The 72,089-nt window shown below is 37.1% G+C and overlaps 2 protein-coding genes across 4 annotated transcripts in view; one reads left to right on the top strand and one right to left on the bottom strand.

The window, feature by feature from the left end:
* The window catches only part of LOC139711583 (uncharacterized), a 13,467-nt gene extending 284 nt beyond the window's left edge, over window positions 1-13,183 (top strand). For 2 of the 3 annotated variants that reach the window (XM_071623464.1, XM_071623463.1), the window contains exons 2-11: window positions 1,050-1,602; window positions 2,395-2,553; window positions 4,189-4,338; window positions 5,213-5,383; window positions 5,750-5,887; window positions 6,586-6,726; window positions 7,942-8,058; window positions 9,325-9,431; window positions 11,835-11,988; window positions 12,932-13,183. In XM_071623464.1, the coding sequence (XP_071479565.1) occupies window positions 1,090-1,602; window positions 2,395-2,553; window positions 4,189-4,338; window positions 5,213-5,383; window positions 5,750-5,887; window positions 6,586-6,726; window positions 7,942-8,058; window positions 9,325-9,431; window positions 11,835-11,988; window positions 12,932-13,096 (1,815 nt within the window). In that variant the 5' untranslated portion in view covers window positions 1,050-1,089 and the 3' untranslated portion in view covers window positions 13,097-13,183. Of the gene's footprint in view, window positions 1-984; window positions 1,603-2,394; window positions 2,554-4,188; window positions 4,339-5,212; window positions 5,384-5,749; window positions 5,888-6,585; window positions 6,727-7,941; window positions 8,059-9,324; window positions 9,432-11,834; window positions 11,989-12,931 lie in introns of those variants that run through there. The other variant, XM_071623461.1, reaches the window with a different exon arrangement.
* Window positions 13,184-26,490: 13,307 nt separating this feature from the next.
* LOC139711582 (sphingosine-1-phosphate lyase 1-like) lies at window positions 26,491-67,126 on the bottom strand. Its single transcript, XM_071623460.1, has 15 exons — window positions 66,839-67,126; window positions 59,551-59,698; window positions 58,733-58,800; window positions 56,797-56,947; window positions 43,024-43,100; window positions 41,495-41,623; window positions 40,616-40,704; window positions 39,827-39,935; window positions 39,109-39,207; window positions 35,934-36,080; window positions 32,712-32,832; window positions 30,755-30,872; window positions 29,866-30,012; window positions 27,416-27,533; window positions 26,491-26,598 (listed from the first exon to the last, which is right to left on the bottom strand). The coding sequence occupies exons 1-15, from the start codon at window positions 66,872-66,874 to the stop codon at window positions 26,491-26,493; spliced, it is 1,665 nt and encodes a 554-aa protein (XP_071479561.1). The 5' UTR covers window positions 66,875-67,126.
* Window positions 67,127-72,089: the final 4,963 nt, after the last annotated feature.

Genomic DNA, 72,089 nt, shown 5'->3' with positions numbered 1-72,089 from the left:
CTGCCGAACATATTATTTTTAAGGAATCTACTCACTGAGTATGAGTGGCCAGTATTTTAACAGCTTTTTAACCTTTAACATTGGGGGAATCACAAATGATGATCTGCTGTATTTAGCACACTTTTCTACAACCCAACTATTTTGCAATGATTTGTGGATATCATACCCACCTGGACCACAGCTTTTGTTTTTTTAATAATCTAAATTAGAACAGTAGATATAAACCTGTAAATCTATTTCAAAGAAGAATAGAGTCTAGAGACAGAGTTCTATTGTTAATATTATCATTAAATTATGACAAGTATTTTTTTTTTAGGAGTGTTCTATAATTCAAAGGGTCTGCCATTGCCACCATGTTACTGCTCAGTTGCTGCCTATGTGTACAGTTTAGCAAGTACAAGATTAAGTGCATGCAGTACCTACGTAACCTGCATTGTATGTAGTGTTATCTTTTTTCTTTTGGTCGTAGTGCAGTCGGATTGTACACTGTGATGCAGGCTTTAATTGCTTGATATGGTGTGCATGTGCTGTGTAGAGGTCGACCCCTTCTGCTGACTATTAATGCTCCAAAATTAACCCATTGAGGATGAGTCCCAAGTATACTCGGGCAAGCATCTATGGAAAATGCGTGTTGTAGCAAAATCAAATCATCCCCAATGGGGTAAGAAGCTCTTTGTATGAAAGTATTGCAACCCAGCAAACAGTGATATGTTCTCCCTTGTATGCATATGTTATGCAGGGCTCGACACTAACGGTGGCCCGGTGGCCCGGGACCACCAAAACACCCGTCGGGCCACCAAAGTTTCAGAAATGAAGCATTTGGTGGCCTGATTGGGCCACCAAAAAAGGTCGGATGTTTGCCTTTGGGCCACCAAAAATAAACGTTAGTGTGGAGCCCTGTGTTATGTACCACGTAATCAAAACATACAATTTCAGGCATACCAGTAATATCAAGATTGATTTACTGATCTTCTGACTTTGAACATCAAAAAATCATATATCTTGTAAAATCTGATAGTGCAGCGTATTCATTCACTTTCTGTTAACAGATTTGTGGAGAGAAGGATAAGGGTACAGACTGGAACCAGAATGGCAGCAGAGCCAGAAACGTGGCAGTTGGATTCTGTCGGCAAAGTTGAAGATGGAGAGAAAAGAGCACTGACAGAAATCAGTGAACTGAGGAAGAATATCAATGCCTATGCTGTAATGGCCTATGTGGCTGTGTCAGATCGCAATGCCATGCTGGAACGATTGAAAGGACTTGACCACCTGAACAATGCTCTGGCCGAGGCACGAGATAATCTAGAAAGAGAAAAGGATCGGTCAGAGAGCTTGCAGCTTGAGGTGTGGAGGAATGAAGCGTTTGTAACAAGAAGTAGACTACAGATGAAAACAAAAGAAATGGAGATACAGATGCTGAGTGAAAAGCTGGAACAAAACCAGAAAAACTTGGAGACCTATGAAGGAAGAAGACATGCCGAGAAGGTTGAGAGTGACAGCAGTAATGATAGTTTGGCACAGTCTAAATGCAAAGCCGAGGGATCCAACTCAGAAGGATCAATGTCTACAACACACAAAGAGGAGCAAGTTAAAAATGAAGGAGTATGTAGCATGTTTATGTGAGGAATTGTTGTAGGCCAGTAGATAAGACCAAGGGCTCTCAATCATGAGGTCCTTGGTCTGGGTCCCTCCTCCTTCTTCTTCTTTTTTTTTTTTTTTCTTCTTCTTCTTCTTCTTCTTCTTCTTCTTCTTCTTCTTCTTCTTCTTCTTCTTCTTCTTCAGTACAGTCCACCTTTGGTGTATTGTCGTACTGTGGGTCCCTGGTATGGGTCCTTGGTGTGGGTCCCTTGTCTGAGTCCCATGGCAGCAGCATTTGTGCTCTTGGGCAAGGCATGTTATCCTCTTTGCCTATGCCTTCAGAGTGTCCTAAATTTGTTCAATCTATGGTTGCATTCTTGCATACACGCACTTGATTACTTCTGTAGCAGCTTATTAAACATTATCATACAAATTCAGAAATTCAAAAATTCTGAAACTCAGATTCACATACCAAGTGACTATCAATAACAATGTCCTTAATTTCAATTTCCTTAAGCATGACTTTGCTTTCTTTCATCTAAGTTCACTTCTAATACTATTCTAATTTTGGTGTAACTTTTTAGTCCAGCAAAATTCAAGTGATCAAATTGATGTCACAGTATGTGCATTTGAATACTAAACATGTGAGGAAATGTGATGCTTTATATTTCAACCTATTATTGTGTCATCACACAGAATTTCAACTCCCTCCAGAGTGCCAAACTTTATGATTTATCTTTAAGGCTCTTATCATTGTTGATGATGTTTTCAAGTTCATGATTCATTGGTGATGATATTCATTGTTTTGTTTTCCAGACTTCAAGGGAAGATAGAGCAAGCTATGTCATGGGAGCAGGAAGTGTGATTGGAGTGTCGAGAGAAATGCATGAAATCATTGTCCAGGAAAATCTACACCTCAAAAAGACAGTCCAACAACTAATAGAGAAGCAAGGTGGAAATATCAAAGACATTACGGTCAGTGTTTGTCTAGATTACCCTTTTCTGCTTTTTTATGCTTACAAAAAATTACTGAAATGATATTGCTTTGTGCACCAGAAGCATACACTGTACTGCAATGTATTATGCATTCATATGTTACCCGCTACAACAAAATGATCCTAAAGTTGCTGATGGCTGAGCCGAGAAAATCAAGTTTGAAGTCACATCATCAAAATCTGTCAAAACAATCGGATTTCTGTTTTTGGCATAATTCTGTACTCTAATGTTTTGTCAATCGTCTGCCAAAATTTCGAAGCTAGGTGATAAAAGGAAAGGCAAGAAATCAGCGTTTTTCTAGGCCATGATTTTCCGACTTTCAACGTACAACCTGTAACAGAAACGTACTGTAAGAAGATTTGGATTTAGCACTGCAGCTAGACTCCGCCCATAGCAACGAGGGAGTGATCTTATTGGTCAGTATGTGGCATCCTGATTACTGATTGGTCGTGCGTAGACAGCTGGCGCTAAGCTTGAATGAACATCGCGGAGGTCGCTAGGAGCATACCTTCTATTGTCAAGCGGTGAAAACTGTCTCGCCTCCTGTTGACCATGATAGCGTCGGGAGGAAAACTTTGATGCCGTTTTTCTCGAAATTCTGATTTCCTCAACCACCTTTACGCTATAAAATCATCGATATCTCCGCAACCGAGCACTTTTATGAATTATGCTATATGAAATTAAAGTAGAAGAGTAAGGAAATAATGTCATGCTATTTTCAGAAAATTGTCCTCCCCCGACTTTAGTTGAAGCGGGTCACATATTATGTACACACATACACATGCTCACAAAGACATTATATACAAGGTAACTGTGTCAAATCATTCAGTCACTTCACTGTCTCCCTGTATCATCTACATGATGTAGTATATCATTACATTCAAAGATTTAAATTCCTGTCACTTTGTACAAAAGGTGACGTGGCAATCCACTGTGCTGTAAAATATTTGAGATGATGTACCAAAGTACTGTACATGTGTTTGTGCAGATTCTCTTACATAAAAATTTAGACATTGAATAAGATAAGAGATATCCTAGGCATATATATGCAATTCTCAAACTCTCCTACATTCATGATACAAGAATTTTTAAAAAGTAAGAGGGTACATGTATTCTCTACTGACTTGTTAAAAATTCTTGTATCATGATACATTATTGGTGTGAACTACCAATATCAGAGGAACAGTAGGAAAAGATGAGGTTATCATTATCATTACATGACAGTTTTTTTTCATTGTAGTTGTTTTGTTTTTGTTTTGTCTTGTTTTTTTTAGTATTCATGACCAAGCTTTAGAGCATTGACTGATAAAGTCTTTGGGAAGTACAAAGCTTGGCAAATCATAGCTGGGAACATGGATGATATTTTCTCCATGTATTGTATTGTATTTACAAATTGTAGAATGAAATGAAATGTCTACATGAAGATTCCATATTTAAGTTGCCCAAAGGTACAAAGGATTGCATATAGTGAATCCATCTGCAGAGTGTTTGATAAAGTGATCATCATGTATTTTCTTTGAAATCCACAATCTACAATAGATTTGTAAGATTCTGGAAGGATTGGAAGTGACAGGAAACTTATCAATATCAGATTTTTTTAATGATAAATTGCAGGACACTTTACATCTCAAGGAAGTCATCAGGCAACTGAAGAGAAAGATTGGAGAGAAGGAAAAGGAGCTTGAGAAGGTGCTCAAAATAATAGAAGAAGCAGAAGGACCAAAAGAGCAGACTGCTCGAAGAATCTTGCGTATGGAACGCAAGGTAATCTAATGGTGCACAGAGATGAACTTCGGTATTAAAATAGGATATAAGCACATAGTGAATACTGAAATTAATTGTTTTTTGGAGTATAGACAAAAGACATACATGTAGCAGCTTGTTAGGTAGGTTTTTTTTTCTCTTTCATAAAAGAAAATAAAAGTAATGTGTCATTTGATATTATTTGGTATGTAATCTTTTGATGTTTTGAGGTTTGAATGTAAATTTTTTATTTTTGATTGTCACACTTTGGTAAGCTATGGAGCCACAAATAGTGCTAAAACCTGAGGACAAGTTGAATTACAGATGTCTTCATTTTTAGACGTGGCCTTTTTAGTTGCTGTCTAGGTTTTATGTAATCTGTGAATGATTGCTTTTGAAATTTTTAATTGTTTTACTTCAGCAACTTTGTGATTTCACATTTTGCTTTTTTTTTCTATTTTGCTTTTGAAATGAGAATGTAATGAGCACATTTTATAATTGTGTGTGTGTGTGTGTGTGTGTGTGTGTGTGTGTGTGTGTATATGTGCATGTTTTGTTTTATTATTATTCTTGCTGTCATCTTAACATAAACTAAAAATGTCAGGAGAAAAACAGACAGGGTAATACAATGATATTGCTCCAACTTGCCCAAAGGTTTGTCAATTTGTCAGTTTGCTTGTTTCTTGTAATCTTTTATGGATATTACCTTTCTGGGGCATCTAGGCAAGAGCCCCATACTTTAGAGAGGTATAAAGTGTCCATTAATTTAAGCATTCTCCAAACTGTAAGTTTTAGTAGCCATTGGCAAGTGGGTTTAATGCATTTTTCAGATGTTTCTGAGAAGATAGGGGAAATGATAATAATTGTTGATGAAGTCTTTATGATGGCTGTGTAGGTGAAGGATGCAGAACGGACCACCAACATGAAGCATGTGATGATTGAGGCTCTGTCTAGCCGGTGTGAGGAGCTGGCTAGGGCTTTGGAACGGTCACAACAGGAGGAACACCAGCGGCAGCTCAGTGTGAGATCTACCTTCAAGTCTGCTGACAGCTTCAAGAAATCCCCTGTAAGTTCAGGAGCTCAAGATGCTTTTTGGTGTGTGTTTTTGTTCCAAACTCAACCTTAGCAATCAACCAACTGTTAATCCAGTCAAGATTATTAAAGTGTTTGACTGTATATCCTTTTTTTTATTTGTATCCAATCATTCATCTTGAGGAAAATTAGTTAAAATGTGTGATTTGACATTCCCACATCAAGTGTTGTCTTAACAGCAAATCATCAACTGTTTGATGTTATCTTCTCTCATATTCTCTAGGGCAAGTAGGATTGGCCTGTGGAATTTATTTCCTACAAGCAGTTGGTGTTTTTTTTACACCAGTGTAAATTACGCACACAGTTATCAAAAATAGCACTTTTGTGTTTCCATGACCAGGTTGAGTCAGTGTTACCTTCTGTGGAGATTGTGAAGCTGACAAAGGAGAACAGCAAGTTGAAGCGACTTCTGGAGGTTCAGTCTAAAGACAATGAGACATTGACAAAAGACCGAAATGCAGCTTTGCTAGAGAAATCGGTGAGTGTGACCCCACACTTTGGTTGTACTTCACATTTATGACTTCGATGTCTATTCTTTGTTGGTCTGTGAATAAAATTTGGTGTGTATGTCAGCTTTATTTTGTTTGGGGTTTTGTTGGCATTTGTATTGATGATATCAGTCAGTGTTAGATTTTATCAAGAAATCTCTTCATGTTTTTCAGAAGTATTAGCATCTTTGAGCAGCTTCATTGGAAGCCATCCCCATAAGAACATTTGAAAGAGTTCAGTGATAAGTTAGACTTCGTAGATAGTCTATTTATGATCTAAATTTATTTCTAAATTGTTCCTATTGGTTTTAGTATTTACACTGATGGCAGTTTACATATCATTTCTTTTTGGCAAATTAGGCAACCTTTCGCCCTTTCGAAAGAGATAGTGATTGATTTCAAAGTAATTTTAAGTCAAATGTACAAAATTGAGGGTGGGTCCTTTGCTGCCAGTAATGCCTCAGTGCTTCAGTGTTGACTGGATGGAAGAAGAGGAAATTGTTAAGTTAGATGTTGATATTCAGTCATTAAGAACATATTTCAAATGTTGTTTACTAATGGTTTATGCTTTCCCAAATTAAGCAAGACTATGGTGTACAAAATATGTCACACTCTGCTGATTTGTGATCACACCCAGTGTAGGAGTGTTTGGTAACAAGCATTCAATTTTCCTTCTCTCGTACAATAGGAGCTACAGCAGCGATTGAACAATCTCATGAAACTGAAACTACAGCCTTGTTCAACCTGTGCAGCTACGGAGGCCAAACTGAAGATAATGACTGAGAAACAGTTGCAGAATAGTGCAGAACTTGAAGCAGCTCTCCTTCAGGTAGAAAATAACCTTTTCAGCATTGACTGTACCAGTTGGTGCTTGAGTACTACATCTTTTATGACTTATCATTTCTATATATTTAAAATTTGTTTGAAGGGAGGATGTTTATGCACCACTGTAGTTCTACACATTAAATTGATTTCCCCTGTTTTCCAGGCAAAGAATTAAAGAAGTAATAGTCAGTAATGCTGTAACAGTTGATATGAAGTGTGATTAAAGACATGATTTACCATTTGCAGATGAAGCAAAAATCCGGCATTAGTGCTTCAAAATAGTTCTAAAATGTGAGTTAGGGATGGAAACAACCAATGTAAAAATTTGAACCAATGTAATCGATGTTAAGTATTATGAATATACAAATTGTGAACAATAGTTTCGATAAAAATGTTTCCAGACTAAACTGTCTACAGTTATGGTTTATTGAGAAAAATAGTGATATCTCTGTATATTTTAGGCTTTATTGTGAAAATGTTATATGGTAGGATGTTTTGTGATACAACTGACCTACACATATGCATCAAATGTGAAATCTTTAACACTTTTAAAATCAGTGCTCCCAAAGGTAAACAGGACCTTAAAGTACTCTCCCAGTCATATCTCTATCATATACAAAGACAACTTTTTATGTCGTTAGAAAGTTTTTATGGTATGTAAATATCAATGAGGGAGAGAGGTTTATTGTAACACCATGTGAATGTAGTCCTTGAAAAGAATTGTGTGGAGAAAGAAAACCCAACAAAGAGGAGAGCGGAGAAGGGAAGTGACACAGGAAGAGCATAAAGAAGGCAGTAGTGACTGTCCAAGGTTGGGGGTTTGCTGGAAGTTGAGGTTACTCTAGTGGAGACAGAATTCATGAAATGCCTACCATGAGTCCATTTTATAACTGTCCCTGTTTCCTATTTTCCTATCTCTACCGGTGCAACCTCAACTTCCAGCTCACTGCTGCCCTCCCACTGTTACTATTTGCCTTCCATATGCTCTACCATGTCACTTCCCTCCTCCACTCTCCTCATTCTAAATCCTTCTCAAGTACTAAACAACAGTCCTTGCAAGGACTACATACACATGGTGATATAGCAAACCTGTCTTCCTCAAAAAAGAAAAGAAAAAAAGATGATGATAACTCCTGTAAGTTGCAATCTATTTGTACAGACTAATAGAGATATTTATCTATTCAGATAATATATCTACAAATATCTCTGCTTCCTGCAGGCTGATATACACAAGGCAGATTTCCAAGAGCAATGTGCCGAGATGAAGAAACAACGTGAAGTATTGAACAGGGAAGCTGACATGTGGAAAAAGAATTTTCAGTCTCTCAGCTTACAGGTATGGCATTAACTTGTTTAGCAACAGATGTTTCAGTTAGAATGTACTGTTCAAAACAAATGAAATGTCTAAAAGTAAGTGTTCCATTTTCCCAACTCACGAGAAGCATGTACCTCTTATTTGCTTTTTTTTTAAAGGGGTGATTTACTACCATATGTCAAAATCATATCCCTGATATTTCTTGACCTTATCTTATTGAATAGAAAATTATACAAGCTGTACATACAAATACTGGCATACAAAAAATGTTTATGCATACTGTATATTCAGTCAAACATCATAGCCTTATGTGCATAATAATGGAAGTCTGTCGGGTTCAACAATGATGGCAGTGACGCTGAAGGTGGGAGCGGAGCCCAAAGGCGGACACGCAGATACGGACGGCCACATGTTGGGCACGCAACAGCAAAAGTAGGGTCAGGGAGCCACTCTTTGTGGGCTTTTCACTTCCGGTCCAGGCTCTTGAGGCGCTTTTCCTCAAACAGTCTAACACCCTATTGGACAGCTGGATGCCAGGCGGTGGAGTCAGACACAAGCGATTGCCACCCATGGGCTGAAATGCCACAGGCATCAAGGGAAGTTTTCTGGCTGTCCTTTGTATCGATTCAGTGGCCTTCTAAGGTGTCTTACTCCAGAAGCCAGCTCGGAGAAGAAGATCGTCTTTGGTAGGCGAGTGTCATCCATTCGGACTACATGTCCTACCCACCGGAGCTGGACCTGAATAATGAAGGCTTCGATCCCAGGCATTTTGGCTCTGCGAGACACCTCGGTGTTGGAGACTCTGTCCTGCCAGGAAATTCCCATGATTCGTTTCAGGCAGCGGAGGTGGAACTTGTCAAGTACACAGATTTGCCTCCTATACAGCATATATATGCACATAAACATCATAGCCTTATGTGCATTATACATGCATGAATACATACACACATACATAATATGTATTGCATGCATACAAGTTACATACATTCATATGCACATGCATACAGACATACATAATTCATTAAGTAATTTTTCAACTGATCCCTATCCCAAACCAGAAATATTTGATGTAGAATACCCTGTGGGCAAGAAATCAACATCGACCAGTGTAATGTGTACCAGATACATGTTTCAGTATTGGACTGAAGACTATAACACTTGTGTCAACTGTGATTTTGGGGTGCATGCAGTGCAAGAGATCAAATAGACCCTTACAAGTCCTCCTGATTGAGAATAAGGGTAAAGAGTAATTCGAACATTTTGATGTGATGATTATTTTGAGTTTAGACAGACAAACTGAAGAAGGAGTTAGAGAAGCAGACCAGGCTAACTGTAGAACTCCAGGCACAGAGCAATTTTCTCAGCCAGCATCAGCAGCAGAAAGCTGTGGCCAGGTAGGACAAGTTTAAAAGCATTGTGTCTTAACCCGTTGAGGACGAGTTCAAGTATACTCGGGCAGCTGTTTATGGAAAATGCATGTTGTAGCAAAATCAGTCCATCCTCAACGGGTTAAAGTCATGTGCAGACTAAGCCTAATCAGCGGCAATCCCAGATGGCTGGAAACTTGCCGTAGTTTTTGGAGGGATTGGTAATTTTATAATTTGTGTTCAGTCTAAAAACCTTGTCATCTGAGCCCACCTTGAAGAGAAATTCCACTCCATGTTCAGGTTAACTTCATAAAAAAGTGTCAAGTTGCACGTACAGGAAAGTGACAAGTTCATCTCATCCCAAGGGGACAAGACCTCGTATCTCAAAAACTATGAATTTTGAGGAGAGCTAAAAACTATTTTGTGATATTTATACAAAATTATATCAATATTGATGTCAAATATTGTATAAACATTGTTTTGAATTTTATTGATGATTGTAATGTTTCAAAACTCAATATCATTAATTTTGATAAACAAAAATAAGTTAGGAGTTTTGTTGAATACAAATGTACATGCTACATGAGATACGAGATTCCATCAACCCAGGGATGACTTGTTCTGAAGGGAACAGAAAAGGTTTGCAGTTTCTTAAGTTTCTACATACTTTCATGTAGGTCTTCTTGAGATCAGAGATAAAGGTTGTAATGATTGTAAAACTGTGCTTGCCCACTGGCAAGCTTACAGTGGCCTATAGACATTCATGTGCCCAGGAAACAAGCTTAACTTGCCAAGCTTTTTCATCAGCATTCTGTATTCCATACATTCTTTATTGAGTTATGAAGTTAGCAAGTCCACGCAAGTATAGCAGTGTGCCTCAGTCCAACAGAAAGGTAATGGTGACACAGTAGGGATTAGGGGATCAGGTTTGATTCATTCATTGACTCTTGGTTTCCAGACATTAGTGTCAATCTATGAAGACAGCACAGTGTAAAGAGTTAAAAGTGGTCTTGAGTTGTGATGTGTCTTTTGGGTCACTTTTTATGTTAGTGATTTTGTGAATGATCCTTGAGTGAACATGTCAATAATATTCAATTATATAGGGTTACTGACAATTCTTCTCACAGTTTGCACATTACGTTTATCTTATTAATGCATCCCCTACCAGTTCATGTAAAAGAAGATTGATAAATTTTTCTGTAGCACATGGCATACAAGACTGGCAAAGTACTGTAAAAGATATTTTTGTGCAAGTAAGTTTTCACTCTCTGCCGAGTAAGGTGAACTTCATGTTGCGGTCTCATATGTTTTCAGTGTGAAACCATATTACAATTATACAAAACAGTAATTCTCTTGCAGACAATGGGTAGTGAGAAAGTTGTTTTACATACTGTAAAAGCTGTTATTTTTGCGTGGGCTTAATTTTCACAGAAATCAAGAATCCCTGTTGGGCCACAAATTGAACAAAGTGCGAAAATATTGACGCCTGATCTTGATTGCATTAGATTTAGAGATAGGCATTTTTGCGCTTACAGTTAAGTAGCCTTAGTGTCAAATTGCAAAAACAAAATTTTGTGTAAATGTCTGTTACCTTCTCAAATATCTATTTGCAAAAATAACAGCTTTTGCAGTATCCAGTATGCCAATCACTATGACAGAATGTACAAGATAGAACATGAGATAAAGAGCTACAAAAATTCAAGAAGTCACATATCTCTAGAAAGTGAGTCTCCTGTTTAAAAAAAAAACCAACTATCATGAACTTGTAAAATCTTAAAATGATGAAATTTCATTGTGTCATTTTAAGTAATTCAAAAGAAGGTTTTTTTTTCTTTAAATCGTGATTGTTGTATACTAAATAGACATCTTTTTTGCACGAAATTGAACTTTTTATTGTGATTAGGCAATGAAATGCTGCCTTCAATAAGTCTTCAGAAAAATCATAAAACATTTTTCCCCTCAAATTTTATCAAAATCAGTGTCATTTCATCCTCAAAACAGTGAGTTGTCTGCAATTACCTATTAGTCTTTGTCAGACAGTAATTCTTATGCCAATACATTGCACAACAGCAAACTCCTGACTTGATTGAGGGGTTAGTAGTCATACCTTTCTTCTTAAAGTTTGCGAGTAAAATCAGGCAAATGATATGAGGTAATGTAAAATGATGTAAAGGCAGGACTATCAGCGAACATGCAATCCTACTGCAAATTGAGATATCTCTTCTTGTAGCCTTGTTTCATCCTTCAAATGATAACTATCACACATGTTTAAACTGTGAGAAGTTGCCCCTTCCTTTAATTTAGAAATTTTCAAGCATTTATGAATGTGATATGAAATAAGTAATTCTAGGATACATGTATACATGTTGGATCCAGTTGAGGCCTCCTTTTTTTGCCATCTTTAAGGTATCCCTTCTTGCCATCCTCAAGGTATCCCTTCAGACACGGCACATCCTTTGAGAGTTTTTCCATGCAGCACTGTGGGTCAAAGGTCAATCCATGGCAGGAGAGTCCAGATCATGCCAGTATGCCCTCAGAGGTTGCTGTTGGCAGAGATGAATGTGATATGGTGTCCCCAGAAAATGTAAGCCATTCTGCTCAACCAGATACATCAATACCTTTTTAGCAGTAACTCCCAGTACAGATGTGCTTCACCAAAATCATACTTTGCTTTAATGAATGTATGTGTTCGTATAAGTTTTTAGACCTTTCTCATTGTGGGCATTTTCGTTTCAAATCATTTGGCCCAAGAACTTCTCATAGCAATTTTGAAAGACACTTGATTAGTATTTTCTAGATTGTGCCTGTGCAGTATCTATTGTAATCATAATTGTAGCAAAATTGAATTAAGAAAATCATAACAAAATGCAGAAGACAAATGAATTTATTCTACAAAGTAAAGAGGTAGTTAGTTCAAGTTATAGAGAGGATTGTTTGTGTTTCTTATTGGGAAGAATTGTTTTGTTTCCTAAGGAAAGTTGCAAACATTAAATAATATTTTTTGCCGTATAAGATTTTCTGCTTAAATCTTACTTGCATGCATGACATATTATGTGCTGCTATTGTTTTTTAATATTTATCTTGTGATTACATACAGCTTTACATGAGTATTATGATATTCCTATGTAACATGCAGAACATACTTTGGCCCAAGGTTAGAATTTTTTTTTTTATGTTCCACTTTGGTAACAATGTAATCCTATACATGTTGGTCAAAATGAAGCTTGTGTGGTGTGTCGATTTTCCCCTTCAAGGAAACAAACATGATCTGTACATGTGACATATAAAGGTCTTCACCCATTGTATCTAGGACATTGTCAAAGAGCAAACAACAAGTGCTAAACTCATGCTTGCCAGGAGAATCCACACTATTACATTCAGCTGTACTAAAAGTACTTGGCAACAAAATAGTTCTGTATAATCTCTTAGAAATTTACTCCAGTAGGAATATAGCATGAAGATAGACCACCAAGCAGAGAAGAAAATCAGACCAGGAAATTTCTGATTCACTCATTTCTGTGTTGCAGGATTCAAACCCCACTAGCAGACACCAAACTCTGACAACTGCCCGAACCAGGGAGCAAAAGAGATCCCCACGTAAGCTTCAATGTATTCATTGCTTCCGGGAATTTAATCGTGACAGACAAGGAGAGTTTGAGGAGCACCAGAGACGATGCCAAGATGACTCTTAAGGGAATCCAGAATACAAACAAGGGATGAGGCTCCAAATTTGAGGTGGAGCACAATGTGAATTAATAGGAGGTTACCAGAATGGGTTGTGTTGCCATGGCAATCATCAACTTTCTCATCCACTTCCACTGCCAATGGGAGATGGTCACATAGTTCTTGTTAGAGTCAAATGAGATCATGTACATGTTAACACAAGCCTGAATGGTATACTGCCATTATTCTGTACAGAATTAATCTGAATTTGTTTAATCATACCAATATCTTCTTTTCTGATTGGCATTTAGAGAATAAATCCATCCATCATGTAGATATTTGATGTTTTTATCTATAATGATAACTCTTAATTTACATGCCTACTTTTTTAATTGCAAGTGGATAAGAAACATACGAAAGATGAGTGTAAGTATAGAAAATGTAGAAATTTGACAAAAAAATATTCTTGGTATGGTGTAAGAGTGTTGGTTGTACAACCATGTTTGATGCAATGTGTTTAATCTTTTCACCGCTCTGTCAATCGGCTGTCAACGCATCCAAGTAAAGCAACTTGAGTATGCTATGACAGGATAATAGAACAATTTGTTGAATTGAAATGGAGATTGTTGCATGATGCTGTACATACTCCTATACAGGATGTTGAATTTCTCCAAGTTTATCTTTATATGTCATGACAGAAAGATACTTAAATGTTTTCTTTGTTACCTGATCGTGTTATATGGAATGTCTGTTATATGGAAATATATATGTACAAATGTACCCTGTGTGTCTGGTAAAATGCCTGTCACAAAATATGTGTTAATATTTTGTGATAAGCACCAATTGTCTACAAAATATACTTTGTATGTAATGATAAACATGAATCTCTACTATTATTTCACAGTACTCGAGTGTATGTGGTTTTTACTCTAAGTAAGCCTGCATTGTTTGTTTATTTACATTATTCAATATTGTTCAATATTGGCTTGTTGTGGTTACAATTTTATGTATTTAATTATTTTGAAATATGATTTCTCTGCATCTTTCTCTCCAGTCAAGTAGGAAAGAGAGGATGGGTAGCTGTGAGCTAATATTCATCTCATGACATAACAATGACAATGAAATAGAGACCTATTATTCTTTAGGACAAAGTACAGACTGTGGATAGTATACAAAGAGTCAAAGCTGTGTTGTTGCATTTCTTGTTTTAGTTATTACCTACTACCAAGTACACAAAGTAAAAGTTTGTTTGTTATACTTGTCTCTTTTTTTTTTCTCTTTCTGAACCAAAGTTAATTCTTACTAGCATTCAGATTCTTTCAGCTGTCTGAAATATGCAGGATACATGTTGTTAGAAGAGCTAAATACCCATATATAGTGTGAATACATCAGGGCAATTCCGCAGTTAGAGGGACATGACCATAAAATTTCAATTTGGTTTTTTCCTTGATTTTTGTGTTTGACTTCAGAAAGAACACATTGATAATTCAGGAAAAACTATTTTTCAGGGTATCTTGATAGTCTTAGGTATTGAATTCACCAATTTTGAACAAGTAATCTTTCAGATTGAATTTCATCAGCAAAATCTCCATAATGGTAAAGAAGATAGCTAGTCAAGTTAAATGCCATTTTCTAGCCACAAGTATTGAATTCATAGAGGCAATGCAGTGCTTTCATGGATAGATTAAGTAAAATCAACTTACATGTTTTCGAAATGCAAACATGTGTGCATTTCCCCAACCATCGGACAGTCATGTAACGTTACTAACCAAAAAGTGAAATTATTTACCTCCAGAGAGTATAAAGTGTCTATGAATGATAATATTTCAATTTTTCCTGCTGTGTCCAATGACTAACTGAAATATAAAAATAAGTATTACTAATCATTATAGAAGTTAGAAATAACAGCAGTCAAAATGTGTAACGTTACTAACCACGTAACGTTACTAACCACAGCCTGTGTGTATTGTAACGTTACTAACCATGAAATAAGTGAATAAGACTCCAATGGACAGGTCCTGGTCTGGCAAAATTTTGCCTGATGATAGAGCCAGATGTCAACTACAAGATTACGTGGTCATACAGTAAAAAGATATTGGCTTTTTTTTTTAGTAAATTAATTATGCAAATTTACGCATAAAATCATATTTTCACCTATAGCTCCATAAAAAAGACTGAAGGGTTGCTAAATTTTTGTGTAAGAGTTCCTCAAGACACATCAAACAATTTTCTCACAAAAAAATAGCAAAATCGATATCAGTTTCTTTTGTTTTTTATTGTTTTGTTAATTTCTTATGTATTTTAATGTTTTTTTACCTTTTGTTTTCTATTGTTTTTTTTTTGCCAAAATTTGTTGCAGGTACTTTTTCAAGCTTATCTATGCATTACAATTGATTAATTTCACTGGTCAAAGGTTGAAACAATCTAATTAATATCAAACTAACGAAAAAACACAATTTGCATTGGATTTGCACACGATATCATGAATTTGAGCTGTTTTCAGATCGACATGCATTTATATGCAAAATATTACAAACTGCAGAACGGTGTACCCGGACATCGCAAATTTGGTCTCAAAATATGCAGGGGACTTCAATGTAAAAAGTCATGAGACGATGCGGCAAAATCTTTGTGTGTCGCGAAATCGTGGCGGGAAATGTTGGGGGGAGGGGGGTCTACATCATTCGCATCACTACAGAAGGCTCACAAGGTGCACATTGAGTGATTTTTAATTGATTTTTTTTAACCACTTCCCATGGGAAGGGGCAATTGATGGAATCTGTGGACCAGCAGAGCATTTTGTGTGGAAAGTAGTGTTAAAAACAATTGAGGCCATCACTTCAAATTTTCTATCCCAATTTGAAATTATCATACAATGGTTTGTCGGGGTTAATTACACTTCAGGTACAGCGAACAGACTTTGGTTTTCAGAACAATGCAGAGATTAGACATTCAAACTGGTCTAAAAAAAAAAAGAATACATTTCTCTAGACTTGAATAAACATGAATTCAACTAATACACTGTATTATTTGAGTTAATGTCATATGACTTAAACTACTTTCACAATAATATAAAACATTGCATTATGCTGGAATCCTATTGTGCAATGACTACGCACACCACAATTGGCCATACACTGTACATACTACATACCGGTACATTAGTTTTTGCTCTTTGATTCTTTCCCCTTTATTAAAGGTACTCTTGATAAGGAACACATTAACTGTTTTGCTCAATAAAACAGGCTGCTTTTGTGAATTACTGTGAGTCATGATGAACAATGATTGGCAAAGTTATGAAACTGTGGATATCACTTGACCTAGTCTTTAAAAGTGGTACTTTTTTTTAGTTTGTAATTTCTGCAAACTTTTTTTCTAGTCTTTTTTAACATGTACAAGTACAATGGTACTATACTGCATGAGTTTGATGATTGAAATAAGAGTTTCATGTCTTATCTGATGTTTCTTAGCTTTAACTTTGCATTCTCATGGGGAAACATGTAATGATTTGAGTTAACACACAATTCTGAAATCACTGGACAAACCGTAACGTTACTAACTGTAACGTTACTAACCATGATTTTTGTACTTAATTTTCAAACAAAGTTATAATGAGAAAGGATATTTGGGGTAGATATTGCTCTTAAAGCTAGAAATGAAAAATAAGTGTTGATATATTTCAAGCTATACCAGTTTTAGCAAACTTTTTGTTCGAAGATGCTCATCAATTTTTTATGTCCTTTTTTTGTAACGTTACTAACCGGCATTAAAAGCAGACCTTTCTTCTAAAACAATTCATGAAATGATTTCATTCTTTGCTCTATTCTAGGTCTACACTAGAATGATCTCTGGTGACATTAATGAGACTTCACATCCACAGATAGAGAAATGAGTCTAATCTAAATCATGAGAATGCCCCTAAAATGTAACGTTACTAACCGCGGAATTGCCCATCAGTACAATGCCATATAGTACAGGTGTAGAGATGCATAAAAGAAAATGTGGGAGAATTTTGCTACAGGAGTAGTCATCGTATCATTGAATTGGCTACAAACTCTGAATTTAGCTGTATATCCTAGGTAGGAGAAAGTTACAAGGAAATGGAGAAATGTATTAACCCTAACTAGGCCGGGCTATTTAGGTAGATCATAGAGCCTGGGGCGGGGGGGCCTCTCAGGCCCCCCTCCAGATCTCGGCCGTCGATCGCGCGATCACGACGAAAATTGGCACACACATTGCCTTTGACGTAATCTACGGTACCACAAAGTTAGATTTAAAAAAAAATTATCATTTATGCTAAATTATGCTAATTTATGCATAATGATGCATGAAATCAGACAATTTGGTATAAATCACTAAATAAAGCTCAAAACAGGCACATTTTTTGTGTAAATATTCTTTTTAGTGTCCTGAGCAAATATAAGAGAAAAAAAATGTGGCATCAGAAAAAATTTCTGAAGTATTTTATTGTTTTATTGAATTTCTTATGTATTTCCTTGTTTTTTCAACTTTATGTTTTTCATTGTTTTTTCGATGAAACTGGTCCGCAACATCTTTCAGAACAAGAAAATATGCTATTAATTGATTTTAATCAATAAAACCCCCAAATAATCATGCTTTTATGAAATTTGCCTGTAAGCACAGTTTGCATTGAAATTGTACACAAATTCACGTTTTTGAGCAAATTTTGGTCTGACATGCACGTACATATTTATGTGCAACTTTGGAACCGCGCGCCAGGGCATCGCAAATTTGGTGTCAAAAGATGCGGGAGACTCAAGAGAAAAAAGTCATGAAACGTCGCGGCGATAGCTTTTCGCGTTAGCGATACATCGCGCGGAACGTCGAGGGGGAGCCTCGGAGGCCCCCCCGGCCTAGTTAGGGTTAAATCTGCTCAAAATCTGAAATCAAATTACAGAAAATTTGCAGATGTCAGACAAAAACAGCACCAGAATATGTTATTAGTGATAAGGATCAGATAAATATAATTGAACGTTTAATTCTGCAACCAAAATAGCAATGATATAATATGGCCAATACAGGGCTCTGAGGAGAGAGAGATCTTAGTATTGTACCTTATTAGATACATGTACTAGCAATTTATGACAAAATTGTGATAAAAAAGATAGAACATCAAACCACAGGAATGTGCTTTCTAGGATCTGACAGTTGAAATTTGTTCCAAGCTTGACATCTTCTACTGTATCTGTAATACCATGTTAACTTCTTTTGCGTGTATGGGGATGATAAACAGCATTTGCCATCGTTCTGATTTCATGTTTTCATCGCCCTGGTGTTGTTCATTATTGTGAGCAAGGCAGATTAACATTAGTTAGGTTCACACGCTGTTCCTATAAGTTTAGGTCGAAATCTTAACTCTCGATGATTAGCTTGTAGTTTAGCACCATGTGGATGCACTCGAAAGTTAGCAGTCTTAAAGTCTAGTCGATGATTAGGACCACGAGACATCTTGGGGTTTATGCTCTCTCCACGAGCCATGCGGGGTCCCCAATCGTAGTTTGGCTCCGTGTGGACACAATAATCAACAAGCTTGTGAGTCAGCGTGAACCTCGCCTCTCGTTCGTTGCGCTATTTTGTATGGGCACAAGGTCATCTACCAAAGACTCTGCACTTCCGTTGTAATCATCGAGTGGGGCTCACTCGTACATTGTAACTTGTAACTTAAAGTTTAGGTGCCCATGTGAACCTGTGTTGTGAATTCAAGAGTGGAGCTAATCATCGACAGTAATAAGTTTTCAACCCAAACTTCAAGTTTGGCAACTGCGCATGAATGTAGCTATTGTGTGACGATTGTGATATGCTGTATACATCCAGTACTGGAGACCTTCTGTAAATTGTATCCAAGGAAATTGTTGATTTATGTTGTAGGTAAGTTTACACACTCATATACATAAATATATAAACATACATGATAAATACATGGTCATATAGATACAGACATAATGCATGTTGTACTTTGTACATACATACATACATACATACATACTTACATACATACCAGCATTTCTACATTTTGACAAGAGCATTTTCAGTTGATATCCTTGTCTGTCTCTAGGGCTGATCCTCTATAGATTCTGCAGAAGATGTACTCAACAAGAAAACAAGCAAGTAAAGATAAGAAATCTTGTCATATATAGGACCTGGACAGACCAAGACATCATTTTTTATTTATTTATTTATTCATTTATTTATTTATTTATTTATTTATTTTTTATTTATTTATTTTTTTTTGGGGGGGGATTTGTATCATGTTTGTGTCTTAGTGTGATGAGAAAATGTCTAATGTACTCAGATGTAGATGCCTAAGTGTGTATCGCATTGGCTTGGAGATGAGACGGCGACCGAGTGGCGACTCAAGTCTCGCTGGTCATGGAGATGATGTGGAGTCATCTCTGCAACTTCTCCAGGAGACGAGACTTGTCCTCAGAGAGTTGCGAGCAGATCAAATATGTTCCATTTTTTCAGAGATTTTTTTCAATCTCTGCGTGGTTGCAGGGATGTCTCCGTAATGTGTCTCCTCAGTTACAGACTAATTTTGTGCATGACTGTCTCCGTGATGTCTCTGCCCTTGTGGAGACCCTGGCAACCCATTGGCAACAATATGGAGACGTCGTGGTGATGTTGCAGCAACCTCCAGGGAAACAAGGCATCACCTTGTTTGGAGAAGTCCCAGATGTTGTCCTGGAGTCACCTCAGTGAGAAGACAAGCCTTTTTTTTTTTTTTTGTCTTTCGAGTCGCAACAGTCGCAACAAAGTGGCGACATCTCCTTCAGTGAGATAGGCCCTTTAGCTGTCTGTGGCAACATAATCTAAAGTTTCCAACAGAAGCAGACCTGGTACACTTATGATCTAGTGTGTCACATCCACAACATATTATTGGCAATGTGTTGATTGATCTTATACAGTTGAACCTCTTTTATCCGGCCTCCCTTTATCCGGATCTCTCTATTATACGGACACAATCTCGCCGTGATTTTTTTAAAAATAATTACGGGAGGAAAGGGGGATTCCCAACTCCTTGAGATCTCCTACACAAACACAATGAATTACATATACTTGATACATTTCTTAATAATTATTTAGGTAAATCATCCCAAGAATTTAGAAAAGAAAATGATTTCATTCTTGCAAACACGAACTTCTATTTTGGGGTCTGTTACTGAGGTAACAATGAAAAGGTTGCAGTATACACATTACTACATGTGGTACTACAATGGGCTACATCAGTACATGTGTATGTATATGTACATGTATAAAGCATTGAGTCTCCCGTATCCGGCCAAATCCCTTATCCGGATGAGCCCCTGTCCCGACTTGTCCGGATACGAGAGGTTCAACTGTATATTGATTGCCAGGTAATTAGATCTGTAAAGTGCAGCATAGTATAATTATGTGATGGAATTGGAAACATCTATGTACACATGGCCCTGTGGATATGCACACAAGATGGTATTGGAGTCAGTGTGAGATATATGTACTGAGAAAGAGATCAAATCTACTTACATGGCAAACAAACATTCAAGAGAATGCATATCATGATGGTTGTAGGTCTGTCTGTATTATACAAGATGCTGCACATATTCTACTAAATCAGTAGAATTGCCTTCTATGCAGGGAAGGCTCCACCTTGTAAATTTTCTTATTTTTAATGACACAAAATGTGGCCCTGTATAAAGATGCATCAGTAAAGCCCCTGTCCCTTCCAGCCATTTAACAATTCTGTCTGCCTCAATTTTCACATCAGATGGTGTCAAATACAATGTAGTGGCAAATTAATTTTGTTGTTGTTGCTGAGAACAGTAGATAGATAAGGACATGTCTAAATACTGTACTGCACATCTGAGAAATGTCTTCCTAAGTACAAGTAATGTCTTTCTTTAATTAGCCCAGCTTATGGAACACAGAATGCCTGAGTAACACCTGCTTAAGTATGAGTAACAAATGAAATGCTGAAATGCACATCTGAAATAGGTCTTATCAGCATTCAGTTTGTGTCTAGAGACAAAAGTCTGCATATTGCCTCATCACAACAGTCATGGCTCATGGACAGTCCACATTGATTGTTTCTGTACTCCAAAGTAATATTATATACTGTAAAAGTGGTTTCTTTCGCGTACAGAAACTTTCGCGGTTTCCATCGGTGTGGACTTTTTCGCGTTTGTTTAAATTCGCGGTCGGTAATGATAGCGCTGTACAAGCAACGAGTTAAAAACATTTTCGTGTGATGTTAAATTCGCGGTTCAACCTCAAAGCCCGAAAAGCCCGAAAATAAAACCACCACGAAAGAAACCACTCTTACAGTATCATTTTGAAGTACACTTAATTTCATCATGCAAGCTCCTAGGCCCTGTTGCATAAAACTCTTACCGCTGGACTTACCGCTCCTTTCTAGCTGTAAGTCTTCAAATTAGCGGTAAATTTTATAATCCTTGATGCTGATTGGCTGTGACGCCTAATTTTGACGGTACTTACCAATGAAATTCAATGGTAAGTTTTATGCAACGGGCCCTTGGCAAGTGATAGAGAGGGGCTGCAGAACATTTTTGAGGGTAGGGGCTGTGGGTCGATGGATGGTGGGGGTGTCAATGGTCAAATGGAAAGAATTTTCAGGCAGAACCCTCCGGAGTCATGGGTTTGTTATCCATTTTTTTTTTCTAAGAGCCAAAAAAAAAGGGGTGTGGGGGTGGGCCTGCCTGCCCAACAGCAATTAAGTCAAGAAACCAGTAAGTTTCTGCCTTAGTAACAATAAAAATGGCAAAAAATAAAAAATAAAAAATTGGTAGAATATGAGAACCACAAACTGCAATGGAAGCTGGCTGTTTCAAACTTTGAACATGTCCAAAATTTGATATGGCTGGTGCTGTTTGTCAACATATAAATATGTCTCTAAACCAGCTGAGAAATACATTTTAAAAAGACCAATTAAAGCATGCCTTCACTTTTCAGACAGAATCGTTAAATTGCACTGTGGGACTGTAGCTTAATACATTGCATATTATTAGTTATTCCTGGAACAACTCGTTATCATATAAAGAAATATATTCTTGAATATATTATGGATTTGCACTATCTTGTAACTTAGTAATGACTGCTAGGGGATATCATATTTTCATTCATCATTCTGTTCTATATTAAATAAATTACAGGAAAATATAAGAAAGGATGTTCCTTTTGTGCAATTCTTAGTGTTTATGTGACATACTCCAATGTCTTTTCCACATCATCATCGTACCACTGCAGTAATAGATTGTCTGGAAATAGGAGTTGTCTTTACAAGGCCATTTCACTTTACATATACATCTGTATCAAAATTCAGTTCAAATCAGTATCATACATCAGCAGCAGAAATAAACAAGCATGTCCACAAGCTTGACCTGTAGGATGGTTTTGCTGTAGAAATGGTGTAGGTGGCCAATATGTATTTCTTCACTATTACAACACCTCTGTGTATGCATACCTGCTACTAGTCTCATTTTTCATATAAAGTAGTACAGCTGCTCATCTTTCCAAGATAGCCTTGTTTATTCAGCATAATACAGTTTTGACTACTGAGGGTGGTTATTTCATGCATTGCCTATGTCATCTTTATATACATGTCATAGCCCCCGGTCATGTAGTGTATGTTTGTGAGGGTAGGAGTGTTCAATTAGATACATTGTAACTTGCTATCACAGCAACACAGCTCTTGGGACACAATATATATTGTAAGGGTACATCCACAACCCTAGCAATTAAAGTTATATTAGTAGTAGTATAATGTATATCACAAAAGTAGATATGTCATATCGGCTCATGGCTTCTATAGACTTAACTCACTCCTAGCTCTGTGGTTCATCCTTTGAAATTGTGGCTCTAGTCTCGGTACATTCTTTTGTCTATGGAGGATTTTTGTTTGAAATGTTATCATGCATTCATTTATGATTGAAAAATAAAGATGTTATGGTTAGTATCTTGGGCATGTTTTCCCTATTCACAAATGTCAAGAATTTTGCTATTGCAATTCCTAGAGATCGACTACTTTCTTTATGCATTATGATTAGACTGCAACATCCTTGTATCATAGCTAGAATTATTTCAATATGTAAAAGATTATAATGAGGACTCCATTGCCCCACAAGTATCACAGTAATCGATGGGGAGCACGACAAACACATCCTGTTATTATTTACAGCCTTTATACAATTAACATAATGATTGAGTCTTTTTTTTTTCTTGATAATCTGTGCAGTTATGTAGTAAATGACGTCAATAATCTGTACTCAACTGGTAAGTCAGGTGTAATAAATCTCACGTGGGAATAGTGTGTTAGCAGGACACATCATGACATTAGACTTCAGGCTAAATTCTGCTGAGATTAGAAATATGTTGTAGCCAAGTCTTATTACAGTCCAGATACACTCAGCATGTAATATTTGATTCTTGAGTCAATTGTTTTCTAGTGCACTGTTGTTGTTTTTTTTTCACTGCAGAAGCAGTGTGGACTGAAAGTTTGATTTTATAGAATCTGATACAAGTTGAAATACATGTACATGTACTGTATATGAAAATTATTTCCAATGTAAAGTAAAACAATCTTGCAACCACCAGCAACCATTTCAAGGGAGAGTATGTTTATTTGTGTATTTTTGGTGATAGTGCAAACATATGACATCGGTACACAGACTGGAGCACACCCACAAACATGCACAGGCACACTTGTACATATGTACTTGTACGTGTACCAGTATTCACACATCACATGCAAAATATACAATCATGCACGAGTGTACAATGAACTCCACATTTACACACCAGCTTCATATTTCATGGAGAAGAGGAGCATGTTTGTGACAGCAACAGGTACAATTATAACGATTTGAAGCCTTATTTTCTTTATTTACTTCAATTTATTCATTCAATATAAAAATACAAAAACACTTGTATTAAAACAGACATGCTGTCTACATTCTAAATCAATAAATCATTTACTCTTGCACATGTAATCCAACATTTCTCTCCATTAACCCAGTGTATGTCTTAATAATAACACAATGTAAGGCAGTCATGGAGCAGCATTATAATTATCTTGGTTTCAATGTAATTCTGAGCTTGGTCCATTAAAAAAACACACACACAAACACCTTATACAAATTGTACTTGTACTACAATAAGGCTTGTTATCTTCTCATTTCTTACTTGTGTGTGTAGAGTACTATGACATACAGTAAACCTCGCTTAAGTCGACCTTGCATAAGTCGATTATGCCACTGAGTTGAAGGTCTTTTCAAGTCCTCTTCTCTTTATATTCTATTGATTTTAATCCCTCGTAAGTCAAATTTTCTCTGAGGTGATGCTATTTCTTCAGACCAAATAGATTTGACTTTACAGGCAAGGTTGACTGTACAGTACACCTGTACTTTACTAAATGCTCTGAACTTTTCTCACCACCTTTTTGCAGATTGTATACATTCAACCTTGCATAAGTGGAATAATCACCTAAGTTGAAGGTCTTTTCAAGTCTGCTCTCTATATTCTATTGATTTTAATCCCTCATAAGTCAAATTTTCTCTGAGGTGATGCTATTTCTAAAGTCCAAATAAATTTGACTTAGGCGAGATTGAATGTATTTTATTGCCTGAAGAAAAACCAACTGAAAATTAACTGACAGATATACAAATGTTTTGCTATTTGTTTTGCCCTTCTTCAGGAACTTTTATGAATACAGTACTGACACACAAAGTACTTTTTGAATCTCAATCTGGATTTTTCCCATACGTTCGTGCATCATAAGTGATGCTCCAAGTAGTACCAAACCCAAATGTTTCAGCATCTATATAGTACTGGCAACATTCATTGACAATATTCAACTTTCAATTCATTTTTCAATGTATATATTTTTGTTTTTGTTTTTGTTTTTTTTTTGAGGGGGGGCGGGGTACTTTCTTAGGACTGCTTGAAAGCTGATTTGATCTACCAATTTGCCAATCCCAAGATGATGAATGAGTAACACTATAGTGACTTTACCATGAACATTGCCAACAGTTTTCAGCTCATTAATTATGGATTATCATTAGAAGCTATCAACGTGTCTCGTTTTACCAACCGAAGGCTGAAGTCTGGACTCTTCCACAATAGCATGATATTGACAGTGAGAGAAATGTGCTAAAATGCCAAAAGGAGAGAGAGTAAACTTATGCCAAAATAATTCATGAGACAGCTGCTCATCAGTCATGGAATAATATCTTAGTCTTGGCGCTACTTGCAAGTGATATCTGTTGCTCAAAAAATAATACTGTACATACTGGCTAATAAAAGCACATCACTTGTGACAGACATGTACGTCCACGTATGTTCATGAGAACCAACAATTTATGATTCTGAGCTCTCGCTCGCATCATTCATGCATATAAATGTGTATGAACAAATGTTTCTGAAAAGATATTGCATGACATATGGTACACACTAGTAATAAAAAATCTCTCCCACACCTTCCCCCCTCTCGGTCACTTCACTCCTTCACCTAGGATCTCATGCTGTCGCATAAATGTGCCTCTTTTGAGATTTTGCCCCCCCCCCAAAAAAAAAAAAAAAAAAATCAACAACAACAAAACAAAAAACAACAAAACAAAACAAACATACACTTTTAGTAGTGCTTCATATACAGTATATGAAAACAGGAAGATCATTCACACAAATCGAGACAAACAAAAAGTGGTTTTCCCAAGTGCATAGCATAATACGTATAAATGGACGGGAAGATCTTCATATAATGCTGAATTTTAGAAAATGCAGATATTAAAAACAATAAGGAATGCCCAACACTGCCCGATATGAAATGCATGGGTTTGACAGTGTTACACAAAGAGGCTGTATGCAACACATGAAATTATTGCAGCTATCAAATTGGGTGATTGCTCATCACTCTTCATGCAGTTTTAAAGTACCACAGACTGCATGCTGTTGAGCTATGCAATTTTTGCCGAGCAGTTTTGGATATTGCATGACTGATGTTACCAATTTCTATTGAATCGTAAGTTAGGATCACGATCAACTTGTAGTTTTTGCACCATTGCACACCTCAGATGACACAATATGTACAACCATTCATGCCTTTCATGCAAAAATGGTTGCCATTTCTGTACTATATTCAAGAAACAGTGCGGACCACATTCATTGACATTCAAGGTATAAACAAAGCAAATACAAAGTAGCATACATGCTTGTACATGTTTTACTTGTGTGATGGAACAAGATTTCGTACTTGGTGAAAGATGGTACAGCTCTTCATTTTTCACCTTGTGTGAAATCTTGTACCACTGCACTTGTGACGATCCACTATTAGTACATATGTTGTCATTGATTTAATTGGCCTGAGCTCACTCCTCACAATTGACTAGTTAGACAGGAATGGTGTACATCCTCTTCATTCTGTTTGGTTGTCTGTACTGTAGAAGGCATCCAGGTAGCCACACACAAAATCTGCTACGAGAGAACGATCTGGTAGTGTTTCTGCCATGCCGTAGATAGCGGCCTGCAATAAAGAATGCAAAGTTAATGTTTCTCAGGAGTAGAATTTGATTTGCAGAGGAGGGTAGATGTTGGTCATACAAGAAGAGAAAGCTTCATACAAATTTTAATTCTTACTGACTGATGACTAGTAAAACTCATGAGGTGTAAATTCTTTTCAGTGCAAGAATCTGCCACAAATGACAATCATTAAAAGCATGTTTGAATTGTACAAAGGATAGATAATCTTCTGGAAGGATAACAAACTGCAACTCAATGTGTGTCTCAAATTGCAACACAAATAGAAAAAACAAAGTTAAGCCTACTTTACCATGATCAATGCACTTTCAAGAGCAGAGTGTCATTTTTCATTTATTTTATTTTTTTTAATGGTAGCAATCATAACCACATAACTTCCTGTTGCAAAACTCAAGCTTGCATTTTGTTCCATCATATGTGGCACAAAGGCACTCCATCACACTCACAGGTACTCCATCACATTCACAGTGTCTTGAAACAATATACAGGTGTACAGGTACTCAAGCCAGCACACAGGGTCTCCATCAAACACACCAAACACACAGATACTCAACCTATATATCGTCGCTGGGGTGACAAGACCTTGTATCTGAAATTTTGGTGAAAATGACTTTTTTGGATTAATAGTTAAATAATTGGTTAAGTGATGTCCTGTCCAAATCCCAACTGTCTTACTCCAAAAATGAAGCCACCATGGCATGTCAAAGGCTCTCCTGAACATTTGACATTTTGTAGATAGGAGGTCCTGTCGCCCAAGCGACGTTATAGTACTTCAGTTCCTATGTATATTGTATTGCACCCACCATGCCTTCTGCTTTAGCCAAAGGGTCCTTCATAATCTCTGCTGTGCATTCCTCGACATCAGAGAGAAGCTGTCTGGCTGTGTGCTGCTGTAGAAGATCAGTCACCACAAGACAGAGGCTGATAGAGGAGAGAGCAGGTCAGATTTCATTACAGTCACAATAAATCACCTCGCTCCACTGGTGGGCAGTGTAGGGAATGTAACAAGTTTTCTTTCTTTCTCTGGAAAGAGAATTCTTTACTTTGCTAAATTCTAATTAAATTATCAAACTAATTCTACCAGCAGCATGAAGGTAATGTGAAAATACAATACGGAATGGCATTAAAAGGATTATTCCAACTTGAAGATAAAAACAGTTATATATTGTAACAAAGTGATGTCATGATGTAAGTCATGACGGTGCGTGCACGCAGGTTAGAGCATCTGGATACGGACGGGGCGTGCGTTTAGACACGCGTGTTATGAATAAATGTCTGTATGTGTACTGAGTAAGAGGCAGTTGCATTCTAGCCACGTCCGGGAAAGGACAGCGTGTAGGCAGTCAGTACGAGCAGTTGGTTACATTGTGAATGGCTGCGGGCAACTTCGTGCTATACCTTCCTCTATTTTATTCGTCAAGCTGCCAAGAATAAAGGCAAGTGAAGCACTTGTGTCATTGCAATTCAATTGCCATGGCTATACCGGTGTAATTATTTGTACTTTCTTGTCTGTACGAATGCAGTGATGAGAGAGAATTGAGTCCTATGTATGCAAAGACATGAGAGCCCCGACATCAACACACAACGGCCCAGTTGTGTTACAATATATACATCAAGATATATATACCGGGTGTCCCAAAAAAAGCGGAACGGTGGATTTTCAGTACCTTGCGGTCTAAAAGTTATATATCTTTTGACATCATTAGAACGAGCATCTTCAGCAGAAGACTATGATACCAAAATCATCAAATTTGGTTCAGTACTTTTTATTCTACGCCAATTTCTGAAAATGCAGTCATTGCCAAATTTCGCCGGATTTTTGCGACTTATGAGACAATAATTTGAGTGCGACACGCGATCCATACGGTGAATATTGTGTAAGCTCGGTGATCCATGTCAACAAAAGATACAGCTTTCACATTAGGCACGGGCCAGGAAAAAACCGTGTGTGTGTGTGTCTGTGTGTGTGTGTGCGCGCTCCCAATATGAAAGCGTTATCTTTTGTTGACATGGATCAACGAGCTTACACAATTCACCGTATGGAACGCGTGTCGTGCCCAAATTATTATCTCAGAAGTCGCAAAAAATTGAAAATGACTGCATTTACAGATTTTGGCGTAGAATAAAAAGTACTGAACCAAATTTAATGATTTTGGTATCATGGTCTTCTGCGGAAGATGCTCTTTCTAATAATGTCAAAAAATATATTACTTTTAGAACACAAGGTACTGAAAATCCACCGTTCCGCTTTTTTTGGGACACCCGGTATATACAATATATATATATATATATATATATATATATATATATATATATATATATATATATATATATATATATATGAAGAGTTTGTTCACAAAAACCGATAAGTCAATTTTTGAAGTACGGTTTCTGCCATAAAGTACAAAATAATACCTTTTAAATGATATATTGGTCACTACATATAAAGGTACATTTTTGAAGTTATGGTCAAAAGAAGCAAAAATTTTCTTATTATTCTCCTTATTTTTCCTGACCTTTAATCGCAAATATCTCCATTTGGCAAATATGGACTTATCGGTTTTTGCGAACAAACTCTTCCTATATATATATATATATATATATATATATATATATATATATATATATATATATACATATATATATGCATATACATGCTTTCTATCTCTCCCTTTGAATTTTTTGCTTTCTGCCTGCTCAGTGCCCCCCCCCCCCCCCCCCCCCACTCATGCTGTTGCTACATTGCATTTTACTCTTTTCCTTTCTTTATCCCTTGGTTGTTTCTTATCTCGTTTGATGTTGCCTCCCTATTCATCCTTATCCTTCACAGATTGCCCCCATGGTCTTCAGGATCATCACTGACCCTCCTCTGCCTTTTGTCTGTCCACCCTTCAGCTTTAATCCCCCTCTTGGGCTCAGGACCTTGCCCATGACCTCCAACCCCTCCCTTTTGTTTTCTTTGTTCCGTGTCCCTAGCCCTCCCCTGACTGTGCTTGTTGTGTGTAGTCCTTGTTGTATTATGTGATTGCTTTCCCTGCCTGTTAGTCATTTTGCCTCTGATGAAGATTCTGCTAGGATTGAAAGCTCAGGCCCCTTTCGACTCGCCACTATTGGATAAGCAGCTTTCAGCTCTTTTGCTACACAATATTTTGTACTAGGGAAAACTTTAAATTTGTTATGCCTTACAACAGGCTGTGTTGGTATTGCCACAGAATAATAATAAACCTGAAAAAGATGCTGAAAAGAGGTTTACCCTGCAGGTTTCTGGACAGTGTAAAGTTGCCATCCCCTGGCTGTAAGACTGGCTCCAAGACGATAGATGTCAAACTCCTCAGACACGATGCAAACCTGACTCATCTTTGGTCTGCCCAGTACTTTGAGACCAGGAATCTTTCTCAGCCTGTGGAAAAGTAGTAAAACGATAAGAATCAGACACCGTGTGTCTGCATAAAAGCTGACATATGAGAGGGTACAATTTTTCGTTGTTATGAAATCCGTGTTCTGTGTATTCAGAAACTGTGAGTCTTAACCCGTTCCTTGCGGGAGCCTGGTATATAAGGTTCCCATGGTGTCAACTGATATACGGGAGCCTGGTATACCAGATTCCCAAAATCTAGGCAAGAGTGCCTGCATTCGTGGCCTAAATTCATGTCTAATTGTGTTATGCTGCCCAGTAAAATGGCTTTGATAGGAAGATTAGAGACTGTTTCTTCTATCAATATCAGTTTTGCTTTTGTATGAAAACCGTGTTTATAGCAGAATTATTTACCCTTTTTCCAATGTGGTGTGCATCTGTTTTGATCTAAAACTCTACATGTACATGTATGAAGATGTGCATAGCAATCACACTGAGCTCAGTACAAATTCACATTTGCTGACCCTCTTCAGGTGCTTACTTTGTGTAGAACAAAAGAGTTTTTGAGTCCGTCAGTGCACACTCTATTCATACCTTGTGACCAATCAATACGTTCAATGGCACATGTAGTTGACTGTGAAAAGGGGATACATGTACCGCTTGACCGCTTTCACACAGGTGGATTACCAACCTGCCTATTCTCTGTCGACCTGCAAAAAATAATCTTGCTTTTAGAGCATTGAAGGCTCTCAGAGAATAGTGGGAGGTTAATTTATCTGCTAGTTACCTTTCCTCTATCATTTGTCTCATGTTGACCACAGACTCTGCATGTCGTATGTATCCCTGCACTCCCTGTAGCATCATTGAGGCCCAAGCTGTAGCAGTAATGGCACCAGAACGGCTCCCTGTACATTAAAACAATAAGAGAGGAAACGTATGCTTTTTTTACTCTGCCATATAAAACCAGGATGGCCTAGTTTCATTGTGCAGCTGTGATCTAAAATCTACCACGTTAGACAGCAGATAGTCAAAGTTTGTTTAGTAAACAATGCGCTGATTTATCCATCTCCTGCCAATACATGATACAAGCAAAGGACATACCAAGTAAAAATTGCAATATGTAAAATTCTGTTCACTCAGAAAGCATGTACGCCTTTTTATTCTGCCATATAAAACAAGGATGGCCTAGTTTTATTATCAGGTTCACACTGAAAAAATAAAAAATCAGGCACCTCAAATTTTACAGTTCTTCAATAGGTTTGTAGCTGCCAACTTAACTGCAAACAGACTTCTTCACAGTGAACAAATTACATTTCATATGTACTCTATATGGTTTACCTAAACATCAGGAATTCCAAAATTCCCACGTTCAATGTAGCTGTTATCAGTTTGCCCATATAATGGAAAAGTGATTTTTTTTTTTTGCACGCTTTGCTGGGTATGACAAAGTTTACATATGTTCAATTCCATGGAATCAAGATGGAATCAGTGGACCACATAACATGCAAAAATATTTGCATGGCCATGCCTTTATTTTCATGCTAGTTTCTGGTCACACTAAATGAACAAAAATATGGCCACTGCAAAAACATGTCCACTCTCTCAGTACATGTACTTCAATGCCAAATTATAACTTTGACCAATGAATCTTCAAGGAATCTATTTGTTGAAGAGTCTGTTGCGTATGACTTCCAAAAAGATGCATGACTTACACCTGTATGACGAGCCTTGATCAGATCCAGCCTTTAGTCACAGTAGTCTGACGACTTTTAAAGTGCTATACATATAATATACAGTAAAAGCATCATAATAGAATGTTCCCAAACTACCAATATGAAAAGTTGAACATGTTCAACATGATACTTCTGAGAAAAAGAGCTGTAAAGTTGTGATTTTACTCCATCGCACTGAATCATCCACTCTTGTGTGTGAAACAGGAAAGGATTCAAAACTTTATGAAGGATTATTTGATTATCTGAAGACCTTGTACACTATTATAACCTAGATAACCTTTTTATTTCTGAATATGTCAAATTATGAATGTTACTGCTGATTGTTTTAGAGGTTTCCGTTGGCGTTCCAATTAAGCTCCCTTTCAAATAACTCATGAGTGAAAAACAGAGAAAAACAAATATGTGATCAAAAAAAAAAATGGGTCAAACTGTTAAAAACGACTTAAACATAAGTTTGTGCCTCAAAACTTTGAATTAGGATGAACAGGAAAGCTCCAATGCCATAAAACCACAGTACAAATTCTCAGGCCTGGTGAAAAATGAATCTCTGGGACTTTGATGGGTTCTGTGATGCAGGATCACTAATGCTGATGACTTTTCTTTTTAACACTGTGTACACTTATCATGATTTTGTAGATTTATATGCCTGAATTTTGTGAGTTAGTGGATATTTCCTACATCTTGAACAACATGCCCCAATATTGCTTCCCATAGCATAAATACATTGTATATTTTCTCCAAGGTAGGACAATATGAAATAGGTTTTGATATACAGGTAGTAAAACCTCATTTGGTTGCTGTGATTCTCCATTACATATTGAGCCACTCAAAACACATACTCTGTTGTAGTGTACACAAATGAATATTTATTTTTGTACTGTTTCCTTTTGTTTACACTTTTATTAAAAGTTTATCGAAAATTTCTAGCACCGATGTGCCCATCGACCAACTAAGTATATGGAATGAATGAACAAAGACACACAAGTGCAAAAATGTAAAGGTAAGAAGAACCTGCTAATGTTGGAGATGCATAGATGCCTCCAGTCCAGTCAGTGCTGACAAAGAATTGACCTTGACGATACTTGGGGTCACTGTACATTAAGACAGAGCTTCCCTTTGGTGCAAGTCCATACTGGAGGCAGGAGAGATGGCAAGGTAAGGACAATAACAATTATTAGAGAAAATTAACAAGTCTTCAAAGCTATTAAATTCCTAACCTGTTGAGGACGGTTTGATTTTGCTACAACACACATTTTCCATAGACACCTGCCCGAGTACACTCGGAACTTGTCATCAACGGGTTAACCCTAAAAGGGCCGGGGGGGGGGGGGGGGGGGGGGGGGGGGGCTCAATGTTTTGCACTATAATTCTGTAACGCGAGAAGGCCTTGTCGCGAGGCTTCTTGACTTTGTTTGTTCAAGTCTTGCGCAACTTTTGAAACCAAATTTGCAATGTCCGTGCACACTTTTGCGAAGCAACACCCATTTTTGTAACGGAATGTCGCCCCAAAACGGGCACAATTTTGTGATTTTGTGTACATTTCCTATGGAAAACAGTGTTCTGTCATGAAAGTCATAAAAACCTGATTATTTTTACAATTAATCACTTTCCTTGATTAATTTTGCACTAATTATGGTAGAAAAGTGGTCAGTGACAATTTCCAATGAAAAAACAGAGAAAAAACAAAAGTTGGCAAACAAGGAAATACATAAGAAATTCTGAAAACAATAAGACACATAAAAATTGAAATGAGTTTTGGAAGTTTTTGTGATGTGCAATTGTTAAATATGCTAAAACAGATTTACAGATCAAAAATTAGACTCTCAATGCTTTTAATTAGGCTAAAATATGATCTTGAGCTTAATTTGCATAATTAATCAATTAAAATTAGAAATTGATTGTTTCAAAATGACACAATCTTGTAAATTGTGATGTGGGTCTCACGCATGCAAAATTTCATCGCGATTGCACCACCGATGGCCGAGATCTCACCCCCCCCCCCCCCCCCCCCCCCACCCCCGGTCTGAGCATAGGCAAAAAGCCTGGCCCTTTTTAGGGTTAAGGTTGCATTCAGATTTGCTATCAACTCGTTGATTCTGTGCTACAGTACAAAATCAGTGTGGTAAATGTCTTGCTATCTCACTCTGCTACATGCCGTCAGCTGTTTTAGATTCAGTTTATGGTGTGCCCTCTGTCACAGCATATGCTTTATGATAACCTTTCCACTGATATCCCAGTAATTAAAGTAATTAGAACAAGAACAAATATTCCCTTTGGTCCAGATACCTATAACATTTATTTCATGCACCACTAAAGATGTCTATGGATAACATTAAAGGAGAACTCTTTTTCATGTTCAAATTATATCTGATTAAATGAAATGGTCATACACACAGACTTTTCTTTTAAAACAAATCATAAATTGAAGTAACGAGACTGTGAAAGCACATTACTTGCTCTATACATTGTAGTAATATTGTTCACAAATGATGCATAGGATGGAAATAAAATGATGTTGTGATGACATTACCTCATAGACTCCCATTGACTTGCATTAAAAACTTCATCTATTCCTTCTTTGTTAAAATCAAATAAAAGACTGTTTTACTGTACTTCATACACTAGTAGATGTGTAATGACATAACAATTAATGCACAGAGTTGATGGAGTTGTAGTTTTTAATCTTTTTTATTTGCAAAAGCAAACAAACAAACAAACACACAACTATTCTAAGTGGTTGCACTCCTTATCACAATATGTGAAAACATGAAAAATTTGTTATACAATATGACCAGCCTCTAATGAAACGTCCTCTGTTCTCTTCATTTGATTTTACTTTATTCATACAACATGAAGACAGAGTGACATTCTCCTTTAAAGATGTAGGCACCCTGACACAGTCTTTTGCACTTTACACTGTGTGATGCTATCACTTATCAATGATGTCTGGTGAACTTTAGACCTGTCATGTTGTCTCAAGCTTGAAAAGAAATGATTACAGTTCGGGGACTTCAGTTCTCGCACATAGTATTGTAACCCTACAGAGATTACACTAAAAGATATTTCCGTATATACAACTGTATCTCTATGTGCAACCCTCATGGTAACATAATATACATTGTAGGTCAATATTGCTGTCAAGAAAATCCTCTAGAATATGTGAAATCTCAGCATGTTAGATATTAGCAAGCTGTAGATCTGCAATGGAAATGCTAAGATGTTAATTAGGCAAAAAATGGTGTACTGCACATGCACGAGACAGCTATTTCCAATGTCCAACCCAGGAGGCTGCAGCGTCCTAGTGTTTGTGTTGCAGAGCTAAAGCTCACTATTTTATGAAGGTTGAACATTTTTCTGAGCCCTTGACTTGCTGAAAGAAGTGTCATGCTCATTCTTTTTTTTTTTTTTAATCTAACATACAAAAATTGTAGGTAGAGAGATCTCACATCCATATTTTGCCAATCAAAAGAGGTAAAAATATCTCTAGCATGAAATATATACAAATATAAATATCTCTTTTTTTAATCAAAATTTGCAATGGTATACAAATGGACATATGTGACCCATCGCATTATCTTGAAGCCAAGAAAATTGCAGAATATGGATATCATTGCAAAATATACCAAATTTAAAAATTTAAAAAAAATTGCTGTCTTAACCATCTCCATTGATCGAATTCAAAGTAAAAGAATGTTTTGAAATTTGAAGTTTCCATTTCTATGAAGCATGTTACTATGATATTACCTGGTCTCTTAAGTTTCTGACTAAAAACTTCAAGGCCAATTTTTAGACTCTCTGATAAACAGCTGGCTATTTTGTACAATTTCTGTGGCAGTAAAATTGGAATATTTGAAGCTTACAAACTTGAAAAATACCAAAATCAGAAGACTGATGTTTGGCAACTGCATCATTTTCTTCTCTTTTTTTTTAATCTATACAACTGTTTTGTCTATTTAAAGCTGAAGAAAATAAAGATTTATGTATTCTAAATGGCTCTCCTATCAAGGTTTTATCATTTTTTCCCCCTCTCTCTCTCTTTTCCTCTATTTTCTTCAGTTCTTCGCCACTAACATCAACGTTAGTTTACATTGTCACATCCTTTCTCTTAATCACTAATGATATTTATTTTTTATTCATGATGTATGTTGCATGTACTGCACAAATAAAAATACATGCTCCTCTCACTATGGATGAATCAAGTCTAGACATGTCTGGATATCTCTCCTCACATACCTTGTGAAGGTCAGCTGAGATGCTTGTCACACCTGGTACAGAGAAGTCTGCTGGTGGCAGATCATGGCCTGCCATCCTTAGGAAGGGGTACAAGAAGCCTCCCATACACATGTCAATGTGCACTGGTATTTGGTATTCTATACCAAGCTGGAGTGTACATAGCAAAGCCAGTCAGAGGATAAACACAATTAGTTTTAGGAAAATGCACATGCTCTTGCATAGAGCAGCTGTAATGACAAGTTTGAAAGAATATCATCATTTACATAAAATTATTTTGTTTTACTCAGCTACATGAATACACCATGAGATTACAAGTAGTGACATTCCTTCACATTGTTATGTAATATCAAACAGTAGTAAAAAAAAAATGACAAAACATATAACAAAAAAAAAACTGTTCAAAGCTGCTTATTCAATAAGGGACCAATGGAGTAAATGTGACCGTGCAGCTCAAAACGAACATAAAGTCGCACACACTGATTTTGCGTGAGGACTGAAAATAAGTGAAATGGGTCAACCTAGCCGAACTTGACTTTTTCATATTTTCTGAAAGAGCGGGTCTTCTTTTACATTATCCTAAAATTTGGTATCATAAAACGGGCAGGAAAGTGTGGTTTTTTAGCAGTTTATCTCGAACATTTTTGGTAGAATAGTGTGTCTTCAGAATCCCTTTTTCATTTCTGAAAAACCTTGTCCACACTCTTCACTTTCAACTGTAATTACTTTTGAAAGGATAGCGCTACTGCTTTGAAAGTTGGCATTAATTATGGAAAGAATGTGTTGATGAGGCATGCTTAATTTCAGTTTAATCTGATAATCCCTTCATTGTTGTTACTCTGGTGGTTACTTCCTGTTTTTTGTCCCATTCATCGCACAGCCAGCACCGTTTGGTAAAGATTAAGCGCTTGAATAGACACTGTACTTCAGAGCCTCTTTTCTCAGTTCACACTTTTCCTATAAAAAGTTAGTGCTTTCTTTCCAATATTTAGATAGGTTAGGAGAGTCCATTTGATTTGAGTTACACATCATTTTAAAGCTTAAAGTCTTTTCTTTCAGAATATGGTCTAAACTAAAAATTCATGTCTGGCTACGTATTGTTTGTTTTGAGGTGCAGGGTTACAAATGGAGTCAAAATGGGCCTGAGCTTTCAATCCTGGTAGAATCTTGAGGCAAAATGACAAATAAGTAAGGAAAGTAATCACATTCATGAATTACATACAAGAAGCAGTCTGAGGAGGGCTGGGGACACAGAACAGTGCAAACAAAAGAGGTGGCTCGTTACTTGTTCAGTACTCCCCCCACCCTTGCTGTGGCTATTTCACTCTTCACCCTACCCCTTATCCTCCTGTTGTACCTTCAAATCTTGTTTGATGTTGCCTCCCTATTCATCTTTATCCTTCACAGGTTGCCCCCTATGATCCTTGAGATTATCACTGGCCCACCTCTGCCTTTTGTCTGTTCACCCAGTAGCCTTAATTGCCCTTTTTAATACCTCCTTGATTCCCTGCCTCTGATTTTAAATCCATCCCTTTTGTTTTCATCGTTCCATGTCCCTAGCCCTCCTCAGACTGTGTATGTGATTTGTTGTATGTAGTCCATATCTGTGATTGCTTTCCCTACATGTTTGTCATTTTGCCTCTGACAAAGATTCTGCTACGACCAAAAGCTCAGGACCCTTTTGACTCCATAATATCAAACAAACACTCGGACATAGATAACGTATCTATGTGTATAACACTGAAAACTGTACACACAACTAATGAAAAAAGCAGAATATCAACCAATGTAGTCTTTTTAGTTCTTCAACTACAGTAACTACAGATATTGCCTAACTCACATTTGGGACAGTTGTTGTAAAACACAGCACTTTTCCATCATATGATAGTGGTAAAGAGCTTAACGATGGATCATTACGTACATCAAACCCACACCTACAGGGACTGTGCACTTACTTCATCTTGGGAAGAATTCCAGTCCCACTGAAACTCTATGGCACATACACTGTGTAAATGATTTTACCATTTCATTATCAGGCTTCCAATCACATATACATTTGGGCTTGAATCCTTCTGTTAAACCTTAAGTTAACCTTCTGTTAAAGGGATGGTATACAACTAGTTTTGGTTAAGATGGCTGACTTCAGATTTCCCAATCTTTCGTGAGATGAGAACCCTCTTATGAAATGTGAAAGAACATACAATTCTATTCAAAGACGAATTCAAAGTTTATTTGACGAAAATTGGTTTTGATATGGTTGAGATATGTAACCAATGCTATACCATCTCTTCAAAGTGCAATTTGTGATCCACTAAATCTCATCTCTGACAAATGACATCATTCATTATCTTTTTCTTGAAGAAACTGAAGCTTAACAGCAGTCATTTTACTTTACCTCTCATGCTAAAATTTACATTTATCTTTGCATTCCTTTTTGGAATACGTAAGATCCTACTTTACTTCCCAATAAGCAGTGACATTCTCCTACTGAATGTGTGTTGCACTTTAAAGACATTAAAGCATATATTGTCGCTGGGGTGACGAGACCTTGTATCTGCAATTTTGGTTAAAATGACTTTTTTGGATTAATGGTCAAATAATGGGTTGAGTGATGTCCTGTCCAAATCCCAACTGTCTTACTCCAAAACTGAAGCCACCACGGCATGTCAAAGGAAAGGCTATCCCATTCGCCACAGTGCTTTGGCCGCCATGTTTTTTTGGCTCTCCTGAACATTTGACATTTTGTAGATACGAGGTCTTGACACCCCAGCGACGATATGTGATTATAAGTGTGATTAAGAATGGCTGTGCCATCACATTATCACATTATCCTATCACTACGCCCCCAAAAAATAATGCATGGTCATAATTACTTTCCTTTAATATCAGCTATCTGCTCAGATGCACATCACAGCTGTGGCATCAAACAAGCAGTCAAGGTATCAACTTTGAATTCTCAGCACTGTCCAAAAAAAAAAAGAAGTGACTTTCATATAAACATTGTTAGGAAATTTTACATCACAAATGTTATTTTCTCACTCTGAGAGGCTATTACCACTCAGGACTTCAAATGAATAAGATTTACTTTAAAAAGAAAGAAGTTAAAGCAATAAAAGATATAAACTACAAGTTTCATATCCCTAAGATTTGAATTGAACGTATCTCAATCGGTACAAACCTTGGCAATGTCTTCAACAGGGTCGATGATGCCATGAGGGAAGCACGGAGCTGAGATAGCTATCATGCAGGTATTCTCACTTATCAGTTTCTTCAGGGCCTGCATAATAAAAGGATATCAATACCAAACCATGCATCAGAACTGGCATTAATGAGATGAAAGCCAGTGCCAAGCATTCTTCAATGATAATTTTCTCTCACGTGTACCAAAATACTAACATGTTTTGTGGACATTCTTTCATACAATATCTACTTGTGTGCATGCAAAAATAGCGCACTAGTTGTAACACACAGAATTCAGAGTTAAGTACCTTCTATTCACATCAAGGGTCAAGAATAAGGTATTGCTGTGCATTGCTCAGCTCATTTGTATGTATGGCAAGAAATACAAAAACACCTCCTTTCCTTTACTACTAGGTTTGCACAGTTACATTATGAAATGCTTTGAACAGAAATTGGTTGTACAGTTACGCAGAGCCAAGGAATAATCTGTTGAGGACAAGCTGATATTGCTAAAGCACTCCCAAGAATACTTGCAACTAGTCTTCTATGTGTTAAAGGCTTGAGGTTCTCCCTTGACATGCATTGCATAAAGGGAGTACAGTAGTGGGAGTGGAGATTGTTTGTTTTGCTCTGTCCAATGCAGACTATACATGGATCATATGTGGTCGTCAAATTAGTACAGAAAATTTTTCAAATGGCAAATTAATGTCCCGAACCTTGACATCAGCTCTGTAAGACTCCTTTTCCAAAGGTGAGTGAACAATTCTCATGTCAAACATGTGTGCTGCCTTCTCAAATGCGGCATGTCCAGAGTCTGGTAGGAGACTATAAAGACAAGGATAAAATGATCCAAGGACCATAGACATAGAATTCATCTTGCCAGCTTCCTTCAAAGAAATAATCCATAGTTACGATGCTTCATTTGAATTGTCAGAAATAAAAAAAAATATATAGATCAAGTATATTTTCATTTCAAAACCAACCATAGACTTGTTCCTGTAGTTTACCCAACATATACCAGACTGTACTTTTTATAATTTGTTGCCCAGGATTTCCAAATGATCCTGTGTAAATGTCTGGTGATTGCAGAATTTCACAAATGTTATAATCAAATGCGGCAAAACTCAGTCTTTGACAAGATTTGCAGACAAATCCCTTCTTGATAGTTGAAGACATGCAAGACACAGTATTGATATTCATAATGTCACACAGTAAAATGTCGCCACAGTGTGCTTTCTGGTATATACTAAGGTGTGGGTCATATCAAATAATGTTTGGCTGTAAAATATTGAAAGTAGATTGGAGACAAAGGTATGAAATCAATCTTCCCCAATCTGCCTCTCAATGCTAATACACAAACTGATACATTATCCAGGCATGCAATCTTGGTCAATGTGTATCATGTAGGCCTTTGTCCCTAATGTGTATCACATATCAGATGACTGTAGTGAGCGTAATGTCTATGATGTGTTTCTCTGTTAAACTAATAGAGGCTAATAACTTACATTTCAGGTTTGGTGATCCCTTTGGCTGCTGCATACTCTCTGTAGGCCAGACAGGCAAGCAGGAGACTCTCTGTACCTCCAGAAGTTGTCTGTCAAACACATGTGTATGATAAACGATTCTACACCAGCTACAATACTGAATAACATGTCTACAAGCTCATAGGATTTCCTGGAGTACCTGTACAAATCTTTCAGCACAGATTTATCCATCGAAGATAAAATAGCAGGAAATAATCAGGCTTCATTCATATCATGTTGAACTATATTCCACGGACGATAAATCACACCTACACAATTTAGAAAATCAACAATCCTGACAGCCTTTTTTGCAGCATGTAACTCTCATGAAATGGATGAATTTGAGACTCGCATTTACAAGTAATGTATTGTGTATATAAAAACTTTCATGTGCATTTTACTTTTCGCGAATTCTGGCTCCTTGCAATATTCACAACAGTTTCATGCTCGTGATCTTTGCTGTAAATATACTTTAAACATTCATCATATCTTCATCATGTCTGTACAAGATAGAGTAAGATCAACAGTGCTCCCCCTCCAACAAAGAAACAAACAAAACAACAGTAATATAAAAAAGGAAAAAGGAGAAAGTATACCCTAATCCACAAATGGGGAAGAAATGGAGATGTATTCTTACATGTGAAGCAATGTATTAAGTTCCACAAAATTCTGGCAAATCTCCTCTCATATAACTACTCTACACTTCATACAATCACAACTTTAGTATTGAAACTTCATTATGGCCAAGAGCTGTACTTATCAGAGCTAAATATGATAGATTAACTTCACAATCTAGGCTGTAGTATTTGTCACACACATGTAAAGACATACTTGTAAACCATAAAGGTCCAATCAACTCACTGTTCCACAAGCATTAGGTCCTCCCTTGAAGAGATTGCAACACATTGCCACAATCTCTGCCTCCATCTTACGTGGTCCTGGGAAGACACCAGGCTGTAGCAAATTGGCTCCAGAAAACATCTCAAAAACCTGGTGAATTAACAAGGATTATCATCATTCTTCTACATACACTGATGTAAGTGCCACATCTGTATGTTCTAAATAACGATAGACAGCTGTCTTATGGTTAATATGCCCAAGTTGAGGAATAACAGTTTAACAATGACAAAAAGTGAAAGTGTTATAAGTTGAAAAGGTTATCAAAACTTTAGTCGGAATCAAGATATTTGTGACTGCAGTACTTGGCAATTTGTAGAAAATATACAAATAACTCAAGTTATACAATACTGGTAATGTCTTCCATGATTCATGAATATTACTGGAATTGTTATGCCTAACTGGTTCTGACCTTTTCTCAAGTACCGTAACCTTATGGTTTTATAATTCTTTGTTTGAGTATGATGAGTTAAATCAATAAGAGTCTATTACCTAGAAAGTTACAACTGATTACAATTGCTACTTGAGCCATATGAATCAAACGCAACTTTGCATTTGTTTGCAATTCCATGGCATGAACAGAGTAAGTCTGATATCACAGATAAAATGTGAGGTCAATCAATTGCAATTACAAATCTGATGCCAAGATGTGCTTTGTGTGTACTATTCAATATGGCTGCATAGATTGTCATGAAAAAAGGTACATATTGTCACCAGTATGCTGATATTTGCCTAATAGTGCAAGACATGACACGTTATCATGTGAAATGCTATTGCAAAATATCCCAAAATATTGTTGCAGGATGGTAAATGCTCAATACTATACAAATCTGCAGAGTTGATTGATTGTAAATGGCACATGACCCCTAACCTCAAACAGATAGACCATACCAATCATCCTGCAAAGTATTCAGGAATCTTTTTATTATTCTCATCACTACATTGATCACAATCATTATCATGATCATCATCATTACTATATTTATTATTTGGGACTGCAGTACCACTTGACTCTATGTCATCCATCTATACTAATCAATTGCATTACACTTCTTCAAGAATACCCTACAATCTCTCCCATTACAGGCATACTGTGCCTGTACGGAAGCAAGTTTACTTGGTGTCTTTGTTTGCGTAGTGTCGGTCTTGTGAGCCTTTTTTTGCGTAAGTGTCGAACTCATGGGCTGTATAACTCGTAGGCCTATTTTATTTGATGTCAAACTCGTGGGCTGTATGACTTGAGGGCTGTTTCACTCAGGAGCTGTATGACTTGTGGGCTGTAAAACTTGCAGGTTGTATACGACCCGTGGGTGTTGGTCTCGTGACGTGCACCCCAGTCATACACATCACATCAAATTTGTATGTTCATCACACATTTCCTATACTTCTCTCATATGGTCATGCATTACTTTCACAAGACTGCCTTTTTCTGGTCACAAAATGTAAATTAAGAATCAGTCCATGCTCATCACATTATTTCATGACATGTTTACCTTGCCCATGAGCTCCTTGTTCTCATCTCCAATGTAAACTGTTCCTGATACTTTGCCCTCCTGCCATGCTATCTCTTCTGCACAGAAAAAAAGACAGGACAAGTGCCAACAGTCAGTCCTCTACATAAAAATGCATTTTTCATTCTTAAACTAGTCTGAAGGATTTACTGATTACATGAAATATCAAAACACAAGAATATGGTGTAGATGGATGGAACCATGCAGGCACAACCAGCACACATGGATATGACTACCCATATTGTGTTGCACAAAGGGGCTGTCCCATAGGAAGTATTGCTATTTATGAACACATACTGCCAACATCTCATATAGTTGAGGCACAGGGACCCAGAAAAAAATGACTTCGTTCAACCCACCCCGCAGAAAAGGTCTGACTGCATGAGGTGGTTGGTTGGACCCTCTGGAACACCCCTTGGTAGTATGTGATTCCAAATTGTGGTATCAATAAAATTTTACAGGCCACTTTAGTTGCGAGAAGACCGTATTGTTCAAAAAAGAGTCTGTGCGCGCCAAGACTACTACGCACCACTAGCACTCGCTACAGGCGCCAGAGCCAGTGGTGCGTGTAGTAATCTTAGTGCACGCAGACTTTTTCTGCGACAAACAAGGGTTTTTTACCTGCAAACCAACTTTTCATGCCAAGCTGGGGTCAGAGTAGTTTAGTTTCTAGCCGTTCTTATTTCGTCTTTATTTCCTCCGAGTTGAAGCAAGCCAAGTGAGGGTGCATAACCAGTGATTGCGAGCCCGAACCGTTCGGGCGTCACAATTACTGGGTATGCACCCTCACTCGGCTTAGCGCAGTACAGCGGGCTTCTCCACATACACCAGCTACAACTCAGAAAAATAATGACGAAATAAAAACGGCTAGAAACTAGACTAGGGTTGGTGACGCTTGGCACTGAAAATGACAAAATAATCACAGTTTTTTGCATTTATTTCATGAATAATTCATCAAAACTTCATAAAACCATATATGTCCATGTTACTAGAGATGTCAACAAAACAGTGGGATAAATTGTAAGGTAATATTGTGCATGGTAACCATGGTAATCAGATGCCTACAGGTGATTGATAACCCCCAAAATGCCTCCTACTGCTGCAAACTTTGGTATTTTTTGTCTATTTTTTTTTTGTGTAGACAGATGGAATTAAAAAAACAAAACATTTTTATTGATTATTGTAAAAAAAGTTTTCTCCTGTTGCCATGACACCCAGTATTATCCAATCAGGATTCAGCTGTCAATAACTTAAAAACTAAAGCCCATATTTTCAAAAAGCTCAATAAGCATGTCCTTCTGCATAGTGTACCACATACGCGAAGAAAATGTTGAAGCATTCTCAAGTTACAGCTAAATTTGTAAACAGAGGCATATAAAAACACATTTTGAGAAAACGGCCATTGAAAGGAAGCCATCATTTTCAAATAGTAAAAGGCATGAAAAAGTTGCATCCGTCGTACTCCAACACAAATTTGACTTCAAAGTACCGACAAATGTACACTGTAGTTTTTAGCAATGTATGGACACAAATTTCCCTTAAAATGTATGTGAATACAGAGAGCAAAGCCAATGATATTCTACTGTTAGCTTTTTGAGTGTTTACAGAGCGATGGTAATTCGAAACAACCTTGGAAAAGAGCAGAGGAAAGCAATTGATTGTTCATGTTCTTGAAGGAAGTTTATTCAAGAATGCAGATAAATTCCTTTCTAAAGAAGGAATATACACGTACGCTGTATTTAAGCCATACTTTTGTGTTCGTAAGCTATTGTAAAAAAAGTAATAGAATAAAATGAAAAATCATGATGAATATGTAAATTTGTATCAAAATGTGCAGTAATGAATTAATGCTAAGGAGAGAATGAGGGAAAAATCTTGAGCGTCGTTTCCCTTTTATCCAGGCTAATCTTCTGGTGTTGAGGTAGGTAGTTAAAGATCCGATCTACAATGGGTGATGTGCACGAAAGGCAAAGGAAACAAATCTGTCTGGATTCCAGATATCTTTTTTTTTTTCACTTTATCCTACTTTGCTGTGGCAAAATTATAATCGACTATAGTAAAGTAGAAAGTTGTCTGACCCCGAAATTGTTGTAAAAGTAACATCATTATTATTATGCTTGTACACCAATAGAGTAACATTCAAGAAAAAAAAAGTGAAGGGGGCGTCAATATGATTTTCATTAGTATACCTGGTAATATTGTTCGAATGCATATGAACACGAATAGACAGCAAAACTATTTTATTAAATGGCAATTTTATCAAATCATAGGTTGAGAATTAACTTTAACGTAACACATTAACGGCAACTTTGATGTTTTAATGGTTACTATCTTGAATTTTTGTGAGGATGTTATTTTTGTCTTAAGATATTATGACACATTGGAAAATTGATGCCAAATTTCAAGCTTTCATCTCTTTTTAAAAGATACTTTCTGTTCAGTCTTCCCACAAGTGTAGCGACCAGCGTCACCTACCACTTGGCATGAAAAGAAAAGACCGTACTATCACACATTTCCGGGCAAGCATTGCATGTGACTTGCGAAGAATAATAAGGTTTTATTTTTGCTACACGGAAGTCCCCGCAGATAACCCGCACATGACAGTACCTATATGAATCTCGCCCGTAGGTACCCGGAGTTGCGCACGCAAGTCCTATTTACCCGCAGTCAAGTTTAGGCCCTGACACACCTTTCCGTGAAGGTATACACGGGCTTGTTACATGTGGGGGTTTTCCTGCACACAGGACAATTTTTTGCGGGCGGACAAGGCTTTGGGCGAGTTTCACGTGCGTCCTACATGGTGGACCCGTGCTACTTACGTTCGTCTTTAGTGCATTCCGTGTGACCTGCGTGTCAGGCGCATGGGTGGCGAATAAGGGCTGACAACTTGGTGAAGGAATCCTTTTAAAGGAATTTGATTTTCGGTAGATCCACGGGCAACTTAGGTACTTCAAGCGGGTAAACTGCTTGCGACTTGCGGCAGCTACGGGCCCCAGAGTGCTGGCGTTCTGCGTGGACCTCTGCAGGCAATCTCCGCGACTCACTCAGAAAATGTTTTGGTCATGCTCAAAACTTGGCTGCGGGTAAATGTATCGGACTAGCGTCCGCACCTCCGGGCACCTAAGGGCGAGATACCAGATAGGTACTGCCAGGTACGGGCCAACTGCGGGGAGCTCAGGGCAGCCATTTTTTTCCCCCGCAAGTCAACCCGCAAGCCTTCCCCAGGCACAGTTTGATAAGGCCTCGAGCATGCTCAAAACTTGTTCCGGGTGAGTCGCGTGGGTTTGCCCGCAGAGGTACACACAGAACACAAGTAAGAGGCCCTTAGTGGCATACCTCGCAGGCAACTCCAATGCAGGTACTTTGCAGTCCCCGTACTATGTTGCTCGTAACTGAAAACAGGTCGGTTTCGAAGCTTTCACGCAGGTCATACAGATACACGCAAGTAACAGGAAAGTAGCACGCGTCTAGCAGGTAAGACGCAAGTATGGAACTCGCCAACATCCTTGTCCACCCGCATAAAAATTCTCCTGCGTGCTGGAAAATCCCTACTCGTTACAAGCCGGCGTAGCTGCCCGGAAAGCTCTGTTAGTTTGCAGGCACAAGCCCTTTTTTATTCGGAAAAAAGTCTGCGTCTAGACTACTACATGCGCGACTGGCACTGTACGTCCCATAGAGCTTCCTGCAAGTGCCATTGGTGCGTGTAATAGTCTTGGTTTGCGCAGACTGTTTTACGTTTGTTCCAACAAATAATAATGAAAAGAGGCCTGTAAAATTTTATTGATACCACAATTTTTAATCACGTACTACCTGGGGGTATTCATTGAGGTCCCATCTACCACCCTGTGTGGTCAAATCTTTTCTGTGGGGTGGGTTGAACGAACTCCTTAATTAAGCCCCTTACAGGAATTAGCGCCTGGGCTGATAAGAGAGACAGAGCCAGAAAATGCTTTCAATAGTAAGATTAAAGTTTCTTCTATCAATATTTGTCATCTTTCCGTGTGAAAAGTGCAAGCATCGCAGAATTTTATGCCCTTTTTCTTACATAGTGTGTGCTTGTTTTTGATTAAACTCATATTAAGATGTACATAACAATCAAGGTTGAGCTCAGTAGATGCTTACAGATGCATGCAATGACAATACATGAACATGCATGCAATACACACAAAATGTCAGATAGCATGTCTATTGCAGTCACCTGTCTATAATATCTACTCCTACTGTCTCCTTAGGTAGCCTCTATAGACAGACCTAACTGTACATGGTATTATGCTTTAATACCAACACAACCACAGATATGCGGTATGGCATTGTATGTCAGATGCATGGATTACATGCCCAGCCTCTTAAAAGTAGTAGCTATAGACAGATGACTAATTTGGGAAAGTTTACTGTAAGAGCAGAAATAGTCACAGACAGAAATTTTCGCAATTTGGAGCGGACGGCCTTTCTGGCAGGATGAAATTGTCAAAAATTGTCACTGGTATTCAATGCATAGTTAAGACAAGTTGTTTCCTGCATATTGAATTTTGAGCACTTGGCTCCTCACGAAATTCACAAAAATTTCTGGTTTTACAGTAGGGCAGTTCCAGCGTTACGGACATTACATTTCAGACAAAATTTGCAACTTCAAAAGGTCATTAAGATAACAAAATGTTTTCATTCTGAACTCATACAATGGAATCACTCACATATGAGGCTAAATCATAAACAGTGAAAATTTCAATCCATTTCACCACATTATATGGCACTTACTGCATGAAATGTTGGCCGTTACGGACATTACATTTTTTGGACATGACTTTTTGCATGCCTATACAATCATTGAAAAGTCTGTGAGTTTAAGCACATAATTAGACCAATGTAGGAATAAATTGAAAGGTAAAGAAATGTAAAAAAAAAATAAAATCAAATTTAGTGAAATAGATGGCACATGTACCTCCTAGAGCTATAATTGTGGCGTTACGGACATTACATTCTAAGCGTTACGGACATTACAGATTTGTCCACTTTCATTAAGTGGCAGGAGTCACATGCAAGTATTAATATTTTTTATCTTTTTCACTTGGATGGTAATCAATACACATTTGACAATGTTGCCATAGCCCTTTCATGAGATCTTTTATTTCAGGAGTTGCCAATTTGAGGACTATTTGTTCAGTATGGACCTCTACTCTAACAATTTGTTGACTTTTCTATCATATTGGAATTTAATCAACTTATTTAATGCCTGCAATACAGTTGTGATCTATAAATAACATATTGATCAGCCTTTTGACTTTCTATTATGATATTCAAACTTTTAATTACTCAAAATGTAATTTTAAAGAAATGTTACGGACATTACACTTTTTATTCACATCTACACAGCCAGAACTGAGCATAACTCTGCACGAATAAACAACTTTTATTTCAATCAAAACTAATGCATAATCAAAATCACATGAAATAATGGCTCAACAAATGCTCAGTATGTATTTGTACACAATGAATGTTTAGTTTTACTTTCTTTCTTTTTCCCTACAGTTTGTTGAAGTACTCAGTCTTTTCCAGGGTCAGAAAAGTCTGTTTTGGAAAATATTGTTTATTCTGCTTTCAAATCACCTTGGAAGCTAGAAAGGTGTTCTTGACCAATTGTTGGAAAGGGTCTAATACTGTGATTCCATCCTGTTCTAAAAATGGCTCTCCTTCACTACACTCAAAGAAATATTCATGGATCCTTGTCTTTTAAGAAATTTCATAATCGATGGACTATCCTCATTACAGAAAGTCCAACCTCAGTTATCCAGCAATCACTTTTCTGGATTGCTCTAAATTCAGATATGGACTGGCACATGATTTTCTTTGCATAATTCGGTGCAATGACCAAAAGTACGTAACACTTTTTTATTCTTTACAATGTAATTGTGATTCAGGACAGCGTTAATCGCTATGGTACATTATATTTCTACCAACCAAAATATTGTTGCTAGAAGGAATAATGAGGAATTGTATTTCATTCACATTCCATTTGATTTCCACATTATTGAATAATAAAACATGAAATTTTCGTGTAAACTATAATATTGAATAGTCAATTAATAATATCCTACACAATTTGCTTACAAGTGTCATGCGTGAGCATATGGTCAGTTTTACAGTAAAGGGTGTAACTTTGATGTGGCAAGGGTCAAAAATTAAAGTTGTGTTTCCATTTTTATCTTTGCCTTTATTTTATATAGGAATGTCTATATTTTCAATATTTTGTCATTCCAGAGCTTAATTCTTAGGCTAAATATGAAAAATGAAGTGACTATTATGGAATTTTAGATAAATTTAGGTAAAAACAACAAGAATGTTTTGGTCACCCACAGCAACCAAATGAAGATAAATGGTGGAGGTAATGCAACTTTTCATTTGCTGTGAACATATATTTGAAATATCAAAACACTTTTCCCCCAACAGATATTCGCTCTTGCAATTATTTGGATGTGAACTTCAAATTCCAAGGTAAAAATGGTACCTGACAAACTATTTTTAAGTTAAAAGAATGTTCTAGAAGCAAGAGCCACTCTAAACATAGCCCTAAATTATCTCTTGGTAACAAACATTTATCAACCCAAATCCCAAAGAAATTTGATTATTTTTGACAAAGTTGAAATTTTCAGACTTGTGAGTTTCGGAGGCTTCAGTTAACAAACTAGTGTGTTTCGGAGGCTTCAAAACTGGTAACACAAAGTTCTAGTCCTGTATTCACTTAAAATAATAAAACTACAGTAAGCAACTATCACTACATGCTAGAATAAGAACAAGGCATCAATAAAATGTGAATAACAGTATACAGATGTACATTTTATGGCAGTGCATAATGTTTACCCTTCATACAAATTGTACTTATTGTTATAAGGAAATTGGCTTCCACAAAAGTGAATAACAAACTGTGTACACTTTGAGCAATGCTCAGTTCGAATTTATGACATTACACGAGGCAATATGATTCTAAAGGAAACTGCAACAGTAGCAATAAAAGTACACTGATTAGGAACATCTTGGTTTTTTTTTTTTTTGCGGCTTAAAGTTAGCAGCAACGCATGTTTTGGAGGCTTCAGCATGACTGTTAACATGCAAAAATGGTCCATTTTAAGGTGATATGAAGTACTTTAATGCAGCTGATTGTTTCCAAATAACTAACAATGTTGTAACATGTAAAATAGTATTTATTTGTATGCAGAAAAAAGACTTTCCAACATATATGTTAAGAGACAAAGAAAAATATTTTAAATCTTTAAATGCTCAGTTGTATACATACACTGTATTTGCATGCTATCCATGACTTTGGCAATGCAGAACATGATTAGGCTACACACATGTACAGCTGTATGCATTTGTCAAACTTTCCATCATAATGCAGTAAGAATTACTTTCAATGAGTTAGAACTGTAGCTATAGACTTAATGCAAAGATTATGTTTGCTTGCTTTATAAGTGCAGTTTGTGGGATGTATATTGACATAAACCACCCATCATAATTGTTTTATATACATGTGAAATCAATTTCAACTGTTGATGAGAAAGGGATAGAAAATAGACTATGTGATGGCATGACGGTTAGATTACATGTACAACATAGCATTGTAAAATATAGAAAGGGGAAAAAAGGCTTATAAACATTCTTTTGCATATGACCATGCCTGATACCCCCTACTATAGCTATCAAATGCAGTGATCATGGTCATAGAACAGCAATCTTAAACACCGATCAGCCATTCCATGTAAGGGTCATCATCAAACTGTCATCATCAAAATGGAGTTGGAATAATCAATATATTGGTGATATTATCATTGAGCTCAATAGAAATTGAAATGGTCAAGATCCCATTCGTCTTTTTGAATCGCCTGTTGAAAAGATAAATGTACAAACTACATACCCTACCCATGACTGTGTACGAATTTGAATATTAAAAAAAAAATGTTGACCAAATGTATAGTTCCCTATAATATATGATAGTTAGAATTTTATTTTCTTTTTCTGTGGTATACAAGTCACCCCTGTTTCATGTCATTTTTACCCACGCCGATGAATATCGGCAGGGGGTTATGTAAAGGGTTCCGTATGTTTGTTTGTTTGTTTGTTTGTTTGTTTGTTTGTTTGTTTTTTTGTTTTTTTGTTTTTTTTTGTTTGTTTGTTTGTTTGTTTGTTTGTGTACAAGATAACAAGAGAACGGGTTAACGGATTTGCACGAAATGTTCAGGGAATGTTTGGATAATGACAGGAAAGAATCGATTAGATTTTGGTGATAATCGGTTGACCCTTGCAAATTCTGTGTGACCTTGAAGTTTTGACCCCATGGTATAGTGACCATTCCGAAAATTTCCCGTTTCTCACTTTGCGATTTTCCGCTACCATACGAAGACATAAACTCCCCAACGATCCGACTTCGCTGCTCAAATGTTCGTAAGAATTCCGAAATTTACGTTTAGGCCTATTTGAGGGACTATGTCCTTCTAGATTTATGAAAGTTCGTTCTCCGTCATCACAAACTGGCCCGTATTTTGATGATTTTTCAAATTAACATAACACGATATGCGTGCTCAATGTCAATGCGTGTGCAAGGCCGCTGAAAATGCATCGCGCTCTACACTGTTGGTGCAAAATTGCACCGGGGATGTTGCGGCGCTCGTTGGTGGCCGAATACTGGTGCAGTAGACATTTGCATTCAACCCTTGCATTGAATAATTCCCGTAGACACTAATCATAGGGGTAATTGCCTAGGGGGTACGTAAATTTTGTTTTTCTTTTTTGCTTTTGTGGATACCATCAAAGATCGTACACTCATACGACCTTTGATATTTGATGATTTTTCAAATTAACATTGATTGTTTTTTTCGTTGGAGGAGCATTTTGCTCGGTCGCAGTCACACTGCACGATATGCGTGCTCAATGTCAATGCGTGTGCAAGGCCGCTGAAAATGCATCGCGCTCTACACTGTTGGTGCAAAATTGCACCGGGGACGTTGCGGCGCTCGTTGGTGGCCGAATACTGGTGCAGTAGACATTTGCATTCAACCCTTGCATTGAATAATTCCCGTAGACACTAATCATAGGGGTAATTGCCTAGGGGGTACGTAAATTTTGTTTTTCTTTTTTGCTTTTGTGGATACCATCAAAGATCGTACACTCATACGACCTTTGATATCATCACACTCTCGGCTTGCTATAATCAAAATATCCCGCAAGAAAACGGCGTATTTCTCGATTTTTAGCGCTTTTTCCGCGACCCGTCGCGTAGACAATACTCTTAAAACTGGACTTAATTCGCGCGCGCTTGGAAAAGTTCCGATTCTGCACTTTTGACGGTGGAATTTGGGATTTTCGATGGATTTTTGGAGGAGACTTAAGGACTTTCCTGTACGTGAATGAGTGTTAATACCGTATGTGTAATTATGTGATTTGCGTGTGATGTGACTGTAGAACCAAAGATCGTACACTTCAGTGTACGATCTTTGGTAGAACTCACTGGCTGGTGATAAAGCACACTGGCAATTAAGTGGCCGAATTCTGGTAGATGACCGAATGCACATTTTACCCCGACTTTGTACTTAGGCGTGGGTCTGCCGCCTTTGACGGCCCCTCTCTAGTCTTTTTCTTTTTTTTTAATTCTTCAAAGGCTTCTTTTTTTATAGTTATTTTATAAAATTCCAGTTAGTGTGACTCCTGTGACAGCTAGGAGGCCTGTTTTTGAAGGTACGCATTGAGAAATTGCTAACAGAACTTTTACTGTTTCTAAAAATGACAACCTTTTTAGCAAAAAATTAAAAAGCAGCAAATGTGTTTAAAAATATCTAAGTTTTTTAAAAACCCACAAGTTTGTTTTAAATAGTATATAAACCCACAGACTACAGTTTTAACCCTTTGAATTTCAAAATAGTTAGGGGCTTGTAACTTTTTCCAGAAAAGCCAGGACTAAACAGATTATAAAGATTTCAGTCATTTCAATATTGTTCTTCATGAACATAACTTCTCCAGTCACCCACCCATGTAAACTACATGTATCCCATGGCAACAGGCTATTTATAAGTAGAGGTCTATATGTCATTTATAAACAATCCTATCCCAACCATTACTGTCCATTTACTGCACCGAGAACTACATCCGCAAACATGTCATAGAGTCTCACACATGTATGCGAAGAGATGTTTCGTAACACAAGTTACATTTTGTTTAATCAAAAATAGTCAAGTGGTCACTGCCAGCATGATAAAGTATGGAAAATAGAGTATAGTATCAAGATTGTGTTGCACCTTACATGCATCAGATCTGACATACAGATTGATATGAAAACCTGTCTGAATGAAGTAATCAAATGTCAAAATTCCAAAACAGTACCCTGTGATCCAAGTCACACCACAGAAATGATAATCTGCAAGATGTTAGCTATTTTCAAATCCAATCACAAATTTATTGATTAATTATTTTCCTCCAAATAAGTATTGGAAATGAAAGCCAAAGAACTTGTTAAGAAATGGAAAGCTGAAAAAGTCAAGATTTTAGTATGGCAAAAACAAATGCCATATGAGTAACAATGGAATGGATTTGTCAATGGGTTATAAATGGACATGTAAAACATTGTGTTTCGAAACTATTACACTCAGATGATAGTGAGTCGAAAGTGTAAAAATCCAAAAAGTATTTTCCATCATTTGCTCTGGATCATGCATAAAAGATACAACCTTAAATTCAAAAGTAATATATTTCTTAGTTAAGTGTATGCTTCCCTCTTGAATAACCATATAAAATATTAAAGTCCTTGAATCTTCAGGACAGGAATAGTGTTCAGTTCTTTAAAAAAAAGGTGTATTTAACACTAAATAATCAAGTAATTGTTTGGTCTTCATTATCAAAGTCTAACCAGTCAAAAGAGTGATACAAATATGGTCACAACACTTCAACTTCTCTCAAGAGTAAAAATGAGTTATCCAACTTAAGAACATTGATGTATCCACAACTACTTGCTTTGTTGCACTACTGTTGCATGATGTGGGCATGCACGCAAGCTGGAAGTCACTTTCATTACTCACAATATCTAGCCTGTTTCATTGTTTCAAAAGGAACCTACAAAATAAATGCTTTTCATACATTTAAACAACTATCTACACCTTGTTTGAGGAATCATTAAGTCTCATTCAGTCCAAACAGTTATTTGATAGACTTAGAATTACAAAATTGTAATCAAAACATTCCATTTACATGCTGTTAACATAAAATGAAGCCTCCGAAACATCTGGAAAATTAATTTGGTATGCCTTATGTTTTTATGAAAATCATGTATGTTATGTAGAAAGTGATGGGTAAATTGTGTTTTTTTTTTGGTTGATATACACTGTTTAAACATATTTGTGGGGCAACATCCTCATCTGCTAATATTTTATTGCTGAATGAAAAGGTGAGTTATGTGTGACACGTCTGCACTGTTTAAGAAAAATAGGTAAATCGTATAGTAAATCTATATTGGTGAGTAAACAAAGCAGCCAGAAAACTGAATGTGATTAAATATCTTTAGATATGTCATAAGCGATCATTGGGTGGGTGAACAATAAATCTAATTTGATTTTGTCCAGAGAAAATCACAAAAATGCAGTGTTAACATCCTTTTGAAGCCTCCGAAACCACTTTTTCTCTATAAAGTGTATTAGCTCAAAAAATTATTGCAGTATCATAATGTTTTTATTATTTTTGTTGTCTGTCTATGTCTGTTGATGATTTCATGGCATAATTTGGGGCAGACACTCAAAGAATTTATCAGAAATGTCAAATTAGATGTTTTTGCTGTTTCGGAGGCTTCAATGCGTCTCGGAGGCTTCACGTGTTAACGGAAAATTTGTATTGTCTCCTATTTTCAGAGAGTTTGGCGGATCTTAACTATTTTTGGTCTATTAGGTTAGGGCCCCATATCCTACATTTTGACATATAGATTAGGTCGCTTCTCTTATCTATATTCATATTATTTGACTAAACACTTTGTTTCGGAGGCTTCAAAACTGCTAACGGAAATTTCACTTGATGGAATAAAATTATCACAAAATTTCAAATAGCCCTAGAATCAAGTAAACTTTGATGTAAGTCGAAAGTTTAGCTGTACCTTACTATTTTCAGCATAAAAGAAAGTAACCAAAACACATCCACTGATCATTACTGTCCATCAAAGTTTGTAAACAATTGTTAACGGAAAATGAAGCCTCCGAAATCTCAAATTTGAAGTCATAGTATTCTAAAATAAAGGGCCAGATACAAACCAAACTAATTTGGTCATTTCAGTTGACCATACAACTATGCTTTTAACATAAAAAATTAGATCTCTGCAGTTGCTGTAGAAAATTATTAACATTTCAAAAATGTTATATAAATTTCAATGCAACAAAATAGTCATTTTTAGGGTACATATGTGACTGTCAAAACAAAACGCATCAATACCTAGACCCGATTATGCTACCCAAGGTGGCTACTCATAAGGTGACTCACATGGGAAAAAATCTTTGAGATCTGTAAATCTATGTGTTCAGGGTGGGCCAAAAGGCTAAAAATTGAAAGTTACACCCTTTACCGTAAAACTGACCATATATCTCCCTTATCCAGCAATATCATTTTATCCAGATGGCTACCGTTCACGACATGATTAGATATTGAGGTTGGACTGTATTTCCTTAACAGACAAGTCAGACCACAACTGACCATAGTGTAAAAGGCCTTGTCCAGAGATGTTTTTGACTGTTTCTCTTCTTTAACAATGTTTTAACATACATTTTTGCCATCATAGTATAATTACTCAACTTGATATGCTGTTGCTGTAATATAGCTTACATCCTTGTACCCGTATTTCATGGTAGAAATAAGTAGACACAAGAAATAAGATTGTAGAAGAATGCAGAAGATTAGTCAAAACCTTGCTGAAACACTGCACTTGTTGCTGAGTAAAGTCCCAAATCAATTTTCATGCAAGGACTAGGGCATTCATTGTGATAGATATCAATATTGTAGGGTAGAATCCAAACTATTCCTAGCGATCATAATTTTATGTAGCAAATACTTTTGCCACAAATGTGTAATGTCCGTAACGCACTGGCTATGTAATGTCCGTAACGCTTTTTAAAAAGAATTATGCAGGTTCCCGAAAAACTGTGTGGATATATTGCGTGATATCACATTTTAGCTTTGCGTTTGAATTTAGAACAAAATTGGACAAACACACAGTGTGTTACAAGAACTTTTACATCTAAAACGTTACGGACATTACACTTTGTAAGAGGTGGAAATTCAAAAAATTGAAATGCTCATCTTTTAAGAAAGAATTTTTTTTTTTTCGATACCAAGAAGGATGATGTAAAAATGAGTCATCAGCTTTATCATAGCATAAAAATGTTTGCCTGAAAATCATTTTGTAGGGAAAATTTCTACTTCAGAAGAATTACATGCAAATTATACTGAATTTTTCTGCAATGTCTTAGAAAAAACACACAATTTCAATACCTAAAAAATTATATTTTTTCCAAATTGTACCAAATTTTTTCATCATATCAGTTTGATATGACCCTTCCTGAATACTTTCCAGGGTAAAACAAAGTTGTTTCTTGATTTTTATTTTTCCACCCTCGGGTAACATTTTTCACGGAATTGCCCAGTAACTTGTTTCTGTAGAGTAATTCGATGTGCCTCTTTCTTTCTTTGCATTTCTTTGTTTTTTGGTTCAGTATAATATACTCATGATAACCTTTTGCTTACCAACATTCTTGTAGTTTTTCTTAATGCAATCCATGAGCTCATCTTTCCCCATTCCTGTCTGTGGGAGGCAGGTCTGGTAGCTCTGTCCCTTGGGAAGCTTGAAGGATGACTTTGCAATGTTGGCCTTTGTTGTGGTCAGCTCCTCTTGAATCTTGAAAATGATCACAAAAAAAAAAAAGAAGACAAAATACAACAGAGCATATGAAATTTGCAATCAAACAATGAAGTCAAACAACTTTGTTAGCCTACAAGCTGCATAGCAAATTATTGGAAGTAATCCATATCTCTTAGAAATGACTCCTTGAGAGTCTCTAGCCCTATAGTCGTCTTAATGCAAACATTTGTATTATACAAATCTTCTGCACTTATCACTACTCTGCCCATGTAGTCATTACATCGACAAATCCTGCAATATTGCAGATAAATCTTCATTCATAAATAGTACACGCAGTAATTGTATCATTAGGTTAACTGAGGTTGCACTATATATGCCATTATATTCCTTTTGAAGTGTAATATTTTGTGAACTGGGACTTGCATGACACTTTTGCAAGTGGTTTAATTTACAATCAAGACGCATAGTGATAGAATGAGAACAAAGTCTATCCCTTTTCAGGAAAAAAAATTAAGATTTCTAAGATTGGAAAATGTCATACAAAGCATTTGCATTACAGTAGGTACTATCCTCATGAGTTGATTTTCACAAATACATGTATAAGCTGACTTGCAAAATTTGCAAAAATAAAAACAGGAGTCTTGTGGGGAATTAGCTTTCAATCCCAGCAGAATCTTCATCACAGGCAAAATGACAAACATACAGAGGACATGGAACACAGAAAACAAATGGGGAAGGTTAGGTGTCAATTAGGGAGCCAAATGGGTATAAAGGGGGGGGGGGGATTAAAGAAAAGGGTAGAGCAAACAAAAGGGAGGGGTAAGGCCAGTGATGGGATTATAAAGAGGGCAACCTGTGAAGGATAAGGATGAATAGGAAGGCAACATCAAACAAGATCAGGAACAACAAAGAGGTGAAGGATAGGAAAGGGGTGAAATAACAACAACATGAACAAAGGGGGGGGGGGGGGGGACTTCAAGCAGAAAGCTGTACCAATGGCCTGAAAAATAAAAACATTGTGAAATATGCCATGTATACAGTACACTTTTGATGTCAGCGTCCACATCATGTTCAGGACAATATGATTGTTGCTATGTCAGTCCGGGAAACCCGCTCATGAGGACCGCCCCCGCGTACGAGGATGGTCCCTCCTCATGAGGACCTCCCCCCGCCTCATGAGGCCCCCCGGGGAACGCCTCATGAGGCCCCCCATTCACTTCTTATTAAGTGAACTCGTCATACCTACAAAGTGATTATTTTGCTAACAAACTGGAGTATGTCATCTACCCACCTACTCTATCAGTGTGGAATAGTAATTTGGAATATATGGACAAGATCAGGTTAGTACTGATTTAATTTTTCTCGTTACAAATTTGTGTACAAAGATGTCAGACTTCAGCTTCACGAGGTTGATTCGTGCGCGGAGAGGTGAGAGCCGCAGAAAAAAGCATCGAAAATATTTAGTCGGATCAGGCCGCTAGGTGCGGCAGTCTTGCATTGTGCGAACGCGCTGGCGCCCGTGTTTTGATGGGCGCTCTGCATCGGTTGATTAAAACTCGATTTTTGAAAAAAAAAACAGACAGGATTTTTTCTTCTTTTCATCATGGATAGTGGACATGTGTGTGTAACAAAAAATCACCGTGCAAAGTTGCGACAATTTGTACGTCAGATGTGAGATGAATAAGAAGTGAATGGGGGGCCTCATGAGGCGTTCCCCGGGGGGCCTCATGAGGCGGGGGGAGGTTCTCATGAGGGACCATCCTCGTACGCGGGGGCGGTCCTCATGAGCGGGTTTCCCGGACTGATGTCATCTGGTATTACCTTTCTGCCGATGTATGGGGCGCTTCGAAGCATCCTGAAGAATTTCCTCTTTCCTCTTTCAAGCAAGGCTAAAAGAATACCGGTAATAAACATACGTTAAGAGAATGCTTTCAAAAATACTGATATGTAGTCTTTCATCTCTCACGCTAAATTCACACAAAATCTAAGGAAAATTGCTTTTTGAACATTCCAAGAGGTGTATAAGATGTTACACACAATGAATAGATAGACAGCCATAATTTGTACTATGACTTCCCTTGACGTGAGGTTGCATAGAGAGAGAGAGAGAGAGGGAGATCATATCTCCTTGTTGGTCAGCATGATATGTTGTGACAATGACAATGACAATGACAATGAATCTTATTGTTGAACGGCCCCGCCAGGGGGCATGGAAGAATAACAAACAAGTAAATGTTTTATGGCTAAACAAAGCCATAAATAAAGATGTAATACAAAAAGCATTTAATACAATTGTATGTTGTAATGCACTGAGGTCATCGAGTAGATAGACCAAACATTCAGCATCAGTTATGGCTGGTCTATCTATGCAAATTATCATGACCGAGATCATTACTTTTTCACTGAATGCGTATTAACTTGTAGACTAAACACCCTACCCCTAACATTACTATACACTGAGATGCTTGTTGTTGAAGATACACATTGTACAGTGATAATGAACAAATAACACTTACGAGTAAACTTCAGGGGTAGAAAGTTTGGGGTGGGAAGGTTAGAAAAAAAAAAATCTTCAAAATAGATCCTATTATTAATGTTGTGGTAAAATAGGAATATGCTGTGGAAATCAGTCTACTCACTCAAATGTGAGTCCCATACCCATCTGTGAAGAGAGAGAAGGGCAGTGACAGCAATGGCAGTAATCAGAACCAGCTGGACAGGTGGCCATTCCGAAAGGACATCGTCAACATGATCAAGGGTTTCGGCGACTACCAGAGCTGCAGAAAACTACTGGAGAACACACATAACTTGTGAAGCTATTTCATTTATGCCTGATAGTCACAATAAACTATTCTTATTACAATTGGTGAAATATGACTCAATAAGCACCAAAGTAATATTATGGCAGGCAGGACTGGATGTCAAGTACAAACTGCATCTGATTCTAACACCAGCTAGTCTAGACACACAGTCCTTTCTAAACTTGTTGGGTCCACAAGAACTGCCTTAAACAGACTCATGTCCCAAGATCTGCTTGTAAGACAAAGAAGCTTAGCAGTCATTAACACTTGTAGACCTGTAGACCTGGTACTGTATTCACTAGGGACTGCCTCATTAGAGTTTGATAGTTCACCGTTCCCACTGTTCACAAGTCCTCTTGATTTCCATGACATCATCTTTGAACATATGTGCTACCTAGTGCCCTTAGTTTCCAGCGAGAGAGTTACAAACATAACTGGGCAGTGTGGGGTGATTGCTGTCATCCTACACTGGTCATACCAATTTAGATTTTTTTTTTTTTTTCTAACAAGTGTAGGAAATGAGAATATCTTGATGCTAAAAATATCTTTATCTGTACAAAAAGTAGACTCTTTCCCTTTTATTTCTTGTCATAATTCTATCAATTTCCATTTGATCATACTCTACTTGTAATTGACCTTTGTTTCCCTATGTTAAACTATTTTCCAATTCCACCTACAGTGTGTATCATTGGCATATCCTTTGTTTTTCTGACATTATTATTGATACCCTCTTAATTCTTGCTATATAGTGCCATTTGAAATTTCTCTAATCTTTCCTAATGTTGGTCTTTTTTATATGTTTGTATATCATGTCAGTTATTATAAATTTCCTTCCTTTTTTATACTTTTTTCCTTTTACAATAGTCTCTCTTGGTTGGGTTATTTACTTTTCGGGCATGATATGCAGACATGAAGCTTCTGGCCACACTTTTAGCATTATGATTATCGATGATTCAATGTCTGAATTCTCTTTCTTTCCCCTATCTCTTTTCTTTATGATGTGTGTGAGTTTTTTCATACCCTCTTCTAGCTTTGAGTGCTCAGATTGAGCAGTAATGGGCATTATACAATATAAATACCCTTTTAATTATAATAACCCTTGGCCTTGGTACCATTATCATTCTTAAAAATCTTATTCTTATTCTTAGTGATACATGTATTATTGTTGCTGTTATCATTATTATTATTATTATCATTACCATTAATTATCATTATCATCATCATCATCACCATCTGACATCATCATTACTAATGCTTGTGTGTTGGACAGGTTTTAATACAACAACCACCAAATGAACAGCAATGCCATCCATTGCCTGGGCCAATTAAAGACGCAATCTTGAGTAAACTGGGGGGGGGGGGGGGGGGTCAAGTTACAAACAAGCAATACAAATAGATTCCTACTTATTGAAATGAATTGTCATTGCATCAAAAAGAAGGCAATGGACAACATGCATACAACATGCATGCAGCGATGGTGGGGGGGGGGGGGTCTAATTAAGATACTAGAATTCTTCGATTATTCTTCTGTGCTCATCAATCTGTCATGATCTGTGTCATCATGCATGCTTGCGGAATTAGCGCATATCAACATACTAGTAGGCCCATTCTCAGTAAAAGCGTTCAAATACGGAATTTTGGTGTCGCCGACATTCCATGACAGTTTGCGGTTCCCTGAAACCTATTAGATACTATTTAAATGTTTATAATATATCACGAGGACTTTATTTGTTAAAAATAAACACGATCAAATGCGGTTGTCTGCCTTTTTGTATAACATTTTGCTGTTAAACTTCGTTAAGACCCCCAAAACGCAGTGTCGCCGGCTATTTCAGAATTATGTTTTATTGCTCCTCTCCGTCCACAAACACACATTCCAAATATCATTTTCATGGACGATGAGCATATCATATGTGCTAATCACAATACTCAAAAAGTTCCAAAATTTTTATTGACTTCTTTTTTTATAGCCTTTTAAAACCTGTCGCCAAGTTCACCGCCAGATACGTTACCAGTTTCTTTAGTGTTACAGCATTGCGAAAATAACAAGACTATGCAATGACCCTGTGTATATGAAACCCTGAGGATATACTTCATACATTTCAAGTACTTAGATTTTTTTGTGCAACAGCTCTTTATTGAGAATACGGTACAATGTTTGAAATATCGGTTTTCTACACTTTTATTTGGACAGATACGTTACATACTTTTCATGCCACCCACTGCGACAGATATTGCAATGTCAGACAAATTGTATATTATATATTACTCCTCGGAATGACGCATCGATTCAACATTAAAGTTTAGTACCGGTGAGAAATATTTGGTAGATATCGCTCTCATAATAATATGATAGACCATATACGTTACCACAGATACGTTACCCCAGATACGTGACCGAATTTTGCTCATTGGTCTTGTGCTTTCTGGGGATCAAATCTGGTCAAAATTCATCCCTACAAAATCACATGCTTCGTTGAGTTGGACCTCAGGATTATATTCTTACACCAAAAGGACAGAGAGGTGAAAAAGAGCAACACTTCCACATGTTTTTTTCTTTCTGCGTCAGTGTCTCACAACTTAATGCCAAGTTTTCCGACAGATACGTTACCACATAATCAAAATGCTGAAGGGCAATTCCACGGTAACTAGGACACAGGTGCCAAAAATTCAAAATGATATTTGTTTCAAACACCATACATTTTCAGACAGTACTTGAGTTGAAGTTTTAAGAATCATTATGTTTTTCAATAAAAGTGGCCATTTTGATTTTCAAAATGGCTGCCAAAATATGCCTATAACTCACATGGTGAAAAGAGTGGATTGTGGTATAACTTACTCTCTGTATATCCACTTTATTAGTACTCTAAACAACAATCTTTTATATGTATGCAGTTACCAGAGAAGTCTTTTACCACATGATAGAAAAAAAAAGCTGGTTGCTTTAAAGAATTTGATAAAAACTTTTAATTACTTTCACAATGATGGATGTAACGTCAGTTACCAAAAACAAGGAATTTTTAACTTTATTCATCGAAGAAAGTGAGCTTTATGATGTAACTTGGGATTTCTAATGTATGCCCATATGCCTTCATTTCAATACCAGAAAAAAGGATACTTGGCATACTGGAGAGTCAAAATGATCACTACAAAATGTGTAACGTCAGTTACCGAAACTTCATACACAAGTATGTAACGTCAGTTACCATGACAGTAATTATAACTGAGGCAAAATTTTTGACTCTTGGCCATTTCAATACATCTGGGAAGTCAACTTACAACAAAGAGCAGCAATCTCTTTCATAGGGAATGATGTCATTACCATGGTATGTCCATGGATATTTTTTTCATTTTATTTTATTTCTAAATTTATTTATTCATTCATTTACCATGATTATCTTTTTTTTTGGGGGGGGGAGGGGGCTTGAGCTTTCGATTTTTGATTCAGCACAAGTTTAAGGCTAAATCATCTGGAAGTTTAGTTTGCCACATGCAGTATATGCACTCAAATTAGTACATTCCCAGTCCTACGGGATGATAAAGCTGCCAAAGTTTGTAGGCCTAATCAGTGACATGATTGTTTTGTTTTTGTTTAGAAAAGGTGGTTAACATGCAAACTTGTGCACAGCTTTATACCAACAGTTACAATCTTCACCAATGTTTGCTTTTGCCAGCATTTTTCTTTTTTTTTCTCTGGAAACGTTAGTCAAGTTTCTACCTCAAGGCAAATGCACAAACAGATATTTCTTCTCTTGCACTAATAAATGCGTGGTGTAGTTAACATGGCGCATCTTGTATTATGGTACGTATTAAAGGCATGTACTCATTACTGTTTGAAACTTAACACTGATGTTGCTCAAAGTGAGAGGGGATTCTAGGGTTTAAAAAAATGTTCATACAGTGTGTATTTGTTGATTGCTTTATTCTATTCATGCAGGGACATTTTGTTATACAATACATGATAATTATGAACAGGAAGTTTTTTTTTTTATATTGATCTTAGAATTCTTTCGTTGCAAAGTCTGATTTCTTGGTATCTGGAATGTATTTGCAAGCCGTGATATATCAGTGTAAAGGAAAAGAAAAACAGTTAAATTACTTCAAGCAAGGAATAAACCAATAATGCTCTTTTGACCAAAAAAGCATTTACTTTTCTTCTTCACAGAGAAATATTAAAAGTGCTACACTTTTCATTTAAATCGATTGATGATGGAGACATTTTTTTTTATTTATGGCCCTAACAATGCCTTGAAGGAGAAGGAGTAAAATAAAGAAAAGAAGAAGAAATACATCATAATAGATTTCATATATATTTATGCATATTTATGAGTTGATAAGTGTGTTTTCCCCATGACCTAAAATATATTTTGGTATTTTTTTTCAAGCACAAAAATATCCATGTTTTGTGTAGTACTGCAAGGTATTATGGATGGAGCACTCTAGATATAGAAACTTTCCTGTTCATTAAATAAAACAAACAAACAAACAAACAAAAACCCTTAGTCATGTCAATATACATGTATTTATACTTGGAATTGCTTAATCTATTAATGGCTCTGTGTAATCATAAATGTTGAATTAGAATTCAATCTTAAGACAAATGTAAAGAAATATCCTCTATTTCTTGTGCATTTACTTTATTTTTGCCCAACTGTGCTATGGCATGGGGGGGGGGGGGGGGGGGGGTTGCCCCCTAAGGGCCCAACCCATTTGTGTCTTTAGATTTTGTTTTAATTTGTTGCTAAGTAGTTGCCAGGGATTGTTACTGGTATATTGCAGCAGTATGATAACCTGTTAAATAAATTAGTTCTCTGTAAACCCCATGGTAAAGTATGTGTAACGTCAGTTACGTAACGTCAGTTACTGACATGTTTACCTTTAAGTTTTCATAGAACACAAAGAAAATGGACTAATGTTTCATTTCATTTGTGTATTTATGACTGATGAACCAAGGTATGACTCCATATCAAACAAATCATTCTGAATGGTCAGAATTATGAAAAATCACAAAGCTATTCCCAATCATGATTTTGCATGTGTAAACCCTATGGCAAATGTAAGCGTAACGTCAGTTACGTAACGTCAGTTACCGTCATGCCTTCACTGAAACTGGCATGGTGCTAAAAGGAGACAACTAAAGTGCACATTATTTTGCACACCTGTTCCTAAGAACCTAAGTGTATTGCCATACTAAACACATAAAGGTTAAAAGTCAGGGACATGAGATATTTCCATTTAAATCCACACCATAATTTCCCATGTCCTTTTTCCGTAACGTCAGTTACCGACACATTTTCACTTGCTATGTGATAAGAAATGCAGTTTGAGAGAAAAACTTTCCCCCTATTTCTTCATTCTCATGAACTTATTCATCAATGCTAATTGCAAGCCCCTGGTGCTTTCATTCACAAAACTACAAGGTAAACGATTTCATGAAAATCCTTACGCGTAACGTCAGTTACCGTGGAATTGCCCTGAAAAGAAATTGTAAATGTTTTTACAAACAAATCGTTGTGTGCTCATAAACTCCAAAGTTCTATTCTATAAAACCCAGCCACTTTCATATTCTATGCAACAACTTTGAACGTTTATTTTACAAGACGAAGCTAAGATTCAGCATATCAGTTTTTTGCTTTTCAGATTTAGCAGATACGTTATGTATAATTCAGGGCACCCACGGTGACAAATAATGTTATGTAAAACAAAGTGTTCATAAAACAATTCTGCATAGAATGACGCTTCCATAAAAAATTAAAGTTATGTTCAAATGAAGAATATTCAGGAGAAATTGCTCTGTAACTTCACCGACAGATTCATTTACGGTACGCCAGATACGTTACCAAACTTTGAAAGAGTAAAAAGTAGTTTATGAAACGCTTCCGAGAAAAGTTTCAGTGTTCTGTTGCATATTTATTCTAGCGTTTTTCAACATATGAAGAACTACTCAAGATTCATCGATAAGTTGAACAATTATTTATTCATTTTCATTAAAGGGATGAGCCAAATACGTTACCATAGGTCAAACAACTGTTTAGCATATCGAGCTCATAGAAACTGTACCTACTTCCTTCTAAGTGCCTGCAAAAATATATTTTTCAAACCTTGTTTGCATTATCCATCAAAACTTAATGAATATTTATAGTCAGATGGATAAATACATTCAGACGTAAGATGAGAATATTCTGTGAATGAAGAAATCAGCTTTCACATTTAGGGCTCTTTTCCACTACATTTCATAGTTTAGATATTACGTACAATGTTTAAAATGGTTAATTTGGGCTTACATCGTTCATTTTTACATCAATTCATGAGGTAAATAATTAAACAGGTGATATTTACTAATTCATACACAACTAAAATTATTACTTATATTTTACCAGATACGTTACCAAAGTCGATTCGATGTTTTTCAATAGTTATTTCCCCAGGAAAGCAATTCATATTTGTTTCCTGTGGAAATTCCAGATCGGATCGTTCCCTTTGCATGATTTGTGGGATTCGAAACTTTATTTGTAAGCGAAATTTGCTAAAAATACAAAGTGAATCTTTAGGTTATATTTCATTTCAGCAAAAAGCATATTTCAGCCTACCACACAGAAATTATTTCTACCAATTAGCAAAGGATGACAACATCTTTACCTCTTGAAAAACCCCAATATCTTTAGGGGGGACAGATGTCTTTTCCTGAACAGAAATTGGATCAAAACAATAAATTTAATTCAGAGTTAGGAGTCCATTACAACATGTAAATTTGCGGTAACGTATCTGATTGGTGATCAAAAATCATATATGATGCTCTATTTCAATTCATTTTTACTCAATGAATGGCCATCATTTAGAATGTTCCACTTTTTGTTTCGTATTTGTCCGGTTTTGAAGTTTCCGAAAACACATCTTTGAATGTATTACTTTGTGGTTGATTTTTCGGTTTTACTCACATGTAATTGAACACTTAATCTGAGAATGGCCCAGTAATCAACGCGATCTAGACAGCAGTAGCATGGCACAACAAACAATCTGCACTTTAGCATAGGGCCTACCGGTAAAACTTATGGAGAAAAGTCAAATATTCATCTGTATCATATGCCAAATTTTGGCCATTTGATAAGTAGGCAATCATACTTACTCCACTGTCCACAAGTGTGTGAAGAAAGTCTTCCATTTCGCCTCTACGGAAACTTTACAACATGTATGTAGGCGTAGGGGCTGGACAGCGGCCGTGGCTGGTGATCGCCGGTCGGGGAGAGCGATCGGGAAAGATCGGGCGACTATTGTGCTTGTGGTCTCGAACTATAAACGAATGGCGATTGCCTTCTCTGACGGAAAGGCAAATCATCTGTTCAATAGGGGGCGATTATACGTACAGCATCCGAGGGTGTTTCTGCAGCATGCAGTGCTCCCATTTTATCTAAATATTGGACTCTGACACCTCACGAACGTCAATCCAATGCCTCCTTGGTAGACAGAAGAGGATGAACTTCAACTCTGTAAACTACTCAACTTACGTAATATTCACTGGAACTGCGTACGTTGCACATTGAGTGTTAAGATCTGTGTGATAATGCAGTATAGTAGCCTGCGAGCTGGTGCGAGCTGTCCATGGCCATGGGGCGCCGACCCACAGAAAGAGTTCTGTTAGTCTGAGAGCTGGCTGCTGGTCAATTTACCCCATCAAGCCCAAAAGGTTTGACCCCTGAGAGTTGCTGGGGCCACCCTCCTCATTAAAAAAATGCCCGTCAGCCTGGTCCCTGAGGGCGGGTTCGGCCCCCAGGCACTGCCAGGGACCCCCCGAAAAGGCCCTCCGGCGGGTGTAATTTACCCCATGGAGCCCATGGACCAAACTTGGCCTATATGAATGTCCTATGGGTGTACATAATCAAAATATAAAAACTGACAAAATATCTGGTCGGGAAAGGGGTTGCCAGACCGCTTGTTTGCAGGCATAAAACCTTGTTTTTGGTCAAGGAGTCTGCGCCAAGACTACACTGTCCCATAGGCCCTGTACTGTAGCGTCTCCCAACAGGCTGACAGACAGTGCCAGTTAGTGCATGTAGTAGTCTTGGCGCAGACTCCTTTACGCCCAACAAGGGTTTGTGCCTGCAAACTACCCGTTATACCCTGGGACCCAGGGTAGTTTGCATGCATAAATTGACCACACGCACACCCACCCCCCCCCCCCCACACATACACACATACACACACACACACACACACACACACGCACACACACACATACACACACACACAATTATGTTTACACATGACTCTATGTACAACTGTATATACTGTCACGCGAGAGGGGGGGGGGGGAAAGAAAGAAATGAAATGAATCCTTCTGGCTGCCACTAATACAAATGTGACATGGGGAGTCGGAGACCTATAATCATACTAAATTGCTGCCACCAGTTAATCTTTGAAAGGAATTAACAAACCTTATTCAGGAGTGTTCTACTACTCTAGTTATCAATGTTATGACAACACTGTTACACTAACGAGAGTCTGACCGTTATCTGATCGTGTGGATGGTAATGTCATTGTCACTGAGCATGTCCGTTGGAATTGAGTGTTTTGAGTACCTGCTACAACACCATGATCACGTGATCTCAAACCGCGCGAACTACCTGATTCGTACATCACATGTGAGCTAGCTACGCGTATGTGCAGAACTGTGGAGTGTGGATCACCACTGACCGTGAATATCAAAGAATCGTGTTATTTCCTCAGTATGGTAAGTAGACTGTGATATTTGTATGCCTATTTGTGAATGATCATTTCTAGACTATGATAAGCTATGGATTCAATTCATTCTCTATAAATTAAGGAATTTACGTACTGATACTGGTGTTCTTGTAGCTATCGTCAATCACTCACTGACACTGCACTGCACATAGAGTCTACATCATACATTGCACTCACGTCATACAACTACAAGTTATCCTTTGACGCAGTCTCAAGATCTAGAACAGTGTACTAACACGGAATCCACATTTCAATGCACACATGACAAACACGACCTCACTCTCTTATCACTGTACATCCATACATCTTCCTACAAACGATAGGTCTCCTAGTAGCGTTTCTACATAATTAGGTAACTATCAACTGTAGATGTTGAATTGTTATGTAGATGTAGCACGAGTTGTTCAATCGATGACTGTTCGTTTTCTCGAAGTCTACGAGGGTGGTTTGGTTTCTTGCATGTTTATAATCAACAACTAATTTCCTGTACCATACTAATCTGCACCATTCTACATCACCATTCATTCTGCCAACAACTCCTTATTACTGTAGACACACAGATATCATAACTATTAAAACTTAATTTTACAAGCACTTCACATCACATCACAAACTCAACAACTTCACATTCATGTGTGTATCGGACAAGGGAAATAAATCATTGTCTGAGAATTTGGGTAAAGTTCAACGGAACTTTAATTCCGGAGGCAATCTCAACATCCTCCAATAAACAATCATCAATAATGAATTCATTTTACACAATATACATTTTGAGATAGAGCCATGTCGAGAATATAAGAGCCATGTCAAGAATATGAGAGCCATGTCAGCGTACACCTTATAATAACTACAGGATACCTTATAATCTCTATAACCCTATCTGTTATAAGTTAAATCTTCCATACACTTCCTATACTTTCAGTCATTTTATCCCCACACCTGAAATAATAATACTAGATATTCCCCTATCAATAAAAACTACATTTATACTCCGTAGAGTTGTATTGGGTCGATGTAATTGTTCATGCTCTTAAACCGACAAACTACGCTCCACAATGATTCCAGGATCATTGGTTCTTATCTGGCGTAACTAGCTTGACTTTATGCGTTATCCTCTGTAACCCATGTTACATAAACCATCACGTCCCAGCCAATAAAGTATCCAACCTAATAAAATTGTAACCCCACACATCACGTTCTGCCTTATACCAAATTCCAGATCCACGTTCCCCCTCTTCTCCGAGCAAAAAAACCAAACAACCACTCCTAGCTTCTGACCCCACTCACTATGTCGGTGCGAGCCTAGCTAATAACCGGTACACCTTCAACTCCAGAATTATCTATACAGCCTCAGGAACTCATCCCCTATATAGACAATTATTCAGGCTAACAACATAAAAAGCTTTCCTCTAGGCAATCACAGTTCGTATACTAACTTGTGGCCTCGGCCCTCACTGTCTGAGCTTGTCAAGTAAGCAACAGCAAATACATAACGACAATACTTCTTATTCCTAACTGTTACCCCTAACCCCAACCATTATTATTCCATTTTATATCATGACTCCTGACATACGGTACTCAAATGACTGACCTTCATCAGACATGACATAACTTACTACTAAGCTCTACAAACATTTTCTTGTTATTGTTTCTACTACCATCCAAAAGAAATTTAATAACTGAACACCAACTAGAATTCAATATGAAAAACAAGAACAACTAACAACTAACTCCAAATACCTCAATCACGTAGCAACGGACAACCTCACATATTTCTATAAGATATCATCATCAATGTATCCGTCACTGATATAATCGCTCATGACTGGAATTTCTACAATTTATACCGACACTGGAGAATATCTTCTCTAGAATTCTATCACATAGCATATTATTAGCATTGACATATATCTGGTTGCTGCATCTGTTTATAACATATCTCTGTTTTGTGGCATAAGCAACGTACGGTGTTCACTAAATTCTCATTAACATTTCTAGTTGTTGACAAAGCAACAGTGTGTACATTTAATAATTAGACAACAATAACATATTTGATTCGTTTGTTGCATAATGCAACGGGATGTACGCTTGACCTAACGTACCAACTACGTCACTGCTGAACGCAGCACGTAAGTAACCATCATGGCTATTTAATTTGCGATCTATGAAATGTTTGGTGTAAAGCCCTACAAAAGAAAAGAAGAGAGAATTCCCAATAAATGTATAAATGTACCAAAATACGAGACTTCTCATGACTTAATCATTTCTGTTGACTTGCTATATTTTACGTACTGTCATGTATCCACTTTGCAAAATACACAGAATAGACAACAAAATATTCCACAAATTCTATCTCTTCATCACTCAATCAAAATATTCCATGAAAGATTTAACAGAGTTTCTTGTCATAGTTCTGACTGCAAAATCAAATACTTGCTATCTTATATCTTATCTGTATAATTATATGCACTGACAATAATAGGATCTATAATCCTAACAGCAAAATATATGAGGACATTTCTACTCACGTTGAAAGGGGATTCGCTAACTGTAGGGAGAAATGGGAAAACAATTCAACTGTTTAAATCTGTTTAGAGGCTGTAGTCTGTTTTCTTCTTCTTTCTCTTCTAACTGTACCAAACGCCTTATCTCTCGACAAGACAAATTTTCTCGTTCAGGCGACCCCTTTATATACCCTCGGGCCGATCCGAAATTACCATTGGTGCAATGTTATGTAATACGACACCCGCGAACTAATTAATATTTATGGGGAACAAATTGCGCACGCATCGTACTTGTACTGCGGGAGATTCAAATCTACCATGGGGAATCTGGTGTTGAAATAACAAAAACTAGTATTTATCCTGAAATATCTTGCTTAATAATCATAATTGTTGTGAGAAACAACTTCAACCCATTCAATTTATTATAACACTCATGAATATGGATTTCACATTTGGCGTAACTCGAGATCGTTATACTGCGTAAATACCAGTCCCACATATGGAATTATCTGTATGGCTGTCACATGAACATCACATGAATTCTCGTCTTCTCGTGGAAGACTGTACTCTTTTCTCATCTTTAAACAACGGGCCTCTGTATAATCTATCAGTTCAAAAACAGATTGCATTCTGTCACTCGAAATTAAGGAAAATCAGGTCACTTTTATGGGGTGAAGTACCGTCTTCGCACACCGTACATATACAATACATGGCTATGTATACACTGTACACTATGTAGTAACATTACAGGGAAAACAAGGTCACCTTGACCCTCCGTCGTACCGTGTGTGTGTGTACACTCAGATCGCACTTACATATCCCTTAATGCTTTAGAATTTAGAAATGAATCAGGGGGGGGGGGGGGATTAAAAAAAATGAATTTAGTCAAAGATTGAGGGGGTTTCCTTCACACTACCCCTTCACCACAAGTCGATGTCCCCATCGACAGCATTCAGACATTAATTTACTACTGTATCATACTCATAGGCTCTTCTCATGTCAATATAATTCAACAAGCTCTTTTACAACATATTTTCTCAACATATTTGGCTCTTCTCATATCAATATAATTCAACAGGCTCTTTTACACACAAATTTCCTCAACAATCTGGCTCTTCTCATTAAAACACATAA

Source organism: Diadema antillarum, unplaced genomic scaffold, assembly GCF_040938485.1.
Source record: "Diadema antillarum isolate AM-2024a unplaced genomic scaffold, OU_Dant_1.0 seq00001671_RagTag, whole genome shotgun sequence".
Taxonomy (NCBI): domain Eukaryota; kingdom Metazoa; phylum Echinodermata; class Echinoidea; order Diadematoida; family Diadematidae; genus Diadema; species Diadema antillarum.
Note: the sequence above shows the minus strand (reverse complement) of the source record. Positions and strands in the feature narration are given on the sequence as shown.

Coding starts and splice junctions, on each gene's coding strand:
- LOC139711582 (XM_071623460.1), bottom strand. CDS start 66,874: ATGGAAGACTTTCTTCACACACTTGTGGACAGTGGA. Junction 58,801..59,550: donor GGTATGGGACTCACATTTGA/GTGAGTAGACTG, acceptor GTATTCTTTTAG/CCTTGCTTGAAAGAGGAAAG. Junction 56,948..58,732: donor CCCCATACATCGGCAGAAAG/GTAATACCAGAT, acceptor ATCATTTTCAAG/ATTCAAGAGGAGCTGACCAC.